Source organism: Arachis hypogaea, chromosome 7 (assembly GCF_003086295.3).
Source record: "Arachis hypogaea cultivar Tifrunner chromosome 7, arahy.Tifrunner.gnm2.J5K5, whole genome shotgun sequence".
In the NCBI taxonomy this organism is placed as follows: domain Eukaryota; kingdom Viridiplantae; phylum Streptophyta; class Magnoliopsida; order Fabales; family Fabaceae; genus Arachis; species Arachis hypogaea.
This window is the reverse complement of record NC_092042.1, coordinates 35,783,477-35,855,565: the sequence shown is the minus strand read 5'-3', so window position 1 is coordinate 35,855,565 and position 72,089 is coordinate 35,783,477. Positions and strand designations below refer to the sequence as shown.

Sequence of the window (72,089 nt, the reverse complement as noted above, 5' to 3'; positions counted from 1 at the left end):
TGAAAGTACTATACCACTGCCACCAGCTCCAGACAATCCAGAGCCTGACCATGAACAGAAGTTAGAATTGAAACTCCTCCCTCCACACCTCAAATATGCTTACCTCGAGGACAAGCAGAAGTTTACAGTTATCATTGCACGAGACCTCACTTTTCAACAGGAAGAGCAGTTACTTAGTGTGCTAAGGAGGCACAAGAAAGCAATTGGGTAGAGTTTAGCAGATATAGTAGGCATCGACCCTCAAGTTTGTGAGCACATAATCTTTTTAGAAGAAGGAGCAAGACCCGTTCGTCAACCCCAAAGAAGACTGAACCCCACTATCTTATAGGTTGTCAAGAAGGAAGTGACCAGACTATTAGAGACAGATATTATCTACCCCATCTCAGACAGTGAATGGGTGAGCCCAGTACAAGTGGTGCCCAAGAAGTCTGGAGTCACTACAGTGAAGAATGAGCATGGAGAGCTCATAGCAACCAGAGTACAGAACGCCTGGAGGGTCTACATTGATTACAGGCGTCTCAACCAAGCCACTCGTAAGGATCACTACCCTCTTCCATTCATTGATCAAATGCTGGATCGCCTGTCAGGTAAATCACATTATTGCTTTTTAGATGGTTACACAGGCTATTTCCAGATTCATATAGCCCCTGAAGATCATGAAAAGACTACTTTTACATGTCCTTTTGGGACTTATGCCTATAAGAAAATGCCCTTTGGCTTGTGCAATGCACCAGCTACTTTCCAAAGGTGTATGATGAGTCTTTTCTCTGACCTTCTTGAGGACTGTATGGAGGTTTTTATGGATGATTTTAGAGTTTATGGTGATTCCTTTAGCCTTTGCTTGGATAGTTTATTTAGAGTACTAGATAGATGTGTCAGTACATACCTTGTATTGAATTTTGAGAAATGTCACTTTATGGTAAGACAAGGAATTGTACTAGGATATGTGTCTAATACTGGCATTTCTGTAGATCCAGCAAAGGTGGATGTTATTTCTAGTTTGCCTTACCCCTCCTCTGTGAGGGAAGTCCGTTCATTCCTTGGCTATGCAGGTTTTTACCGAAGATTTATTAAGGACTTTAGTAAGGTAGCATTTCCCCTATCCAGGTTACTGCAAAAAAATATCGAGTTCGAGTTCAGCGAGGATTGCAAACAAGCGTTTGATAAGCTGAAGACCGCCCTGACTCAAGCTCCAATTGTGAGAGGACCTGACTGGAGCCAGCCATTCGAAATCATGTGCGATGCTTCCAACCATGCAGTAGGAGCAGTGCTGGCTCAACGTGAAGGTAAAGATCCTTTTGTCATTGCTTATGCGTCTAAGACTTTAGACATTGCTCAGTCTAACTACACTACTACTGAAAAAGAGCTTCTTGCTATTATTTTTGCTTTGGATAAATTCTGAGCCTATTTACTTGGTGCTAAGGTAGTAGTGTATTCAGACCACGCAGCTCTAAAGTATTTATTAGCTAAAAAGGAATCCAAACCAAGGCTTATACGTTGGATACTGCTACTACAAGAATTTGACTTAGAAATAAAGGATAGGAGTGGTAACCAGAATCTAGTGGCAGACCACTTAAGTCGCCTTGAGCACATTAAAGATGATTCCACTCCTATAGCTGATAATTTTCTATTTGATAACCTACAAGCAGTATCTGAGGTAGTCCCTTGGTATGCATCTGTCGCTAATTATCTAGTTAGCCGCACTTTTCCTCCAAACTTTACTAAGCATCAAAGAGACAAGCTGAAAAGTGAGTCTAAATATTATATATGGGATGACCCATATTTATGGAGATGTGGCGCTGACCAGGTAATTAGAAGGTGTGTGCCTCAATCAGAATTCCAGTCCATTTTAGAGGCCTGTCACTCATCTGAGAGTGGAGGACATTTTGGCCCTCAAAGAACAGCTAGAAAAATCTTAGACTGTGGATTCTGGTGGCCTACTCTTTTTAAAGACGCTGCTGAATTTTGTAAATCTTGTCCCCCATGCCAAAGGTTTGGTAATATATCCCAGAGGGATGAAATGCCTCAACAAATTATGCTTTTCTATGAAATTTTTTATGTTTGGGGCATTGACTTCATGGGTCCATTTCCAAATTCTAATGGCCACCTTTATATACTATTAGCTGTGGATTATATTTCTAAATGGGTGGAAGCAATTCCTACCCGTACTGATGATGCTAACACTGTTGTTTCCTTTGTTAGAAACCACATTATTTGTCGCTTTGGATCACCACGAGCAATCGTGAACGATCAAGGCACCCATTTTTGTAACAGGAGACTAACAGGATTACTGAAGAAGCATGGGATCATTCATAAAGTAGCAACAGCCTACCATCCTCAAACTAATGGGCAAGCCGAGGTGTCTAACAGAGAGATAAAGTGCATATTGCAGAAGATAGTCAAACCTCACAGACGAGACTGGAGCACCAGGCTACAAGATGCACTCTGGGCATACAGAACAGCGTACAAGGCACCCATTAGGATGAGTCCTTTTCGCTTAGTCTATGGAAAGGCCTGCCATCTTCCAGTTGAAGTGGAGCACAAAGCTTTTTGGGCAGTAAAGGAGTGCAACATGGGATTTGAGAAAGCCGGAGCTGAAAGGAAGTTGCAACTGCAGGAATTGGAGAGCCTTCGCCTAGAAGCTTATGAGAACTCAAGGCTGTACAAGGAGAAAATGAAAGCTGTACATGATCAACACATCAAGAGGAAAGAGTTCCAACCTGGGGATTTAGTCCTCCTTTACAACTCCAAACTGAGGCTCATGCCAGGCAAGCTGCGATCAAGGTGGGAAGGTCCATATAGAGTCGAGAAGGCTGAACCGTACGGAGTTTTCCACCTAAGTCACCCTTCAAGGTCTGAACTCATCAAGGCTAATGGACATCGTTTGAAGCTCTACCATGGTGAGAAGGTGACAAAAAACAAGGAGTTAGATATCTTCCTCTTGGAGGATCCACTCGCAATAGCAAACTGAGCTGATGAAGCGTCCAACTTAAGGATGTTAAAGCAAAGTGCTAGGTGGGAGACAACCCACCACGGTATGATCGTTCCTCTTCTTCTCCTTATCTTCCCTCATCTATAACTCTTCTCCATACTACTACCTATATCTTGCACCTCATCTACATACTGCATTTGCATAATAAAAAAAAGAGAATTCGCACGCGACGCGCCAGCGTCACCGACACGTCCGCGTCGCATGAGCATTGGAAATAAAGAAGATTAGACAGAGAGTTGCGCCAGAATGTGGCTGGAGGTGTGCCTTTGGCACAATTTGATCCACGCGACTGTGTGGATGACGCAACCATGTCATTTGTAATTTGGCCTCCCAACGCGTCCGCGTCGACCACGCGAACGCGTGGCTCTGCAATTCAACGTAACAAGGGTGTATGGCCGAGAGTTGAGCTGGACTTGGGCTGCATTTGTGCTAGTCACACAAGTCCTGCCACGCGAACGCGTGCCCTACGCGTCCGTGCCGTTATTTCCATTTGGCCATCCACGCGATCGCGTCATACACGCGATTGCATCACCCCAATTTCTAGCAAAACACAATTTAAACAGAGAGTTGTGCGAGCGCAAAGCTGCCCTCGCGCCACTAGCGCAAATCATGTCTTGCATCCGCGTGACCGACGCGTCCGCGTCACCTCACTTAAGGGCTTTCCACGCGACCGCGTGCCCCACGCGTCCGCGCTGTTTGCGCCGCCTAACTCATTTAAATCTGCCAGCCTGTTTTATCTTTTCTTTCCCCCCAATCTTATTTCTTTCTTCCCTCTTCCTTCTTCCTCCCTTCTTTCTCTCTTCCACTACCATTATCAAGGTTCTTCTTCTCTCTTCTTCCCTCCTTACTTTTTCATTCTTCTTTTTATTATCATGTTTTCCTTTTCTTTCTCTTCTACTTTCCCTAACCATGTTTTCTTTTTTCTTTTCCTATTCCTCCTATTGGTGTTGGAATTTTATTTGGGTCATTATTTTTACATGTTGCTTATGGATTGTTTGGGATTTGTTTAAACAATTATATATTATTTTTATAGGGTTACTTGCATGCTCTAATTAATATTTTCCATACCTTATTTAACATGCATGCTATGTGTTTGTGAAAACGCCCATATGGTATTTTGCACTATTTTTGGATTTCTTTTAAATCTACTACTCTAAATACCTGCTTTTCACATAACCCCTTCTCTATTTTATTATTTAAATATAATTGTTTTTACAAACATATTATTAATTTGAGAGACTTGGTAATCTAATTTGGACATTGAATGCTTGATCTATGCTACTCGTGCCCTTTGCCGGCATGCCAATAAACACCTTGCATTCAATTTTCCTCACATGCACTTGCTATAATTCCATTGTTGATTTGCCACATGTAGTCATGACCATGTGTTCACATCATTATCCATACCTGTGCATTGATTACCACCTTTCCTATTCTTTTCCTTGCTATAACCCTTGAATGCTAATGTCTTTCCTCGTTTCCTTTCAGGATGGCCACCAAGAAAGGCAAAGAGAAAGCTATCCCCAAATCCACAGCAAGGAAAGGAACAAAAAGAGCATTAGTGGCAGAGCCTTCTTCAACTGTAGTCAAGCCCTCAACAAAAAGAATTAAAAGGATTATAAAGGTTGATGAAAAGGAGAGAGCCTTCCCAGCAAAGGACACTGCACGATTTCCAAATCGCTACTGTGAGCAGATGTTTCCTATTCTGGCAGTTCAGAATTATAACAATGAACAACTTCTTATCCTTCCACCTCGTATTGCCGATTTTGTTGAGCCGCAAATTGCACAAAGATATTGGGGATTCCTACAAAGACAGCCACGACAAGTCAATCTTTCTTGGGTAGTTGAGTTCTACTCCAACTTCCACCTGCCGACCCTGCAGTCTGTTTATATACGTCCGAAGCAAGTCCCCATTACAGAAGAGGCCATTCAGCGAGCCTTAGATCTTCCCCCTGCTCCAGAAGGATTGGACGATTTTCAAGAAGCCGCACTCAAGCGCTAGGCGTACAACTTTGACTGGGACGCTGTTCTCAGAGTTATCGCTCAGCCTGGCAGCAAATGGATATTTGGATACCATCGTTCCCATCCTAAGGGAATCTCGGCTTCCGTACTTACCTTAGAGGCTCACGTATGGGCACAAATTATGTCCCATTACGTCTTCCTGAGCACTCATGAGTCCTCCTTCACAGTAGACATGGTCGTTCTACTATGGTGCATCCTCACAGACCAGCCTCTAAATTTACCAAGACATATCTGGAACGCTATGGGGCACGTGCAAATAGCGGGCAACCTATCTTTCCCCGCCTTGGTCTCTGATCTTGTCTCAGAAGCCGGAGTCTCCTACAGAGCTGGAGACACCAAAGCCATACTTCCACGGGATGATCAGTACGTCCCTAATGGGAGATATCTCAGGACACCACTTGCCACTACCAGCCAGTCCACAGAGGATTCTGCAGTTCCTCTACCATCTACTAGTCAGCCGCTGCATCAAATACTGAAGCGGTTAGACCAACAAGACAAGAAAGTAAAGCTCCGAGAGCGCCGCAACCATTGCCGTTTCAATTACCTCAAGGAGCTACTCACAGGCAACCACAAACCTGACGAGGACCCAGGCACTCCGGACTCCACTTCCTTTACCAACACAGGGAGCCATGACGGTCCCGACTGTGGAGATACTGCCACCAGCCCACCATTGTTCCTGACAGATGGCACCGAGGATGGTGCAAAGCCTTAAGTGTAGGGAGGTCGGTCAGTACCTGACTTCCGGAGGTAATTCTTTTCCCCCTAACACCAATTTCTTCTTCTTTAGAATAGGATAGATTGCATATTAGTAGGTTAATTGCATGCATGTTCTACCTGATTGAAAATACAATAAGTTTCTTTTAAGACCATATATTTTACAAAATTTCACTAATTTAAATCAAAATATTTATGTTAAATTTGTTTAAAGTTGAAATTGGAACAGAATTTTTGAGCTAAAAAGAACACACAACCCGTGAGACCTTGAGCCTAAATACATGGTTACACTATTTAACCATAAACCTTTCTTTTCTTGTGTGTTTACTTCTTTATGATTGTAATCTGAATTTTGTTTTATCCTATATGTCCAAAATTAATGTGTTATGTGCATGCATATGATTGAGGCCATTGTTTGTTTAACTCACATATCCCAAATAAGCCAACCCTTTTTAACTACCTTTGTTAACCACTTTGAGCTATTTTTAATCCCATTTGTTCCATATTGTACCACATTACTAGCCTTAAGTGGAAAACAATTGAAAATCCCAATTGAATTTTTGGTTAGCTTAAGGTAGAATTTGTGTGTTAATTGAGTATGGGAAAATTATGGGAATAAAGGGTAATAGAAAAAATATCATAATAGGATAAAGGGAATTTGGGTACCTATTCATGTGAAACCATAAAAGGAAATTACAAATCTATGTGCATTGATAAGCTATACAAAAAAAAGAAAAAATATATATACATATATTTTCTTTATTTTAGTGAATAAGGGGACAAAATCACCCCAATGATAAGTCAGAATTTAATAATCAATGCACATATGATAAAATTAAAATAACGGTTGATATATGAATATGGAATGTGAAAGAGAAATTCTGGGTAGCTAAGATGAATGTTGAAATTATATAGAGTATATGTATGTTAGGTAGGAGCTTGGGTTAATTAAAGATTCAATATATAAGCTCACTTAGCCATATGTGTATCCTCACCTTTACCTTAGCTCCATTACAACCATGAAAAGACCTCATGACGTTTGTATTGAAATTTTAAAATTGTTGATTGATTAGGTGAAAAACAAAATCTTTTGAAAGCATGATTAGAGAAGGATAGAGTGATTACCCCATATGCTAGAGATGATTGAAGTGCACATGCACCAACAGTAAGGGTTCAATGCTCAGTCCTGTATCCCCTGCTTTCACAAGCTGTCTTCTTACAAATTTATCTGCTTTTACAATATGCTCTGAATTAGTGAAATCTGCCCCATATTTTGTCTTAGAGAACTTATCTATTTTTAATCATATAGACCAACTCATATAGTTGCATTCATATGCATATAGGTTGCATTGCATTACATGAGTCTTGCATGTTCCTGTTCATTCAAATTTATCTCTTTCAACCTAGCATGAGGACATGCTAATGTTTAAGTGTGGGGAGGTTGATAAACCACTATTTTGCGATTCATATTGTGTTTAATTGTGTGATTTTATCAAGTTTTTGCCCACTTATTCATATGATTTGCATGTAATTACAATTCCTTCCTAAAAATACTCTATGATTGAAAATATGCTTCTTTGGCTTTTATTTTCTTTTATTTAATCCTCTCTTATTACCATTAGATGCCTTGATATGTGTGTTAAGTGATTTCAGGAATTACAGGGCAGGAATGGCTTAAAGGATGGAAAGGAAGCATGCAAAAATGGAAGGAACACAAAGAATTGAGGAGATAACCAGCGAGAAGTCACGCGGTCGCATGATTGACGCGACCGCGCAAAATAGAAGAAATAACAGTGACGCGCTCGTGTGCCTGACACAACCGCGTGAATTGGAAGCTGCATGAACGACGCGAATGCGTGGACGACGCACACGCGTGGTACGAGAAACGCCGAGTGACGCGAACGCGTGGACGACACGGCCGCGTGATGTGCGCGATCTACAAAATTTTAGAAGTCACTGGTAGAGTTTCTGGGCTGGATTTCAACCCAATTTTCGGCCCAGAAACACATATTAAAGCCAGAGAACATGCAGAGACAGAGAACAACATTTTCATTCCGCATAATTTTTAGTTTTTAGATCTGAATTTACTCCTCCCCTAGGTTTTACTCACTTGGACATTCATTAGGATTTTGCAGATTTTGGCTTTAACTTTTGAGAAGAGTCTACCTCCGGTACTAGTCATTATATTCTGTTATTTACTTTTCATTTATTCTTCCATATTCCTAATTCCTCCAGAGTTGACATTTGATTATTTTCACAAGTTATTAATATAGACTATTTTTATTTTCAATTAATCCCTTTCATTATTATTTATCATGTCTTCTTTTATTTTCCCCATTGATTCTGTGAAGTTTATAATTATGATGAGTGAGTAGTTCCATAACTTGATTGGGAGATGATTGAAAGGAAACCTTGAGTTGAATCACTCAAGAGAGAAATTATAATTGGGTTTATTGTTGGATCACCCTCTAATCATTGACACTAGTCCTTCCCAAGGGAGAGGATTAGGACTTGTGACTAGAAACAGCTGTCCAACTTGCTTGACTTTTCTTTACCTAGTAAGGGATAACTAAGCAGAGCAACTTCCAATTATTAATTAATCTTGAGAGTACTTCAACAAGAATAAGGCTTCCAACTAATCTACTCCTAGTCAAGGCTTTTATTTAAAATTAATTAAATTCTCTAAATTAATTTCCTGTTTATCAACTCAACCATTTTTGAAAACACCTGATTGATAAAATAGCATATCTTTCTGCAACTCGTTGGGAGACGACCTGGGATTCATACTCCCAGTATTTTAATTTCAATATTGTGACAACCCTTCTAAATTGATAAGCGGATTTTTGGCTGGTTAAGGGCTGTACTTGCAACGTATTTCTATTAATAATTTCTTAACTCGCCAATTTCCGCCACATCAATATTATTGGTGTAAAACTCAATTGGAGGTTGAACTTGTGGAATTGGAACTTTCGGGAGCTAACTCTCGTGATTGGAAGCTTGTTGGGCACATATTTGGTGTTTTTCACATATTGAAAATTAACCAAGGTTTGGTTTTGGTTTACTCTATGTAATATGTAATATCTCTAGACACTTAGGCTAGTGGACCATAGGATAGGATTGAAATTGAATGTTGATGATTATGAAGTATGATGACTTTGAGTTTATATTGCATGATGATGGATTATTGATGTTGTGTTAAGATTGATGTGGGTGACTATTATGATAATGATGGGTGGTAAGTGATGGATTTGTGTATGAGAAATTATTGATGTGTGATGTTGTAGCGCATTGTTTGAAAGGTTAATGAATTGATTGATGATTTGGTATGGAAATAATGAAAATGTGAATTTTAGGTTGTGAAATGAATTGGAGGATATGTGAATATGATCTAGGTACATTAGGACTGTTTTAAATGTGGAATAAGTGATTTTTGGATGGAGAGTTTGCTAAAATTGAGGTTTAGAGATTTTTTGTAAAAATGGATTTTGGGTGAACTTTGACGAATCATATCTTGAGCTATGATTTTTGAAATTGAATGATTTTTATATCAAATTAAAGATAATTCAAAGAGATTTAAAATGGTATAGATTTTGTAGAAATCGAAATTTCATAAAAAAAGATATGATCGTCAGAAGTTGGTATCAGAAATCTGAAATTTTGTGATGTTGCAAAATTTGTGATTTCTGGTTTGTGTGCGCACGCACACTGCTGTGCGCGCGCTCTGAACAGTGGCTATATTTTGACTTGTGCATACGCACAGCCTTGTGCGCATACTCACCCTGTAAATTTTTGAAAACGTGCATATGCACACTCTGGTGCGCACGCACACACAGGGAAATACCTATTGTTGGGAGTGCTAGGACACTCTAGTGTGGACACACCCACTGTGAAGTTTGCAAGTTGTGCGTGTGGTGCACGAAATTGTGATCATCAACAATGGCACCAATAGACTTGGAGCTCTCAAATGTGAATCACACTTTGTCACAATTTCGCACAACTAACCAGCAAGTGTACTGGATCGTCCAACTAATACCTTATGTGAGTAAGGGTCGATCCCACGGAGATTGTTGGTATGAAGCAAGCTATGGTCATCTTGTAAATCTCAGTTAGGCAGATTCAAATGGTTATAATGGTTTTCGAAAATAAGGATAAATAAACAGAAAATAAAGGTAGAGATACTTATGTAATTCATTGGTGGGAGTTTCAGATAAGTGTATGGAGATGCTTTGTCCTTTCTGAATCTCTGCTTTCCTACTGCCTTCCTCCAATCATTCTTACTCCTTTTAATGGCAAGCTGTACGCTGGGTTTCACCGTTGTCATGGCTACCTCCCGTCCTCTTAGTGAAAATGGTCCAAATGCTCTGTCACAGCACGGCTAATCATCTATCGGTTCTCGATCATGTCGGAATAGAATCTAGTGATTCTTTTGCGTCTGTCACTATGCCCAACACTCGCTAGTTTGAAGCTCGTCACAGTCATTCAATCCTTGAATCCTACTCAGAATACCATAGACAAGGTTTAGACTTTCCGGATTCTCAAGGATACTGCCAATGGATTCTAGCTTATACCACGAAGATTCTGATTAAGGAATCCAAGAGATACACGCTCGTTCTAAGGTAGAACGGAAGTGGTTGTCAGTCACGCGTTCATAGGTGAGAATGATGATGAGTGTCACGAATCTTACATTCATCATGTTGAAGTGCAATGAATATCTTAGAATAAGAATAATCTAAATTGAATGGAAGAATAATAGTAATTGCATTAATACTAGAGGTACAGCAGAGCTCCACACCTTAATATATGGTGTGTAGAAACTCCACCGTTGAAAATACATAAGTGATGATTCAGGCATGGACGAGAGGCCAGCCTCCAAAACGTGATCAATAGTCTCCTAAGATGAACAATCGATTAAAACTGAGACCAAAGATGTCTAATATAATAGTAAAATGTCCTATTTCTGCTAGACTAGTTACTAAGGTTTATAGAAATAAGTCTAAGTGCAGAAATCCACTTTCGGGGCCCACTTTGGTGTCTACTTGGGCTGAGCTTGAGTTTTACATGTGTAGAGGCTTCTCTTGGGGTTAAACGCCAAGTTGTAAAGTGTTTTTGGCGTTTAACTCTGGTTTGTGACGTGTTTCTGGCGTTTTACTCCAGAATGCAGCATGGAACTGGCGTTGACCGCCAGTTTGCGTCGTCTAAACTCGAATAAAGTATGGACTATTATATATTGCTAGAAAGCCCTGGATGTCTACTTTCCAATACAGTTGAGAGCCCTGGAAATCCATTTTGAATGTAGGGAGGTTAGAATCCAACAGCATCTGCAGTCCTTTGTCAGCCTTCTATCAGATTTTTGCTCAGGTCCCTCAATTTCAGCCAGAAAATACCTGAAATGACAGAAAAACACACAAATTCATAGTAAAGTCCAGAAATGTGAATTTTGCATAAAAACTAATAAAAACATCCCTAAAAGTAGCTAGATCCTACTAAAAACTACCTAAAAACAATGCCAAAAAGTGTATAAATTATCCGCTCATCACAACACCAAACTTAAATTGTTGCTTGTCCCCAAGCAACTGAAAATCAAATAGGATAAAAAGAAGAGAATATACTATAAATCTCAAAATATCAATGAATATTAGTTCTAATTAGATGAGCGGGACTTGTAGCTTTTTGCTTCTGAACAGTTTTAGCATCTCACTTTTTCCTTTGAAGTTTAGGATGATTGGCATCTATAGGAACTCATAGTTCAGATAGTGTTATTGATTCTCCTAGTTAAGTATGTTGATTCTTGAACACAGCTACTTTTATAAGTCTTGGCCGTGGCCCTAAGCGCTTTATTTTCCAATATTACCACCAGATACATAAATGTCACAGACACATGACTGGGTGAACCTTTTCAGATTGTGACTCAGCTTTGCTAAAGTCCCCAGTTAGAGGTGTCCAGAGCTCTTAAGCACACTCTTTTTGCTTTGGATCACGACTTTAACCACTTAGTCTCAAACAGGCGTTCCAAGTCAACTCAAGAATTCTGGCGTAAAACGCCGAAACTGGCACAAGAATGGGAGTTAAACGCCCAAACTGGCACAAAAGCTGGCGTTTAACTCCAAGAAAAGTCTCTACACAAAAATGCTTCAATGCTCAGCCCAAGCACACACCAAGTGGGCCCAGAAGTGGATTTTTACGTCATTTACTCATCTTTGTAAACCCTAAGCTACTAGTTCTCTACAAATAGGACCTTTTGCTATTGTATTTTCATCTTTTGATCACTTTAGATTTTTAGATCATCTTTCGACGTCTAGTTCTTAGATTATAGGGGCTGGCCTCTCGGCCATGCCTAGACCTTGTTCTTATGTATTTTCAACGGTGGAGTTTCTATACACCATAGATTAAGGTGTGGAGCTCTGCTGTACCTCGAGTATTAATGCAATTACTATTGTTCTTCTATTCAATTCAGCTTATTCTTGTTCTAAGATATCACTTGTTCCTCAACTTGATGAATGTGATGATCCGTGACACTCATCATCATTCTCACCTATGAACGTGTGCCTGACAACCACCTCCGTTCTACCTTAGATTGAGTGGATATCTCTTGGATTCCTTAATCAGAATCTTCGTGGTATAAGCTAGAATTGATGGCGGCATTCTTGAGAATCCGGAAGGTCTAAACCTTGTCTATGGTATTCTGAGTAGGATTCAAGGATTGACTGACTGTGACGAGCTTCAAACTCGTGATTGTGGGGCATTAGTGACAGACGCAAAAGAATCACTGGATTCTATTCCGACATGATCGAGAACCGACAGCTGAATAGCCGTACTGTGACAGAGCGCGTTGAACATTTTCACTGAGAGGACGGGACTGTAGCCATTGACAACAGTGATGCCCAACATACAGCTTGCCATGGTAAGGAGTAAGAAGGATTGGATGAAGACAGTAGGAAAGCAGAGAGATGGAAGGGACAAAGCATCTCCATACGCTTATCTGAAATTCTCACCAATGAATTACATAAGTATCTCTATCTTTATTTTATGCTTTATTCATAAATCATCTATAACCATTTGAATCTGCTTGACTGAGATTTACAAGATGACTATAGCTTGCTTCATACCAACAATCTCCGTGGGATCGACCCTTACTCGCGTAAGGTTTATTACTTGGACGACCCAGTGCACTTGCTGGTTAGTTGTGCGAAGTTGTGATAAAGAGTTGAGATTGCAATTGAGCGTACTATGTTGATGGCGCCATTGATGATCACAATTTCGTGCACCAAGTTTTTGGCGCCGTTGCCGGGGATTGTTCGAGTTTGGACAACTGACGGTTCATCTTGTTGCTTAGATTAGGTATTTTTCTTCAGAATTTTTAAGAATGAATTCTAGTGTTTCAAGGTGATGTTCTTATCATCACCAAAGCTGATTGATTTTCATCAATTTAGCTCTTAAATGCAATGTCCTGCTGAAGCTTGGCTAGCCATGTCTAATTTCTTTAGACTGAAGCTTTAGACTAACATTGCATGATTCCTGGAATTCTTATTAAAAATTTTGAATCTCTTTATTTTCTTTTCCATATAATTTTCGAAAAAACCAAAAGAATTACAAAATCATAAAAACCAAAAATATTTCTTGTTTGAGTCTAGTGTCTCATTTTAAGTTTGGTGTCGATTGCATGTTTCTGTTCTTCTTGCATTTTTCATGTGTCTTCATTGATCTTCAAGTTGTTCTTGATGATTTACTTGCTCTGATCTTGAAATTCTCTTGTTTTGTGTGTTTTGTTGTTTCTCATATGCATTCTCAACTTGTTAGTGTCAGTAGTATACAAAGTTCTAAGTTTGGTGTCTTGCATGCATTGTTTATTTGATCTTAGTTTCATTTTGATTATTCCTCATTATTAAAAATCCAAAAAAAAATTAAGTTGTGTCTTTTGAAGCCAATAATACAGAGAATTGAAGATTCAGAACATACAGCAGAGGAATTACACAGAAAAAGCTGGGCGTTCAAAACGCCTAGTAAGGAAGGAAAACTGGCGTTTAAACGCCAACCAGGGTGCCTGGCTGGGCGTTTAACGCCCAAAAGGGTAGCATTTTGGGCGTTAAACGCCAGAATGTATACCATTCTGGGCGTTTAACGCCAGGATGGCACAAGAGAGAAGATTTTGTTTTTAATTCAAATTTTTTTTCAAGTTTTCATAATTTTTCAAAATCAAATCTTTTTCAAATCATATCTTTTCAATCATATATTTTCAAAATCAATTTCTTTCCATTTTCAAAAATACTTGCTAACAATTAATGATTTGATTCAACATTTCAAGTATGTTGTCTTTTCTGTTGAGAAAGGTTTAATGTTTGAATCATATCTTTTCTTGTTAGCCAAGTCATCGATTTTAAAAATCAAATCTTTTTAAATTGTTTTTCAATCATATCTTTTCAATCATATCTTTTTAATCACATCTTCTTCAAAATAATTTTCAAATCATATCTTTTTTATTTCTAATTTCAAAATCTCTTTCAAAAATCACTTTATTTCTTTCCCAATCATATTTTTCGAAAATCATTCTTCAATTTTTCAAAATGTTCTGAAAATCTTTTTAATTTATTTTCGAAAATTTATTCCCCTCTTCTCACATCCTTCTATTTATGGACTAACACTCCTCCTCAATGCACAATTTGAACTTTATCTTTCTAAGTTCGAATTCTTCTACCTCTTCCTTCTATTTTTCTTTTCCTCTGACACCTCAAGGAATCTCTATACTGTGACATAGAGGATTCCATAATTTTCTTGTTCTCTTCTCTTTCATATGAGCAGGAGCAAAGATAAAAGCATTCTTGTTGAGGCTGACCCTGAACCTGAAAGGACCTTGAAGTGAAAGCTAAGAGAAGCTAAAGCACAACTTTCTGTAGAGGACCTAACAGAAATCTTCAAACAAGAAGAAGACATGGCAGCCGAAAACAACAACAACACCAACAATGCAAGGAAGGTGCTGGGTGACTTTACTGCACCTACTCCCGACTTCTATGGGAGAAGCATCTCTATCCCTGCCATTGGAGCAAACAACTTTGAGCTTAAACCTCAATTAGTTTCTCTAATGCAACAGAATTGCAAGTTCCATGGACTTCCATTGGAAGATCCTCATCAGTTTTTAGCTGAATTCTTGCAAATCTGTGACACTGTCAAGACCAATGGTGTTGACCCTGAGGTCTACAGACTTATGCTATTCCCTTTTGCTGTAAGAGACAGAGCTAGGATATGGTTGGACTCACAACCTAAAGAAAGCCTGAACTCTTGGGAAAAGCTAGTCAATGCCTTCCTGGCAAAGTTCTTTCCACCTCAAAAATTGAGTAAGCTTAGAGTGGAAGTCTAAACCTTCAGACAGAAGGAAGATGAATCCCTCTATGAAGCTTAGGAAAGATACTAACAATTGATCAGAAAGTGTCCCTCTGACATGCTTTCTGAATGGAGCATCATAGGTATCTTCTATGATGGTCTGTCTGAACTATCCAAGATGTCATTGGACAACTCTGCTGGAGGATCTCTTCATCTAAATAAGACACCTGCAGAAGCTCAAGAACTCATTGAAATGGTTGCAAATAACCAATTCATGTACACTTCTGAAAGGAATCCTGTGAAGAATGGGACGAATAAGAAGAAAGGAGTTTTTGAGATTGATACTCTGAATGCCATATTGGCTCAGAATAAAATATTGACTCAGCAAGTCAATATGATTTCTCAAAGCCTATCTGGAATGCAAGCTGCACCAGGCAGTACTAAGGATGCTTCATCTGAAGAAGAAGCTTATGATCTTGAGAACCCTTCAATGGAAGAGGTGAATTACATGGGAGAACCCTATGGAAACACCTATAATCCTTCATGGAGAAATCACCTAAATCTCTCATGGAAGGATCAACAGAAACCTCAACAAGGTTTCAACAACAATAATGGTGGAAGAAACAGGTTTAGCAATGGCAAGCCTTTTCCATTATCTTCTCAGCAACAGACAGAGAATTCTAAGCAGAGCCACTCTGATTTAGCAACCATGGTCTTTGATCTAATCAAAACCACTCAAAGTTTCATGACTGAAACAAGGTCCTCCATTAGAAACTTGGAGGCACAAGTGGGTCAGCTGAGTAAGAAAGTTACTGAACTCCCTCCTAGTACTCTTCCAAGCAATACAGAAGAGAATCCAAAAGGAGAGTGCAAGGCCATCAACATGGCCGAATTTGGAGAGGAGGAAGAGGCAGTGATCGCCAATGAGGAAGACCTCAATGGACGTCTACTGGCCTCCAATGAGTTCCCTAATGAAGAACCATGGGAATCTGAGGCTAACACTGAGACCATAGAGATTCCATTGGATTTACTTCTGCCATTCATGAGCTCTGATGAGTATTCTTCCTCTGAAGAGGATGAAGATGTCACTGAAGAGCAAGTTGCTAAGTACCTTGGAGCAATCATGAAGCTAAATGACAAGTTATTTGGTAATGAGACTTGGGAGGATGAACCCCCTTTGCTCACCAAAGAACTGGACGACTTGACTAGGCAGAGATTACCTCAAAAGAGACAGGTCCCTGGGAAGTTCTCAATACCTTGTACAATAGGCACCATGACCTTCAAGAAGGCTCTATGTGACCTAGGATCAAGCATAAACCTCATGCCTCTCTCTGTAATGGAGAAGCTAGGGATCTTTGAGGTACAAGCTGCAAGAATCTCACTAGAGATGGCAGACAATTCAAGAAAACAAGCTTATAGACTTGTAGAGGATGTTCTAGTAAATATTGAAGACCATTACATCCCTGCTGATTTTATAGTCCTAGAGACTGGGAAGTGCATGGATGAATCCATCATCCTTGGCAGACCCTTCCTAGCCACAGCAAAGGTGGTGATTGATGTTGACGGAGGAGAATTGATCATTCAAGTGAATGAAGAATCCTTTGTGTTTAAGGCTCAAGGATCTCCCTCTGTAACCATGGAGAGGAAGCATGAAAAGCTTCTCTCAAAACAGAGTCAAACAGAGCCCCCACAGTCAAATTCTAAGTTTGGTGTTGGGAGGCCACAACCAACTTCTAAGTTTGGTGTTGAACTCCCACATTCAAACTCTAAGTTTGGTGTTAGGAGGTTCCAACATTGCTCTGAGTATCTGTGAGGCTCCATGAGAGCCCACTGTCAAGCTACTGACATTAAAGAAGCGCTTGTTGGGAGGCAACCCAATGTTATATTTATCTCTTTTCCTTTGTTATTTTATGTTTTTTATAGGTTGATGATCATGGGAAGTCACAAAATCAATTGAAAAGAGCAAAAACAGAATGAAAAATAGAAAGAAAAATAGCACACCCTAGAGGAAAACTTGCTGGCGTTTAAATGCCAGTAAGGGCAGCAAATGGGCGTTTAACGCCCAGTCTGGCACCATTCTGGGCATTTAACGCCAGAAAGGGCACCAGATTGGCGTTAAACGCCAGGAAGGGGCAAGAAGCTGGCGTTAAACGCCAGAAATGGGCACCAGCCCGGCGTTTAACGCTAGAATTGGCAGAAGGAGCATTTTTGCTCGCCACTTGGTACAGGGATGAATTTTCCTTGACACCTCAAGATTTGTGGATCCCACAGGATCCCTACCTACCCCACCACTCTCTCTCTCTTCATCACCCATTCACCAATCACCTCAACACCTCTTCCCCAAAAATCCCTCACCTATCAAATCCCACTATTCTCTTCACCACTCACATCCATCCTTCATAAAGCCCACCCATAATAGCCGAACCATACACCCCCTCTCCACTCCTATATAAACCCATCTTCACTCCTTCATTTTCACACAACTTAAACACTACTTCTCCCCCTTGGCCGAATCACAAAGCCACATCCATCTCCTCTATTTCTTCTTCTTCTACTATCTTCTTCCTTCTTTTGCTCGAGGACGAGCAACCCTTCTAAGTTTGGTATGGTAAAAGCGTTGCTTTTTATTTTTCCATAACCATTTATGGCATCTAAGGCTGAAGAAACCTCTAGAAAGAGGAAATGGAAGGCAAAAGCTTCCACCTCCGAGTCATGGGAGATGGAGAGATTCATCTCAAGGGTGCATCAAGACCACTTCTATGAAGTTGTGGCCATGAAGAAGGTGATCCCCGAGGTCCCTTTCAAACTCAAAAAGAGTGAATATCCGGAGATCCGACATGAGATCCGAAGAAGAGGTTGGAAAGTTCTTACCAACCCCATTCAACAAGTCAGGATCTTAATGGTTCAAGAGTTCTATGCCAATGCATGGATCACCAAGAACCATGATCAAAGTGTGAACCCGGACCCAAAGAATTGGCTTACAATGGTTCGGGGGAAATGCTTAGATTTTAGTCCGGAAAATGTAAGGTTGGCATTCAACTTGCCCATGATGCAAGGAGATGAACACCCTTACACTAGAAAGGTCAACTTTGATCAAATGTTGGACCAAGTCCTCATAGACATTTGTGAAGAGGGCGCTCAATGGAAGAGAGATTCAAGAGGGAAGCCGGTTCAACTGAGAAGGCATGACCTCAAGCCCGTGGCTAGAGGATGGTTGGAGTTTATCCAACGCTCAATCATTCCCACTAGCAACCGGTCCGAAGTTACTATAGACTGGGCTATCATGATTCATAGCATCATGATTGGAGAGGAAGTAGAAGTTCATGAGGTTGTATCCCAAGAACTTTATAAGGTGGCGGACAAGTCCTCTACCTTGGCAAGGTTAGCCTTCCCTTATCTCATTTGTCACCTCTGTTATTCAGTCGGAATTGACATAGAGGGAGACATCCTCATTGATAAGGACAAGCCCATCACTAAGAAAAGGATGGAGCAAACAAGAGATCCCACTCATCATGAAATCCCTGAGATACCTCAAGGGATGCACTTTCCTCCACAAAATTATTGGGAGCAAATCAACACCTCCCTAGGAGAATTGAGTTCCAACATGGGACAACTAAGGGTGGAGCACCAAGAACATTCCATTCTCCTCCATGAAATTAGAGAAGAACAAAGAATCATGAGGGAGAAGCAACAAAGGCAAGGAAGAGACATTGAGGAGCTCAAGCACTCCATAAGATCTTCAAGAGGAAGAACAAGGCGCCATCACTAAGGTGGACCCGTTCTTTAATTTCCTTGTTCTTTATTTTCCTATTTTTCAAATTTTTATGCTTATGTTTATCTATGTTTGTGTCTTATTACATGATCATTAGTGTCTTAGTGTCTATGCCTTAAAGTTATGAATGTCCTATGAATCCATCGCCTTTCTTAAATGAAAAATGTTCTTAATTGAAAAAGAGAAGAATTGCATGAATTTTGAATTTTATAATAGATTAATTATTTTGATGTGGTGGCAATACTTTGACTTCTGAATGTATGCTTGAACAGTGCATATGTCTTTTAAATTTGTTATTCATGAATGTTGGCTCTTGAAAGAATGATGAAAAAAAGGAGACATGTTACTAAGGATCTGAAAAATCATAAAAATGATTCTTGAAGCAAGAAAAAGCATTGAATTAAAAAAAAAGAGAGATTATGTTCGGAAAAAAAAGAGAGAAAGCAAGCAGAAAAAGCCAATAGCCCTTTAAATCAAAAGGCAAGGGTAAAAATAAGGTTGTGATTCAATGCAAAAAAAGTGTGCTTAAGAACCCTGGACACCTCTAATTGGGGACTCTAGCAAAGCCGAGTCACAATCTAAAAAGGTTCACCCAGTTATGTGTCTGTGGCATGTATGTATCCGGTGGTAATACTGGAAGACATAGTGCTTTGGGCCACGGCCAAGACTCATAAAGTAGCTGTGTTCAAGAATCATCATACTTAACTAGGAGAATCAATAACACTATCTGGATTCTGAGTTCCTATAGAAGCCAATCATTCTGAATTTCAAAGGATAGAGTGAGATGCCAAAACTGTTCAAAGGCAAAAAGATAAAAGCCCCGCTCATCTAATTAAAACTGATCTTCATAGATGTTTTTGGAATTCATTGCATATTCTCTTCTTTTTATCTTATTTGATTTTCAGTTTCTTGGGAACAAGCAACAATTTAAGTTTGGTGTTGTGATGAGCGGATAATTTATACGCTTTTTGGCATTGTTTTTAGTATGTTTTAGTTAGTTTTTATTATATTTTTATTAGTTTTTATTTAAAATTCACTTTTTTGGACTTTACTATGAGTTTGTGTGTTTTTCTGTGATTTCAGGTATTTTTCTGGCTGAAATTGAGGGACCTGAGCAAAAATCTAATTCAGAGGCTAAAAAGGACTGCAGATGCTGTTGGATTCTGACCTCCCTGCATTCGAAGTGGATTTTCTGGAGCTACAGAAGCCCAATTGGCGCGCTCTCAATTGGGTTGGAAAGTAGACATCCTGGGCTTTCCCGCAATGTATAATAATTAATACTTTTTCCGAGATTTGATGTCCCAAACAGGCGTTCCAAGTCAGCTCAAGAATTCTGGCGTAAAACGCCAGAACTGGCACAAGAATGGGAGTTAAACGCCCAAACTGGCACAAAAGCTGGCATTTAACTCCAAGAAAAGTCTCTACACAAAAATGCTTCAATGCTCAGCCCAAGCACACACCAAGTGGGCGCGGAACTGGATTTTTACGTCATTTACTCATCTTTGTAAACCCTAAGCTACTAGTTCTCTACAAATAGGACCTTTTGCTATTGTATTTTCATCTTTTGATCACTTTAGATCTTTAGATCATCTTTGGACGTTTAGTTCTTAGATTATGGGGGCTGGCCTCTTGGCCATGCCTAGACCTTGTTCTTATGTATTTTCAACGGTGTAGTTTCTACACACCATAGATTAAGGTGTGGAGCTCTGCTGTACCTCGAGTATTAATGCAATTACTATTGTTCTTCTATTCAATTCAGCTTATTCTTGTTCTAAGATATCACTTGTTCCTCAACTTGATAAATGTGATGATCCGTGACACTCATCATCATTCTCACCTATGAACGTGTGCTTGACAACCACCTCCGTTCTACCTTAGATTGAGTGGATATCTCTTGGATTCCTTAATCAGAATCTTCGTGGTAGAAGCTAGAATTGATGGCGGCATTCTTGAGAATCCGGAAGGTCTAAACCTTGTCTGTGGTATTCTGAGTAGGATTCAAGGATTGAATGACTGTGACGAGCTTCAAACTCGCGATTGTGGGGTGTTAGTGACAGACGCAAAAGAATCACTGGATTCTATTCCGACATGATCGAGAACCGACAGCTGAATAGCCGTGCTGTGACAGAGCACGTTGAACATTTTCACTGAGAGGACGAGACTGTAGCCATTGACAACGGTGATGCCCAACATATAGCTTGCCATGGAAAGGAGTAAGAAGGATTGGATGAAGACAGTAGGAAAGCAGGGAGACGAAAGGGACAAAGCATCTCCATACGCTTATCTGAAATTCTCACCAATGAATTACATAAGTATCTCTATCTTTATTTTATGCTTTATTCATAAATCATCTATAACCATTTGAATCTGCCTGACTGAAATTTACAAGATGACCATAGCTTGCTTCATACCAACAATCTCCGTGGGATCGACCCTTACTCGCGTAAGGTTTATTACTTGGACGACCCAGTGCACTTGCTGGTTAGTTGTGCGAAGTTGTGATAAAGAGTTGAGATTGCAATTGAGCGTACCATGTTGATGGCACCATTGATGATCACAATTTCGTGCACCAGACAACTTGGCATTTAGCTTCATAATGGCTCCTAGATATTGAGCAACTTGCTCTTCAGTTACATCTTCATCCTCTTTAGAAGAAGAATAGTTCTCAGAGCTCATGAATGGTAAAAGGAGGTTCAATGGAATCTCTATGGTCTCTAGGTGAGCCTCAAATTCCTTAGGTTCCTCAGTTTAGAACTCCTTTTTGTTCAGAGGACATCCCAGGAGGTCTTCCTCACTGGGATTCACGTCCTTCTCTTCCTCTTTGGATTCGGCCATTGTGATTATGTCAATGGCCTTGCACTTTCTTTTTGGATTCTCTTCCGTATTGCTTGGGAGAGTAGTATGAGGGGTTTCAGTGATTTTCTTACTTTAGTCGGCCCACTTGTGCCTCCAAATTTCTAATGGAGGACCTTGTTTCACTGATGAGCGGATAATTTGTACGCTTTTTGGCATTGTTTTTAGTGTGTTTTTAGTATGATCTAGTTAGTTTTTAGTATATTTTTATTAGTTTTTAGTTAAAATTCACTTTTCTGGACTTTACTATGAGTTTGTGTGTTTTTCTGTGATTTCAGGTATTTTCTGGCTAGAACTGATGGCGGCATTCAAGAGAATCCGGAAGGTCTAACCTTGTCTGTGGTATTCTGAGTAGGATTCAATGATTGAATGAATGTGACGTGCTTCAAACTCCTGAGGGCGGGGCGTTAGTGATAGACGCAAAAGAATCACTAGATTCTATTTCGGCCTGATCGAGAACCGACAGATGGATAGCCGTGCCGTGACAGGGTGCGTTGAACATTTCCACTGAGAGGATGGGAGGTAGCCACTGACAACGGTGAAACCCTTGCTTAAGCTTGCCATGGAAAGGAGTAAGAAGGATTGGATGAAGACAGTAGGAAAGCAGAGAGACGGAAGGGACCAGCATCTTCATGCGCTTATCTGAAATTCCCACCAATGAATTACATAAGTATCTCTATCTTTATCTTTATGTTTTATTCATATATCACCATACCCATTTGAGTTTGCCTGAGTAAGATTTACAAGGTGACCATAGCTTGCTTCATACCAACAATCTCTATGGGATCGACCCTTACTCGCGTAAGGTTTATTACTTGGACGACCCAGTACACTTGCTGGTTAGTTGTGCGAAGTTGTGTTTGTGCCATGGTATTGAACACCAAGTTTTTGGATTCATTACCGGGGATTATTTGAGTTGTGAAAAGTATTGATCACAATTTCGCATACCATTCACTCATGAAACTTAAAGTGGCCTTAGATAGATCAGAGACTATGTTTGCTAAGCTAGAGGGGCTCTGCTCAGAATTCTCTGTCTGTTGCTGAGAAGATGATGGAAAAGGCTTGCTATTGCTAAGCCTGTTTCTTCCACCATTATTAAAGCCTTGTTAGGGCCTTTGTTGATCCTTCCATGAGAAATTTGGATGGTTTCTCCATGAGGAATTATAGGTGTTCCCATAAGGTTCACCCATGTAATTCACCTCTGCCATTGCAAGGTTCTCAGGATCATAAGCTTCTTCTTTAGAAGATGCCTCTTTAGTACTGTTGGATGTATTTTTCCATCCATTCAGACTCTGAAAAATCATGTTGACTTGCTGAGTCAATATTTTGTTCTGAGCCAATATGGCATTTAGAGCATCAATTTCAAGAACTCCCCTCTTCTGAGGCATCCTATTACTCACAGGATTCCTCTCAGAGGTGTACATGAATTGGTTATTTGCAACCATGTCAATGAGTTCCTGAGCTTCTGCAGGCATTTTCTTTAGGTGAATAGATCCACTTGCAGAATGGTCCAATGACATCTTAGACAATTCAGACAGACCATCATAGAATATATCTAGGATGGTCCATTCTAAAAGCATGTCAGAAGAACACTTTTTGGTCAGTTGTTTGTATCTCTCCCAAGCTTCATAGAGGGATTCACCTTCTTTCTGTCTGAAGGTTTGAACATCCACTCTAATCTTACTCAGCTTTTGAGGAGGAAAGAACCTGGTCAAGAAGGCCGTGACCAGCTTATCCCAAGAGTTCAGGCTATCTTTAGGTTGAGAGTCCAACCATACTCTAGCTCTGTCTCCTATAGCAAAAGGGAAAAGTATAAGCCTGTAGACCTCGGGATCAACCCCATTGGTCTTAACAGTATCACAGATCTACAAGAATTCAGTTAAGAACTGAAAAGAATCTTCTGATGGAAGTCCCTGAAACTTGCAGTTCTGTTGCATCAGGGAAACTAACTGAGGCTTTAGCTTAAAGTTGTTTGCTCCAATGGCAGGGATTGAGATGCTTCTTCCATGTAAGTTGGAATTTGGTGCAGTAAAGTCACCAAGCATCTTCCTTGCATTGTTGTTGTTGGGTTTGGCTGCCATATCCTTTTCCTGTTCAAAAATTTCAGTTAGGTCCTCTTCAGAGTACTCTGCTTTAGCTGCTCTTAGCTTCCTCTTCAAGGTCCTTTCAGGTTCAGGATCAGCTTCAACAAGAATGCCTTTTTCCTTGTTCCTGCTTATATGAAAGAGAAGAAAACAAAGAGAGAAGAGGAATCCTCTATGTCACAGTATAGAGATTCCTTTATGTGAGTAGAAAAAGAACAGAGGAAAGAGAAGAAAAATTCGAACACAGAAGAGAGAAGAGGGTTCAAATTTTTGAGATGAAGAGAAGTGTTAGTAAATGAATAAATAAGTAGAAGAAGATGAGAGGGAGAGAATTTCGAAAATTGTTTTTGAAAAATGGTTAGTGATTTTCAAAAATTAAGAGAAGAAATAAAATTAAAATAAAAAATTTGAAACAATTAGTTAATTAAAAAGAATTTAAAAAAAAGAGAGATAATTTTCGAAAATTAGAGAGAGGAAAGTAGTTAGGTGGTTTTGAAAAAGATAAGAAATACTAAAACAAACAAAAAGTCAATTAGTTAGTTGAAAAAGATTTGAAATTCAATTTTGAAAAAAAAAAGATATGGTTTGAAAAAGATTTGATTTTTTAAAATTAAAATTGATTACTTGACTAACAAGAAACTAAAAGATATGATTCTAGGATTTAAAGATTGAACCTTTCTTAACAAGAAAGTAACAAACTTCAAATTTTTGAATCAATCACATTAATTGTTAGTAAAGTTTTTGAAATTTTGAAATAAAGATGAGAAAAAGATTTTGAAAATCAAATAAGAAAAATTTCAAAAAATAATAAGAAAAATGAAAAAGATTTGATTTTTGAAAAAGATTTTGAAAAGATAGGATTTTTAAAAATGAAATTTTGACTTGACTAACAAGAAACAACTTATTTTAAAAATTTTTGACTAAGTCAACCCAAAGATTTCAAAAATTATGAGTAAAATAAGGAAAAGATATTTTTTATTTTTGAATTTTTAATGATGAGAGAGAAAAATACAAATATGACACAAAACATGAAAATTTTGGATCAAAACCAATGATGCATGCAAGAACACTATGAATGTCAAGATGAACACCAAGAACACTTTGAAGATCAAGATGAAAATCAAGACTTATTTTTGAAAAAATTTCAAGAAAAGAAAAATATGTAAAACACCAAACTTAGAAATTTTTAATGCTTAGACACTATGAATGCAAAAATGCATATGAAAAACAACAAAAGACACAAAACAAGAAAACATGAAGATCAAACAAGAAGACTTATCAAGAACAACTTGAAGATCATGAAGAATACATGCATGAATTTTCGAAAAATGCAAAAGTTTTTAAAACATGCAATTGACACCAAACTTAAAATTTGACATTAGACTCAAACAAGAAACAAAAAAAAATTTTATGATTTTATTATTTTTTTATTTTTCGAAAATAATTTTTAGAAAAAATGAAAACAGAGAAAAAAAATTTTTGAAAGATTTTTGAAAACTTTTTGAAAAGAAAATTACCTAATCTGAGCAACAAGATGAACCGTCAGTTGTCCAAACTCAAACAATCCCCGGCAACGGCGCCAAAAACTTGGTGCACGAAATTGTGATCATCAACAATGGTGCCAATAGACTTGGAGCTCTCAAACGTGAATCACACTTTGTCACAACTTCGCACAACTAACCAGCAAGTGCACTGGGTCGTCCAAGTAATACCTTACGTGAGTAAGGGTTGATCCCCCGGAGATTGTTGGTATGAAGCAAGCTATGATCATCTTGTAAATCTCAGTTGGGCGGATTCAAATGGTTATAATGGTTTTCGAAAATAAGGATAAATAAACAGAAAATAAAGGTAGAGATACTTATGTAATTCATTGGTGGGAATTTCAGATAAGTGTATGGAGATGCTTTGTCCCTTCTGAATCTCTACTTTCCTACTGCCTTCCTCCAATCATTCTTACTCCTTTCCATGGCAAGTTGTATGTGGGGTTTCACCGTTGTCAATGGCTACCTCCCGTCCTCTCAGTGAAAATGGTCCAAATGCTCTGTCACAGCACGGCTAATCATCTGTTGATTCTCGATCATGTCGGAATAGAATCCAGTGATTCTTTTGCGTCTGTCACTATGCCCAACACTCGCAAGTTTGAAGCTCGTCACAGTCATTCAATCCTTGAATCCTACTCGGAATACCACAGACAAGGTTTAGACTTTCCAGATTCTCAAGAATGCTACCAATGTATTCTAGCTTATACCACGAAGATTCTGAATAAGGAATCCAAGAGATACATGCTCGTTCTAAGGTAGAATGGAAGTGGTTGTCAGTCACGCGTTCATAGGTGAGAATGATGATGAGTGTCACGGATCATTACATTCATCATGTTGAAGTACAACGAATATCTTAGAATAAGAATAAGCTTAATTGAATGGAAGAATAATAGTAATTGCATTAATACTCGAGGTACAACAGAGCTCCACACCTTAATCTATGGTGTGTAGAAACTCCACCATTGAAAATACATAAGTGATGGTTCAGGCATGGCCGAGAGGCCAGCCTCCAAAACGTGATCAATAGTCTCCTAAGATGAACAATCGATTAAAACTGAGACCAAAGATGTCTAATACAATAGTAAAATGTCCTATTTATACTAGACTAGTTACTAGGGTTTACAGAAATAAGTCTAAGTGCAGAAATCCACTTCCGGGGCCCACTTTGGTGTGTGCTTGGGCTGAGCTTGATCTTTACACGTGTAGAGACTTCTCTTGAGGTTAAACGCCAAGTTGTAACGTGTTTTTGGCGTTTAACTCTGGTTTGTGACGTGTTTCTGGCGTTTTACTCCATAATGCAACATAGAACTGGTATTGAACACCAGTTTGTGTCATCTAAAGTCGAATAAAGTATGGACTATTATATATTGGTGGAAAGCCCTAGATATCTACTTTCGAAATCAGTTGAGAGCGCACCATTTGGTGTTCTGTATTTCCAGAAAATTCATTTTGAGTGCAGGGAGGTCAGAATCCAACAGTATCAGCAGTCCTTTGTCAGCCTTCTATCAGATTTTTGCTCAGGTCCCTCAATTTCAGCCAGAAAATACATGAAATCAACGAAAAACACACAAACTCATTGTAAAGTCCAGAAATGTGAGTTTTTCATAAAAAGTAATAAAAATATCCCTAAAAGTAGCTAGATCCTACTAAAAACTACCTAAAAACAATGCCAAAAAGCGTATAAATTATCCGCTCATCAGCGTGCACACAAGGTTGTGCGTATGCACATGCTGGAAAGTGCGTTCCATTAGGAGTGATCACACGTTTCTATGCGTGTACTCAACAAGGAAAATTTTGCCTTCTGTGCGTACGCACACCTTTATGCATACACACACTTTGAGAAACTCTTCTGGGAGTGTGTACGCATAACCCTATGTAAAACCCGGTTAATTAACGGCTAATTAACCCATAAATGAGAATTTATTCTAGAAAGCCTAAAATGTGATTTTTATGGCTAAATGTGATAAAAGAGACTGAGACGAGAATTTTGGTACCAATTTTATAGAATTCGGACCAAGATTGGACCGAACGGGCCAAACCGGGCCAATTGGACCCAAAGTGGGCCCTTGGCCCAACATAACTTAACCAAAACCCTAGTTTTCAGCACTCTCTCTCCTCATTTGTTACACACACAAGCTGAAATGGTGGAGAGGAAGGGAAGAACATTCTCTCAACTTCTCTCTCTCACTTGATCTTCAAATCACCATAACTTTTGATCTAGAGCTCCGATTGCCGCCCCGTTTGCGGCCACGCGTTCACCGCGGAGAGCTCTACAAAACCCATATAATCAATCTTGAGGTAAGCCACACCTTGCTGTTCGAAATCTCAGCCCCTATTTTCGAGTTTTATGGGTGAAATGTTGAGATTTTGGGTTCTTTGATGTTATAGGGCCCAACTCTCTTGAAGGAGAAGGTTGATCTTGTCTCCTTGGACCTTGGGTGTGGTAAGATTCTCAACCCTAGTGTATTTTTGTTGTTTTATGATGTTTGGGTTTGAGATGTTGTGTATGGGTATGATGGTTGTGGCTTAGGTTGTGTATGTGTGGATATTGGAGCTTGATTGGTGATTTTGAAAAGCTTGGAAAGGGTTTGGTGGTGCAAAATCTGTTCTTGGAAGTGTTGAGGCCTTGAGAGCTTGTGGATAAGTGGTTTAGAAGTGCTCCGGTGGAGCTTGGGAAAATCGGCTAAGGTATGGTTTCGGTTTCCCGTATCTAATATGTAATGTGGTAGGAAATACTTAGGCTAGAGGCCCTAAGATAGGCATTGAATGGTTGATGTTATTGAATGAATGAGATATATGATGTGGTCATATATGTGATGATGATTATTGATGCCTTGGTGGTATGATGTGTGAGAAATATGCATGTTGTAATATATGCTTGATTATTGGTTATGGTTGAATTGTGGGTTGAACCATGTTGATGGTGAGTATGATGCTGTTTGTGTACCATGATGATTTATTGGAATTGGTTTTGTTGAGAATTGGCATGAGGAATAGTAGATGACATGTCAATATGTTTGAGTTTGAGCCACTTGGGTGAAGTGGTATATAATGGTGAAATAGTGATTTTGGTAAATTGTGAGTTATGTGTCAATGTGTGAGTTGAGGAGGCTTGATGTTAAATTTGATACATTTTGAATTGATTTCAAAGAAAAGGGATGAAATTGACATGTTTTGATTGATTTTGGAAAGAGTTGAAAATGGTTTGTTTTGAAAATGGCATATTGTGGTTTTGTATGAAAATATGGTTTTTGGGCATACTTTGACGGGACATAACTTGGACTACGGATCCCCGTTTTGTACCAAATCTGTTTAGAAATGAAATTGGATCCGGGATGTCCATGCCGTTCGAAGAACGGGCGAAAAACGATTTAAAATGAGGAAGTTATGTCCGTTGGAAGATTGGGGTAAAAATCTGTGAATTCTGCAGCTTTTAACTTAGAAAATTTTTAGCAGAATCACCCCTTGCGCGTGGGCGCACCTGGCGCGTACGCGCCGATCTTCCGAAAAGCGCCATCCACGCGTACGCGTGATGTGCGCGGGCGCGCCGATTGTGCTGCACCCAATGCCCAGCCATTTTCCAGAGAGTTATGCCAGAACTGTGCCGGTGTTGTGCCTGGGGCACGAGAACACCCGCGCGTACGCGAGGTTGACGCGTGCGCGTCGATGGGCAAGTTTGGAATCCACGCGTTAGCGTGCATGACGCTTACGCGTCGATGAGTTTTTGAGACCATCCACGCGTGAGCGTGGAGTGCGCGTACGCGCGGCCCTGTTTTCATCCCAAAGTTGATTTTTGAGTTTTAAAAGCCAAATCTCATACTTCTAAGCCTCCGATCTCACCATTTATGTCTTAAATCATTATGGCATGCCTAGCTATTAAAAAGGGGCTAGTGAATGTGATAACTTGCGAGTGAAGCAAGGGAAATATGAATGATCAATGAGGATCAAGATGATTATGTGAGATGTGGAGGAAGGTGGAGGAAGTGCTTGTTATACCATGGGCCGAGAGGCTATAATTGTTAATGAAATGGTTGGTTATGGATTTAACCATGAGCCGGAATAGCTGTGTATGCTATGAATATTGGCTGGTTCTGGATTGAACCGTGAGCCGGAATGGCTAGTATGGATGTTGATCCATGGATGAGAATTCATGCATGTTGATGCTGAATTATTGATAATTGTGAAATTGCACTTCCACTATCTGAGTACGAGTTCCTTGGGTAGTAGCAGTGGCTAGCCACCACGTGCTCCAGGTTGAGACTCGAAGCTCTGTTAACCCTATGTTGTAAGTGTGGCCGGGCACTGTGAAAGGCCCGGATGAGCTCGAACCCCCGTAAATATTCACCAATGAGGGTGATGTATATGGATCATGTTTATGATCAAGTTTATAACGAGTATAACTCGAATTTGGGGATGCACGACAGAGGGACAGTCCAATGGTTAGCGACCAGGACTTGTCGGGTTGGCTATATAACCGACAAGATGATATCATCAGCCACTAGGGACAGGCATTCATCATATGCATACTATATGAATTGTTTGAGATTGCCTAATTGACTGCATATAACTTGCTAATTGTCTAAATGTCTTACTTGCTCCTATTTGTATATTCCTTGTTTGATATAACTGTGTTTGCTATATTATATCCTGCTGGTAGTTGGGAGGTCTGAAGGAATTGGAAAGGGCAGTATTAGTTAGACTGAAGAATCTTTAGTCAGTTGCCTTGTATGGTTTAGCTTTTTTATAAGCTGGGATATTATCTGAAGGAAGTTCTAGGATTGCCTTCGGCTTTCCTCCATTATTATGTATTATATATGTGGAAGCTGTTACCATGCTGGGGACCTTTGGTTCTCACCCATGCGGATTTTGTGGTTTTCAGATGCAGGACGTGAGGCGTCCCGCTGATGCATGCTGGAGACTTCTTTTATTGCGAAGATCCTTTGCTCTCGGGGCTATGTTTTGGTTTATATGTTTTGCTTAGATACTTTTATCTCCATTGAATAATACAAACTGTGATGACTCCTCTTATGGGAGATTTTGGAGAATAGGTTTGATGTATTTGTGTCCCTTTGGGGTCTTCCTTATTTTATCATATGTATATATTGTTATGCTCAAACCGGTTATCTTCGCAGCCGGAACTCGAGTCTTGATATTCCTGTTTTTGACACTCCTCTGTTTATATATAATCACGCGTTGGATTATCCTTTTTCGTTATGTTATCGATCGGAGTGTTGCGCTTTAAGGTTGCGGTTTTTGTTTACCCCTTTTTCTACAAAGGCTCCTAGTTATAATCAATTATTCATACTATTATACGTACTAATTTTTATTTTAGAGGTCGTAATACCTTGCCATCTCTGAATTATGACTTAAGCATAAGACTCTGTATGGTGGGGTGTTACATTATGGTATCAGAGCAGTTCGTTCCTGTAGAGCCTGAGGGATGGACTGATTATGCTTCTGTGCATTCTCTGTGTGTGTGTGCTATGTGCTATTAGTATATCTGCTTGATATAATTGGCATAAACGTTTATGCGCATGCATTTGGGACTTTGAAGTACTAGACTTCCGATATTGAGACTGATCAACTTAATATCGATTGTTTGGTATGTATAGGAACCAGATGGCGCCTCGTGGACGCGGTAGAGGTAGTGCGAGAGGTCGTACGAATGCTCGTGCACCGGAGAATAACCCTAATGACCCGGTGAACTTTATGACTGCGTTGGAGAACATGGCTGCTGCTATGCAAGCCACTGCTGAGGCTCTTGGTCAACAGATGAACAACCATGGTAATGATGGAGGTGGAGTTCAGGGCCCGATGACCTTGGCAAACTTTTTGAAGGTTAATCCGCCTAAGTTCAAGGGAACTACTAGTCCGACTGAGGCTGATACATGGTTTCAAGCTATAGAGCGAGCGCTGCAAGCGCAAGTGGTGCCTGAAGGACAGCGTGTTGAGTTTGCTACCTATATGCTTGTCGGTGCAGCATCCCATTGGTGGCAAGGTATCCGACGTCTTCTGCAGCAGGGTGATGACTATATCACTTGGAATGTTTTCCAAGAGGAGTTTTATAAGAAGTACTTTCCGACTTCTACTAGGACGGCTAAGGAACTTGAATTGCTACAGCTGAAACAGGGTACTATGTCCATATCAGAGTATACTGACAAGTTTGAGGAGTTGTTCAGGTTCTCTCGCATGTGCCAAGGGACCCCAGTGGACTATGAGGAATGGAAGTGTGTTAAATATGAAGGAGGACTCCGGAGTGATATCTTCAGTTCAGTGGGACCAATGGAGATTAGGACCTTCTCCGAGTTGGTAAACAAGTGTAGGGTTGCTGAAGAGTGTGTGAAGAGGGCAACCGCTGAGAAAGGGAGTCAAAGGGGATCATTCCCACAGAACCGAGGGAAGAGCTTTGCACCTAGAGGTTCGTCTTTCAAGAGAGGAAGCTCTTTCAGGAGGCCCAACAACAACAACAATTCCCAAGGGAAGAAGTTTGGGAAGCAGCCTCAGAATGATCAAGCTTGCACTAGGTGTGGGAGTCACCATCCGGGAGCACCATGCAAGGCCGGATGGGGTTTGTGCTACAATTGTGGAAAAGCGGGGCATAAAGCCGCCAATTGTCTGGAGAGACAGAAACAAGGTGCTGGAAAGGCACAACAGACTGGTCGGGTGTTCACCACTTCAGCTGTAGGAGCTGAGGGATCTGAGACACTCATTCGAGGTAACTGTGAAATAGCTGGTCAAACTTTAAATGCTTTATTTGATTCGGGAGCATCACATTCATTCATTGCATTTGAGAAAGCCCATGAGTTAGGACTGAAGATTGTAACTTTAGGTTATGATCTAAGAGTGTACAATGCTACCCATGAAGCCATGGTAACTAGGCTAGGATGCCCGGAAGTTTCCTTTAGATTCAAGCAGCGTGATTTTGTTCATAATTTAATCTGCTTGCCGATGATTGGTCTTGATCTTATCTTGGGATTTGACTGGTTATCTAAGAACCATGTTCTGCTTGATTGTTCTACAAAGTCGGTGTACTTTATGCCGGAAGATACAGAAGGGCCGGTAGTGGTAAATAATTATTACTTGAATTCGATGATGGTGAATTGTTCCGGAACCGAATGTCAGGGTATCATGTTGTTAACCGCGGGTGTTTCGGGTGATGATCAAAAGTTGGAACAGATTCCGGTTGTGTGTGAGTTTCCGGAAGTGTTTCCCGATGATATTGATGAGTTTCCACCTAACCGAGAGGTTGAGTTTGCTATTGAATTGGTGCCCGGGGCGGGGCCAATCTCAAGTGCCCCTTACAGGATGTCACCGTTAGAGATGAATGAGCTAAAGTCTCAGTTAGAGGACTTGTTGGGAAAGAATTTTATACGACCAAGTGTCTCTCCGTGAGGTGCTCCAGTGTTACTGGTGAAGAAGAAGGATGGGAGTATGCGGCTTTGTGTGGATTACAGGCAGCTGAACAAGGTTACAATAAAGAATAAGTACCCATTGCCGAGAATTGATGATCTCATGGATCAGTTACAAGGAGCTGGAGTTTTCTCCAAGATCGATTTGCGATCCGGTTATCACCAGATAAGGGTGAGGGATGAGGATATCCCTAAGACCGCTTTCAGGACTCGTTATGGTCATTACGAGTACACGGTAATGTCATTTGGGTTGACAAACGCTCCTGCGGTATTCATGGATTACATGAATAGAGTTTTTCGTCCGTTTCTGGACAAATTCGTTGTTGTCTTCATTGATGACATACTGATTTACTCCAAGACTGAAGAAGAGCATGCGGAACACTTGAGGACCGTATTGCAGATTCTAAAGGAGAAGAAACTCTATGCAAAACTGTCTAAATGTGAATTTTGGAAGAGTGAGGTGAAGTTTTTGGGCCATGTGGTGAGTAAGAAGGGAATAGCCGTAGATCCAACTAAGGTGGAGGCTGTAATGGATTGGAAGCAACCAACCACCGTGATGGAGATAAGGAGTTTTCTGGGTTTAGCTGGCTATTACCGAAGATTCATCAAGGGCTTTTCACAGATAGCTTTGCCAATGACAAAGTTAACCCGCAAAGACACTCCATTTGTTTGGACTCCTGAATGCGAGGAGAGCTTTCAGACATTGAAGAAAAAGTTGACCACTGCACCTGTGTTAGTGTTACCCGAGCCGAATGAACCATTTGAGGTGTATTGTGATGCCTCATTAAAGGGTCTAGGATGCGTGCTGATGCAGCATCGTAATGTGGTGGCGTATGCCTCACGACAGTTGAGACCTCATGAAGTTAGTTACCCTACGCACGATTTGGAACTCGCTGCGGTTGTGTTTGCCTTGAAGGTGTGGAGGCATTATCTCTATGGGGTTAAGTTCCAAGTTTTCTCTGATCATAAGAGCTTGAAGTACCTCTTCGATCAGAAAGAGCTCAATATGAGGCAGAGGAGGTGGATGGAATTGTTGAAAGACTACGACTTTGAGTTACATTACCATCCGGGAAAGGCGAATGTAGTGGCAGACGCGTTAAGTCGGAAGTCGTTATATGCGGCTTGGATGATGCTTCAAGAGGAGAAGTTGCTCAAGGGATTTGAGAGTCTGAAAATTGGCGCTCGAGAAGTATCCGGAACCTTGTGTTTGAGCCGATTAGAGCTCTCAAGTGATTTTAAGTCCGAACTCCTAAAGGCTCATCAAAATGGTGAAGCGTTATGGAAGGTGTTACCGGCTATTGAGCAAGGAAAACGGTGGAGAGTGTCGGAAGAAAAAGATGGGTTATGGAGATTCAAGGGTAGGATCATTGTGCCGGATGTTGGCACTTTGAGGCAAGATATTTTAAAAGAGGCACACAAAAGCGGATTCTCCATTCACCCGGGAAGTACTAAGATGTACCATGATTTAAAGGCAATGTTTTGGTGGCCGGGTATGAAGCATGATGTGGCGGAATATGTTTCAAAGTGCTTAACTTGTCAAAAGGTAAAGATTGAACATCAAAGACCTTCCGGGATGTTGCAACCTTTAGAGATTCCACAATGGAAGTGGGAAAGTATTGCAATGGACTTTGTGTCGGGATTGCCAAGGACTAGAACTGGTTTTGATGCTATTTGGGTGATTGTGGACCGATTGATGAAGTCAGCTCACTTCCTGCCCATTCGTATGACTTACACCCTTGAGGAGCTAGCACGGTTATACATAAAGGAGATTGTGAGACTTCATGGTGTACCTACTACTATAATCTCTGATAGAGATCCTCGTTTCACTTCAAGGTTTTGGGGTGCATTTCAGAAAGCTTTTGGAACCCGATTAAGCTTGAGCACGGCCTACCATCCTCAAACAGATGGTCAATCTGAGAGGACGATCCAAACACTAGAAGATATGTTGAGAGCTTGTGTTTTGGACCAACCGGCGAGTTGGGATCGGTATATGCCATTGGTGGAGTTTGCATACAATAATAGCTATCATGCGAGCATTGGGATGGCTCCGTATGAGGCCTTGTATGGGAGGAAATGTCAATCTCCGCTATGTTGGTATGAAGCTGGAGAGAAAGGCTTGTTGGGGCCGGAATTGATAGCTGAGACTACTGAACAAGTCAAGAAAATCCGAGATAGGATGCTTACGGCGCAGAGTCGTCAAAAGAGTTACGCCGATCAAAGGCGAAAGCCCTTAGAATTTGAGGAAGGAGACCATGTTTTCCTTAAGGTTACTCCGACTACGGGAGTAGGTAGGGCAATTAAGGCAAAGAAGTTGAATCCTCGATACATTGGTCCATTTCAGATCCTGGAGAGGATTGGACCGGTGGCGTATCGGATGGCTCTACCACCTCATCTTTCGAACCTGCACGACGTGTTTCACGTGTCGCAGCTTCGGAAGTACACTCCTGATGCTAGCCATGTGTTGGAACCTGAATCGATTCAGTTGAGGGAAGATTTGACGCTTCCAGTGGCTCCGGTCAGAATTGATGATACTAGTATCAAACGGTTGCGTGGAAAAGAGGTTTCATTGGTCAAAGTGGCATGGAGTCGAGGCGGTGTTGAGGAACACACTTGGGAACTCGAGTCAGAGATGCGAACGGATTATCCACATTTATTCCGAGGTAATTGCATTTGAATTTTGTGGGCAAAATTCCCAATTAGCTGGGTAGAATGTAAAACCCGGTTAATTAACGGCTAATTAACCCATAAATGAGAATTTATTCTAGAAAGTCTAAAATGTGATTTTTATGGCTAAATGTGATAAAGGAGACTGAGACGAGAATTTTGGTACCAATTTTATAGAATTCGGACCAAGATTGGACCGAACGGGCCAAACCGGGCCAATTGGACCCAAAGTGGGCCCTTGGCCCAACATAACTTAACCAAAACCCTAGTTTTCAGCACTCTCTCTCCTCATTTGTTACACACACAAGCTGAAATGGTGGAGAGGAAGGGAAGAACATTCTCTCAACTTCTCTCTCTCACTTGATCTTCAAATCACCATAACTTTTGATCTAGAGCTCCGATTGCCGCCCCGTTTGCGGCCACGCGTTCACCGCGGAGAGCTCTACAAAACCCATATAATCAATCTTGAGGTAAGCCACACCTTGCTGTTCGAAATCTCAGCCCCTATTTTCGAGTTTTATGGGTGAAATGTTGAGATTTTGGATTCTTTGATGTTATAGGGCCCAACTCTCTTGAAGGAGAAGGTTGATCTTGTCTCCTTGGACCTTGGGTGTGGTAAGATTCTCAACCCTAGTGTATTTTTGTTGTTTTATGATGTTTGGGTTTGAGATGTTGTGTATGGGTATGATGGTTGTGGCTTAGGTTGTGTATGTGTGGATATTGGAGCTTGATTGGTGATTTTGAAAAGCTTGGAAAGGGTTTGGTGGTGCAAAATCTGTTCTTGGAAGTGTTGAGGCCTTGAGAGCTTGTGGATAAGTGGTTTAGAAGTGCTCCGGTGGAGCTTGGGAAAATCGGCTAAGGTATGGTTTCGGTTTCCCGTATCTAATATGTAATGTGGTAGGAAATACTTAGGCTAGAGGCCCTAAGATAGGCATTGAATGGTTGATGTTATTGAATGAATGAGATATATGATGTGGTCATATATGTGATGATGATTATTGATGCCTTGGTGGTATGATGTGTGAGAAATATGCATGTTGTAATATATGCTTGATTATTGGTTATGGTTGAATTGTGGGTTGAACCATGTTGATGGTGAGTATGAGGCTGTTTGTGTACCATGATGATTTATTGGAATTGGTGTTGTTGAGAATTGGCATGAGGAATAGTAGATGACATGTCAATATGTTTGAGTTTGAGCCACTTGGGTGAAGTGGTATATAATGGTGAAATAGTGATTTTGGTAAATTGTGAGTTATGTGTCAATGTGTGAGTTGAGGAGGCTTGATGTTAAATTTGATACATTTTGAATTGATTTCAAAGAAAAGGGATGAAATTGACATGTTTTGATTGATTTTGGAAAGAGTTGAAAATGGTTTGTTTTGAAAATGGCATATTGTGGTTTTGTATGAAAATATGGTTTTTGGGCATACTTTGACGGGACATAACTTGGACTACGGATCCCCGTTTTGTACCAAATCTATTTAGAAATGAAATTGGATCCGGGATGTCCATGCCGTTCGAAGAACGGGCGAAAAACGATTTAAAATGAGGAAGTTATGTCCGTTGGAAGATTGGGGTAAAAATCTGTGAATTCTGCAGCTTTTAACTTAGAAAATTTTTAGCAGAATCACCCCTTGCGCGTGGGCGCACCTGGCGCGTACGCGCCGATCTTCCGAAAAGCGCCATCCACGCGTACGCGTGATGTGCGCGGGCGCGCCGATTGTGCTGCACCCAATGCCCAGCCATTTTCCAGAGAGTTATGCCAGAACTGTGCCGGTGTTGTGCCTGGGGCACGAGAACACCCGCGCGTACGCGAGGTTGACGCGTGCGCGTCGATGGGCAAGTTTGGAATCCACGCGTTAGCGTGCATGACGCTTACGCGTCGATGAGTTTTTGAGACCATCCACGCGTGAGCGTGGAGTGCGCGTACGCGCGGCCCTGTTTTCATCCCAAAGTTGATTTTTGAGTTTTAAAAGCCAAATCTCATACTTCTAAGCCTCCGATCTCACCATTTATGTCTTAAATCATTATGGCATGCCTAGCTATTAAAAAGGGGCTAGTGAATGTGATAACTTGCGAGTGAAGCAAGGGAAATATGAATGATCAATGAGGATCAAGATGATTATGTGAGATGTGGAGGAAGGTGGAGGAAGTGCTTGTTATACCATGGGCCGAGAGGCTATAATTGTTAATGAAATGGTTGGTTATGGATTTAACCATGAGCCGGAATAGCTGTGTATGCTATGAATATTGGCTGGTTCTGGATTGAACCGTGAGCCGGAATGGCTAGTATGGATGTTGATCCATGGATGAGAATTCATGCATGTTGATGCTGAATTATTGATAATTGTGAAATTGCACTTCCACTATCTGAGTACGAGTTCCTTGGGTAGTAGCAGTGGCTAGCCACCACGTGCTCCAGGTTGAGACTCGAAGCTCTGTTAACCCTATGTTGTAAGTGTGGCCGGGCACTGTGAAAGGCCCGGATGAGATCGAACCCCCGTAAATATTCACCAATGAGGGTGATGTATATGGATCATGTTTATGATCAAGTTTATAACGAGTATAACTCGAATTTGGGGATGCACGACAGAGGGACAGTCCAATGGTTAGCGACCAGGACTTGTCGGGTTGGCTATATAACCGACAAGATGATATCATCAGCCACTAGGGACAGGCATTCATCATATGCATACTATATGAATTGTTTGAGATTGCCTAATTGACTGCATATAACTTGCTAATTGTCTAAATGTCTTACTTGCTCCTATTTGTATATTCCTTGTTTGATATAACTGTGTTTGCTATATTATATCCTGCTGGTGGTTGGGAGGTCTGAAGGAATTGGAAAGGGCAGTATTAGTTAGACTGAAGAATCTTTAGTCAGTTGCCTTGTATGGTTTAGCTTGTTTATAAGCTGGGATATTATCTGGAGGAAGTTCTAGGATTGCCTTCGGCTTTTCTCCATTATTATGTATTATATATGTGGAAGCTGTTACCATGCTGGGGACCTTTGGTTCTCACCCATGCGGATTTTGTGGTTTTCAGATGCAGGACGTGAGGCGTCCCGCTGATGCATGCTGGAGACTTCTTTTATTGCGAAGATCCTTTGCTCTCGGGGCTATGTTTTGGTTTATATGTTTTGCTTAGATACTTTTATCTCCATTGAATAATACAAACTGTGATGACTCCTCTTATGGGAGATTTTGGAGAATAGGTTTGATGTATTTGTGTCCCTTTGGGTTTCCTTTGGGATCTTCCTTATTTTATCATATGTATATATTGTTATGCTCAAACCGGTTATCTTCGCAGCCGGAACTCGAGTCTTGATATTCCTGTTTTTGACACTCCTTTGTTTATATATAATCACGCGTTGGATTATCCTTTTTCGTTATGTTATCGATCGGAGTGTTGCGCTTTAAGGTTGCGGTTTTTGTTTACCCCTTTTTCTACAAAGGCTCCTAGTTATAATCAATTATTCATACTATTATACGTACTAATTTTTATTTTAGAGGTCGTAATACCTTGCCATCTCTGAATTATGACTTAAGCATAAGACTCTGTATGGTGGGGTGTTACACCCTATGTGTACGCACACTACCCTGTTTTTCAATAAAAACCTTGTTTTTAACTATTTTACCTTCCCAACAAACTTGTAAACTTTTGTAATACTTATTTAAGATTCTTTAACTTGAATTTAGGCTTCGAGACATAGAGAATACCATAAGTAGGTTAACTAGACAAATTTGGGTAAAAAGTTTAGAAAACGGAGGCATAGGTTTCTGGAGTACTAAGGAAGGATTTGTTGAGTGAAATGACGAAGTATTGCACTGACTATTGAGGTCATGAGTTGTGGAAATTATGAATTTATGATGGTTGAGACGAGTTAGGGACTCGGAATGGAATGATTGATTACTGATGTACTTAAAAATGATTTTTGAAAGCCACTGCTATATTATTTCATACTGAGATTGTTGAGACGCTATGCGCCTGACAAGGACAGTTGGTTAATCTCGCTTGTCGAGGTCACGGCAACAGCGTAAGGACGGTTGGTTAATCCCGTTTACGTTGAGATGTGAGGTTTGTGGCAAGAGTGTCTCGCTCGCATTCCTTCGAAATCACTAGAGTGTGCAGGCACTATATCCTGGACCATGTTTCGAGCACGATATCTCGGGTCCATTATGAGACCAAAGGGCGACATCTCCATGAAGATGTGTCAGGTTGGCAGTTGAACCGACGATGTGATATCACAGCCAAATAGGACAAGCATTCATCATGTACATCTTCTATCTGTTTGTTTGCTTTGCCGACTTGAAATTGCTTGCCTAATTGTATAACATGATTAATTGCTTCTTGAATTTCTTGATATACATGCTATACTTGTGCTTTTCTTGCATTGCTATTATTTGTGTTTCCTACTGGGATTAAGGAGGTTCAGTAGGCGGTGGAGATGGGATCACATGGTAGTTAGGCTGGTAAAGGCTGTGGGACAGCGGTGAACTGATTGTTAGAAATCCCTTAAGATAGTTTACACCGTTTCATAAAGGATTTAAAGTTATGGTTTTGATTTTAGTTATGCTTTAAGTTAAATCTTATGATTGATATGAAGCTCTAGGATTGCCTCTGGCATCCAGTGGTTTTATATCTTACATTGCTGGTCACTGTCACCATACTGAGAATCTCCAGTTCTCATTCTATACTTTGTTGTTGTTTTTCAGATGCAAGTCGCAACCTACCTCGGTGAGTTGCTTGATGGTGACAGAGCAGAGGATCTTTATCATGTTTTGGTGTCTTTTAGCTATTTTGTTTTAAGTTCTCTCACTTTTGTATTTATATTTGTCTTAGTGGCTTACCTTGAGAGAATGAAATTCTGTATATGCTGCTTTAACTCGTAAAACTCTATATGTCTGTATAACACTAGTCGGCCTAAACTCTGCAGGCTGAGGCTAGTTCCTTATGACTATTATATCCTCTTATATACTTATAAACTTATATTTTATTATCTTATATCTTTATCTTGTGCCGTAAGTTCGTAGCTTTGTATGAACGTTTTGCGCTTTTGTAATTCCGTATTTGAGCTTATTCCTTCATCGGGCTTCTAGAATTATTATTCCTTCTATATATATTTATGATAAGTCTTAGGATTGTCATGACCTCTGATTAACCTTTGCTTTACGGCATGAGGTAAGGCTTAGGGTAATTAGGGTGTTACATTTAAACTACAAACAATTAGGGTATGATGTAGTATTACGATATATAGAAATACCATGAAACTTAGGTAGATACAAATCCGTCTCCTATTGGATAAAATGAAAGTTATTTTTGATACATCTTTGAAAAAAAAAATTAAACAAAAAACAAATTTATTACTCCTTATTCCCTGTCCATCATTTTTTGTCAATATTTATTTAGGGTGTTTAATAATTCTTATTAATTCTTTTATGAAGTTAGGCTTCTATATTCAGTCTCCTATATATATGAAAACATAATTTCCATCTACTAAACTATATATTTACTATTTCACCTAACTTAGTTTGAATTTTTGTGAATTTCGGCCAGATTTATTTGACTGGAACCAAACAGCTTTTCATTATAAAAAATGAGATCAAGTGTTTTAAAAATAATTAGCTCAAAGCTTTAAGTTATCAATGTCTTCAGATAAAAAAGCTGTGACATGATAGATATATAGATAGATAGATAAAAAAGCTTTAATGTATCAACATTTTTTTTAATATAATGAATGGGGTATTCACTATATTTCAGCAAATTAACGCTGAATCCCTTTTTCCAAAATATGTTGAATATCTAAACTCTAAATACGTAACAAAATTTTGCATCATGTCATAATTAAAAGATAAGCAGCAGACCCTATACTCCTCAATTCATGCAGTTCTCTATACTCACAAAGACCAGCCATCTTTTGCTGAAGCTTATACAAATAAATTTAGTCACTGCATAATAACATAGGCATTGAAAACACAATGTATATGCTAAGATGTATATTTAGTTTACTCATTATAATATAGAGTTTATGTAGAGACCAGTTTTTAGTTGCCATTGTTGGTCATATTCAAAATAGGAGTTCTCACAGACTTATGGATAACAAGGCAAAATATGAACAATACACTTCATGACATAATTTGAAATATGGTCAAGGTAAAGCTTAAGATCCCAATGACCCACCCGCTTTAAAATCTTTCAATTGTCAGATCTATCTGGCGGTTCCACAGGCTATCCAACTTCAGAATAATGTTGTCCTTAGCCTTCAACTGATACATTTGACAACATTTGGTCCATTCAATGCTGAATTTTCACTCTGTATTTCTCCCTTCACTCCTGAGTCTATGAAAAAAGACGTTGTTGCCTTTGCTAGAAGGTGGACCAACGATCTGCCAAATCGAACCATGTCCAGATGGAATAAGATGTGCAACAAAATTAATACCCAAGTACTGCAACAAATGAACCATTGTTAGTGTTTAGATAGAATTTGTTACAATTATCTATCATAAATGCATAACCAAAATTTGACGTGTTTGCATAAAATTGATATAAATTATTTAGAATCAACTTGCCAATCTACTTCCAGTCACGTCAGCACGTGTCAGGGTCTTCCTATAGTAAGCATGTGGAGTGTATCTGATTGTGGATACTGTAAATGGTTAGTCTCCATCGTAAAATATAGTTCAATATTATCCAGAAATAAAATTTATGGGTAAATACAAAAATTAAGTGTCACATTACCCGTTGTTAGGTATTTCTTCTCTCTCAGAACTTTGTTCTATCAGGTCAATTGATGAATAGCTTTGATCACATATAATTATTGGATTATTAGGGCTATGACCTTCCATTGTTGAATCTTCGTCATCATCTAATGAGTCCTGAAGCTCAGATGGCTTGGACCCAGATAGTACCATAACATTAGGTGATGAGGTGTCACTACTGCTGCCATACTTTAGATGAAATGCTCTTTCTACGTTGTGTATTGTATTTTGGTTCAATCGGTCCCCCACATAAAAGTTTTTATTCGGAATAATTTTAATTGGTTGGTTCATTTCATTGCACAATGAAATGAAAAATATCCCAAAACCCGCATAGGTAAACTATATAGTAGTCCCTCTCTCAACAAAATAGAAATTTCTAATATACTCAAATGAACCCTTAGATATGACCTTCTATTTTTTTTTACTTTCTAGATCCAACACTAGGCAATTATCGCACTCATCAATTGCGTAGCATGAGGATCCTAATTGGTGGCCATAAATTTCTAAAAAACACGGTGGTAGAGCTCTGTCTCCCTATATTGCATGTTGGATATAAAATTAAATGTTGCTCCTCACAAGCTATATAAGACACAAGATATAATATTACATGTATTTGATTACCTGCCCGTCGTAAAGTCGAAACCTCAAAGTACCTTTGTTTCCTTTGATCCAGTGTTCCTGGGTTGCCATAAACCTCCTAAGAACATATAACAGCACCATCATAGGTTAGCGAGACTTCAATTATTTGTATTCTACGAAATTGACCCGTACTGCCTAAAGTAGATAGTCATTTTTCACTGATATATTTAAGCGTTATAAGAGCAAAATAAACAAAAAAAGGCTGCCTATGACAGTAACATATGGACTACAAATATCATTTATGAAACATGATCATTGGGTGATTATTTTGAAGCCAAATACAAATTGTAGATAACATAATTAATTTTGGTGCATTTGGTAAATGAATAGAGTGGTAAAAAATTTGAATTAAAAGATTTAGAGTCAACCAATGAAATAGGTTACTTTAACCCAAGGCAAACTTAATAAAATATGACATATACAAGATGGTTAACTAAACAATAATCATAATTAATCAGATAAAAAAATTTAACAACACTTTTGGTACATGATGAATTATTAATGAGTATAGGTATTTCATGAATCTTATGCTAATATATCTGTTAATTGACTTGGAGAAAAATTATTTTCAAAACAACTACATAAAAAGTTATATAAAAACTACTTCAAAAATGAAATTATTAGGAACTCTTTTTTGTTTGATTAGGTTAAATATCATCTATCCTTTTGATAAATCTTTATTTTTAAGTACTTAAAATAAATTTTGTTTGTCAATTTCTTTATGAAGTTACCTTTTTATACTGAGCTCAAAATAGAGTTTGGCCATTTAATGATGTGTTGAATACGTTAAAACAAAATTTTTGAAGTTTTATGACTGATAAAAAGAGGTCTCTAAGGATATATAGTCTATCAAGTTTTCATGGCTTTATTATTCATTTGAAGGGGTTAAAACTGTGACCTATTAAACCTAATTAGGTTTGTATGATTTGAAGACATTTTTCCTAAATGTGGTATAAAGGGGACTAGCAATTTTAGCAATCTAGGGTGGTATGTTCCTATGTCATGTACCAGTTGAGTGTTATTGTATGTTCATTTCCTTATAGACATGCAGAGTAAAGATCATCGAGGGTTTAATTTTTTACCTGTTGACATCATTCTTGTCTGCATGCACACCCATCCAGTTTTGTAATGTTGCTAATCGTCTTTTCAGCCCTGGAGAAGAGATGAATGATTTCCCCTCTTATTGCAAAAGAGATTGTATTAGAATAATTAAGAGAAAAAGGAATTTTTTTTTGTTTCTCTTAGTGTTAAGAGAGACTGCTAGAATGATTATGGAGATGACATTTTACATGGATGATTCGAACCTTGGTTTCCTCTTCAAATGGATATCAAGATAGATGTTACTGGCGAAAACTCTTATTCTGTTCGTGTGTTGAAACTCCTTTCACTCTACTCTTTGCTTTGATTACTTTCCTTTTAATTAGTTACTCACTAACCAAAGAGATATCTAAATGGTTATTATATGTGTGGGGGTTTAGGGTCTTTCCTTCTCTTGGACCCTAAATGACAATTAAAAAGAAAGTTGAATGGCCATTATTCGAACATATGCATATAGATAGCCCATATGTTTTTGTTCTTTTACATATATTTATTTTTGATTCTCTTGGGCCCACCTTTAGTTTGAAATTAGTTTTTTACATGTTTATTTGGCAAATAATTTTAAGTCTTCTTTAAGCATAATGAATAACAGCAGCGGCAGTCAAGACAATGAAAAAGGGGTGTCGTTTTCTTTTTTCCAGATTCAACCATTCAGATTTTGGGTTCACTCCGTTCGGGAGTGGTAATAGGGCCTGAAGCTGTCCAAAATAAAAAAATATTATGTATAGGTTCTGAGCCAAAAAAGGAAGTGTCATATTATATGGAGCAACGAAGGGATAAGGGCATGAAAGTAAATAAAGCCCATTCTCCCTCCCTAACGCCATCTCTTCGACACCGTTTTGTCAAGCCATTTGGAAACCCTAACCCACGGAGGTAAGTGCATTCTTCATCGGAGAGGACGTTCATAAAGGTGGCGCTGGTTAGTTTCAGTAGCTGCGATAGTGGCGTTGCTAAGCGACAGAGATCTCTGTTGCAGGCTTCACGTGCTCATGAATGTCAACAGCCTTAGTAAGACATGTTGGGTCGAGATCTCAGCCAGCAATCCCCTCTTGTAAGAATACTCTTGATTTCTCTCTTTGTCTGGCATTGAATCTTCAATCTCTTTGATTTAGGGTTTCTTTTGTATTTTGGTTATGTTTGATTTGGGGTGTGGTATGTGTTTGATTTCTTTCTTTGCCTGATGATTTCTCGGCCAGCGATCCCCCTCATTTCCCTCTCTCTCTTTTTAGATTATGGTTTAAGTGAAACTGAGGATTTTTCATTTCTTTTATGTCAGTATCGATGATTCATGCAAATTCAAGTGGTAATGAGAGAATTTTTCTTCTCATAATTTGAGTAACTGTGATTCCCTTTGCTGTCAAATGCACATTTAATTTCTTATTGTTTTACTTATTTTTCTTTCTTGGTGTTTTTTCACTAATTTTTTTTCCTACCAGATCTGCAAATTTGTGTGTTTCAAAGTTCAAACCTTGAATTGAAAAACACCATGAACTAAATATTTAGACACATGCGGCTGTAGCTACATGCATTTAAGAATTGATTAATAATAGTGAAAAATAGAATTATGAAGTCTATATCATAAAAAAATCCTTTATTCATTTTTTACATTAGAATCACAATCTAAATAATAATTTATTTCTAAAACACAATATCATATCATTTAATTCTAAAACTTGCTCTTTCTTTCTACTCAAATATTAATAAAAACTCATTCTCCAACCACTGATTTTATATCTTGATCTTTCTTTCTACTCAAATATTAATAAAAACTCGTACCCTAAGTGACATAATTTCACAATTTTTTCGCAATCATTTTGCAACCAAACTTCATCTTTTTCTCCTTCAACTCCAACATACTTCTTGTTTCTTATCGTTTGGAAGCTTCATCACTGTAAGAGCTGAGTTCTTTTCCCAATCTTTTTTCACATAATTCTTTTAAATCATCTGAAAAATGTGATATACATGTTATATAACAAAATTATTTATATATCACATGCTATAAGTATTATGCCTGAAAAAGAAATAAATATAAATTTAAAGAGATATTTTACTAAGAAATTCAAAATACAAGTATTTGAGAAAAAAATAGATATAAAATGAAATATTATGCATTATCCAAATTTTGAATATCTTTCATAGAACTACAGATTAGTTTGAACTCTTACTGTTTACTTTAATCAAAGGAAACACAGTTACAGGCTTTGCCACATTTACTTTGCCATTTGTTATGTGCTTTTTGCCCATACTATCAACAGATTTAAACAGTCAGTGTGGTTGCTGGATTTAACATGAAAGAATATATATTGTACGAACAAAAAAAAAACATATACAAACTAGAGTGCTTAAAGTGTTTTCTATTCGATTGTTTGTAACTGATTAGAAAATATGTTAACTTCATGCAAGCAACAGTTGTTATCCTTTAGCAAATTTACCAAGGATTGAAAACTCTGCTACTTTTTATCAGGTTTTGGGTGAATAGAATGGTTGGAAGGATCATTGGTATAAATACAATTATTTATTGTCTTGGTTTTTGTAAAACTGTGTACTAGACTCAAAACCACTCACTATGGTGGTTTCTATCGCTGACACTATAATGGGTGCTTATTACATTATTTGAAAAGTGTTTTATTTCACCTTCTTCTTCTTCTTTTTTTTTATAACATTCAATGGGTGTAATTTTGAACAAAAAAAAATCTAACCCATTGGATGTTATCAATTACAAGCATTTTTTTTTGTGATTAATTACAAGCATTTATAATTGTGTAGGTACATATAATTTGTAGTACTTGTCCAAAAACATAAAAAAGATGTGACTCAAGTAATACAAAGTGACAAAATTCAATGCTCCAGTGGTTTAATATTTTTGGTGTGGTCCAATTATACTCATTACAGTATTCCACTAGTATTTGAGCCAAGAGCCATAAGAATACATTATGTATATCAGCGAATACCACAAAAAAATATTGTTAACCAATGGCACATTCAATATTAGTGTACTGTATGCTATAAAGATATCACCCAATATTAGTTCATATGATAGGCGATTTTAGTCAATATAAGTGGATGAATTATTTTATTGGTTATATAGATCGTAGATGAATATACATTGGAAACCAATCTTTAAACGAACAATAGTACAAGAGTAATAATATATCAATATAATAATTCATATCAGATCATATTCCCTATATACACACAACTGTGATCCACAATAAAATGAATGTCGGCATCAATGCCCCCCAATTATATCAGATCATATTCCCTACATACACACAAATCAACGAGTTAATATTTTCGTTACTGATGACAATTTTGATTCAATTTGATTTTTTTCAATTCGCAGGTATTATACCATTATTATAACTATATGTTTTTTTTAGAGTAAATTATAATTTTTATTCTCATAAATTTCAGTTTTTTGATAAAATAATCTTTGAAAAAAAGGATATTTTAACTTTTCAAATGTGATCTTAATTTGATAAACTATAAAATTTCACTTTGTAAGTGAAAAATAATTCATATATTTAATCCACTTTTTTGTTCGTTGGTAGGGGTGAGCATGGCCCGGCCCGACCCGAAGACCCGGCTCGGTTCCGAACACTTTAGAAACTAATTTTGTGTGATTTTATCGGGTCTAGGGCCGGGTAAGGGTCTCAAAAATAGACCCGGTCATTATTTCGGGTCGGATCCGGGCCATAGCTCGGGTCACCCAAAATCGGCCCGGTGGCCCGGTCACCATACACAATAAATATTTTGTATTATTAGTGATGGATGATGGCTATTATTATGTGGAATTTAAGTATTGTAAACCTTAATATTTTGTGTTATTAGTCATTATATATAAGACTATAAGTTAATGTTTTATATTTAAAATGCATAAGACTTTAGACTAATGCATAATATTGTGTTATTTGTATTGATTTAAATATTTTGTGTTATTAGGCAATATTAGTATTGATTATGATTATGCTTTAATTTTAGAGCAGAGTTGGTTCTTGTTATATTATTCTAAGTGAATTTTACCATGTCAAATAATGGTTGGAGTCTTGAAAATTCGGATATTTTTACATGCTAACTTATAAGAAGGTATCAAGGTAATATAATGTTAACGGCCCAGTTTTCACCCGGTATAATTGTGGCCCGAAAGAGTATAGGTTTCATCGGGTCTAGGGTCGGGTTCAGGTCTCAAAAATGGGCCCGGTACATATTTCGGGTCGGGTCTGGGTCACATCAAACCCAATTTCATCCAACCCATGCACACCCCTATTCGTTGGTATATTAGATCTATTAAAGAATAAATATAAAAAATTAATCCCTAGATCAAGTTTACATTTTTGTTGTTATATTTTATAAATTATTCATAAGGCACACATAAAAAAATCTCTAAATCATTTTTACATTTTGTTAATTTTTTTCTATCTCTAACAATACTAGAACCCACTTCCCCTCCCCCCCAAAGAGACAAAAGCTAACCTAGTAGCCCTCGGTCATCTCTCTCTCACATCTCACCTCACTCAACCAATAAACCCTAACACCCCACTTTTCCAGCGCCAAACCCTAGCACCACCTAGCATATACCAAGTCGTCATTGTCCGCAGTCCACGCCAATGTGAACTTGTTAGTTAATCTATGTAATTTTCGCTCTATGGTATGAATAATTGCTGTAAACTAATGTGAACTACACTACAAGAAACATCGTTAAAATCGACGGCTATGTCGTCGATAATATTGAAATTCGACAGCAAAATAAACGGCGGAGTTGGTCGTTATAAAGCTTGTCGATTTTTCAAAATGCTAATAAAATCGACGGCTTGTCTGCCGTCGATAATAATTTAAAAAAATTGACAGCTCTTCTGTCTATAATATGCATTTGATAATTTTATATTCTTACTAAAATCGACAACAAGGCCGTCGATATTATTATATAAAATCGACACCGCTACTGTCGATATTTGATACAAATAAAATCGACGGTACTTTTGTTTATAATATGCTTACTAAAATCAACAACTTTGCTATCGATATTGGATCCAATAAAATTGATGCAGTTGCTGTCGTTTTTATTATTCATATACCGACAAATTATGTGTCTGTATTTGGGTTTTCTTGTCTATTTTAAAATTAAAAAGCGACAACTATTCTATCGATTTTAATAGATATGTTTTAATTATTTTTTTAATTTGAAAAATAATAAACAATTAATGCAAATAAATATAAAAATAAAATTTATATAGAATATAGATAACAAGACAAATAAACTTTTAAATATAAAAATAAAATTTATACTAAATATTAGATAATAAGTTTACAAACTTATCAAAATAATAAATAATCCTCTAATATAAAGACTCAAGACAAGATAAATAACTAAACTTAGACTTATATTCGTTTAAATTGTAATCTACTAATAATACAAAGGAGAATGCTAGGGGGACAATGATTTTATTGAACAATATGAACAACCACCAATCAAATAAAAACACACTACACTTCCAAATTAACCTTCTAAATTTTAATATTAAAATAACCATCCGTACACTAGTAAAATAAACATCCGATATATTTATTGTTTACATTGTTTAATATTTTCATTGTTCACCTATACTTTTTCTAATACAAAATATTCCAAGTAAAGTAATTAAATAAGTAGAAGGTTAAACCTTGAATAGCTCTTCTGAAAGTCTTAAGTTCTACCAATACTTAGGATAGTGTAAATGGAATCTATTGCTCAATCTCTTCTTCAACTTCTTTCTGTTATGAATTCTGTTAGTTAGTGCTATATTATTTATACATAGCGGGAGTATATATACCTTCATTAGCTTCTCCACCACAGCCTTCAATGTATGGATAAATATTTTTTATTTAAAGCAATTCGTACAAGATAAACTCATAAAATACATATAGTCCAAACCAATGTTTTAATTGATGGAGCAAAATATCAATATCAAGCAAATGCAAGTCACCATAGTATAATAATATAAATTAATCTTTTCATGAAATGAAAAATTTTAATATACTTTACTTCCAACATCATAAAGTTAATAATAAACCGTTTCAAATACCAGGAAAGACGCCAATTCAAATTAAAAAAATAAAGTATATTTTATATAAATAAGCTAATCCTTATCCAACAATGAAATGAATTCTTAGTACTTTCAAAAGCGAAAGGGTGGAAGTGATTTCCATTGTCCTAATCTGATGCAAGTCAGGAAAATCATAAAAAAACTAAAAAATAAATAAAAAAAGCAATAGCCAATCCCAAATCAAAGCTAAAAGCAAAACCAAAACAACAGAGTGAATGATGCAAAGAGGATGCCTACCTTTGTCGGCAGCAGCAAGAAGGTTGGGAACTGGCAAAAGAAAGACCTTGACAAATAGAATGAAACATTCTAAGAAGAGAAGGAATAAAATAAAAAATACAAAGAAATATTTCTTTCATGAGTCAACTTCTATCTTTTATAAGCTGCAACATCAAATTATCTATTCGAGATGCACAAAATTCAAGAAGAAATAAAAGATTGAAAGGAACAAATAAAATGATACAAACAAGCAAGTATATAATTTTAATTCAGCAGAATCAATAAGCATATAAACTTTGAACAAAAGTAAACAGTAAAGCTAATTTTAGAAAAACAAAAGATAGATCAAATATGCTTTTTCTTTTTAGAAAAACAAAAGCTAATAGGACATGGGATTTTACAGTTTATTTTCAGTACTCTTATCTTATTTTTATTTTTGAGTGAATTGCCTTGTGTACTGTTTAGGCCGTTTAGTTGGCATTATAAACAAAAGTCTTGTGTGAAAAATGAAGCAGAGAATTTGTGGCTATAGATCCTAGATTAATTATAAGAACCAAGTATGCTCATTGTTTCATGGCATTGGGTCAAATTGAAATTGTCTCTATTTATCTTTTGCCATGGGATTTGTCTTTGATGATTTGATTTTTGACGGTTTAGAATTTCACAAATGAATTCTCGTTGCAAGTATAGTTTCTAAACCAATCACTAATCCTTTCATACAAAAAGTTGTTTGTCACTAAAACAAACCCCTAAAATTTATAAACCGAAGTATTGGAACCTCGGGTCGTTCTCCCTAGGAATTACAATAAAGTGTCTTGTTATTGGTTGTGAGTTATTTTGGGGTTTTGATATGAAGCATGAAAGATAAATGGCAAGAAAGTAAACTAAGACCTAAAAAGGTCTTGGCAAGGGTTGGTAGTCAAGGATCTCTATCCTAATCACTAACCACAATATGAGAATTGGCAAGGATTAATCTCATTAAACCATCCTCTAACTAGTAGTAAAGGAAAGTCAAATGAGCTATATCAATCCTAGTCCATAAGTCCTAACTCTCCACTAATTCAATTAGTGAGAACTAGAGTCAATGGATCCCAATCATCAATTACTTGGACATTAGTAACTCAAGAGTTCCTAAGTTACCTTTCTAAGCCAAGAACATAAAACTCTACTCTAAAATCCAACCAAGCATTTCATCAAACACTTGGAAGGCATAAAAGGAAAGCATAGTAAATTGATAACAAGAATAGAATCTAACAACAATTATTGAAATGAATTAACAACAACAATCAAAAGAAACACATTTATTATGAATTACCTTGATTGAATTGAAAGAGAGTAGAAGAAACAAAAGTAGATCTACAACAAAACACAAGAACAACATAAAGGAAATTACAACAAAAGAATGGAAGGAGAATGAATGTAACAACAAGGAATTGAGAAGGTAGAAGTAGAAGAAGATGTATTAAAATCTAGATCTAAGAACTAAACCTAATCCTAATCCTAATCCTTGAGAGAAGTGAGAGCTTCTCTCTCTAGAAACTACTTCTAAAACTAAACTATGCTAAACTAAACTAATGGTCACTAACTTGTCCATCCCTCTTCAATCCTTGGCTTAAATAGGCTCAGAAATGAGTTGGATTGGGCCCACAAGGCTTGTAAATTCGCTAGCCACGAGTTTGCATGAAGTGAATCACGTGCACCAACGACGCATACACATACAGTGCATGTACGCGTCCTTATACATATAGCAACTATGACAAATATTATATCATTTCGAAGCCCCAGATGTTAGCTTTCCAACCCAACTAAAACCGCATCATTTGGACCTCTGTAGCTCAAGTTATGGTCGATTAAGTGCGAATAAGTCGGCTTGACAGCTTTTGCGTTTTCTTTATTTTTTCATGAGTTCTCCATTTCTACATGATTTTCCTTCATTCCCTTGGTCCAATCCTTGCCTCCTAAATCTGAAATCACTTAGCAAACATATCAAGGCATCTAATGGAATCAAGGAGAATTAGATTTAGCTATTTTAAGTCCTAAAAAGCATGTTTTCACTCTTAAGCACAATTAAAGGAGAAGTTATAAAACCATGCTATTTCAATGGATAAATGTGGGTAAAAGGTTATAAAATCCCCTAAATCAAGCACAAGATAAATCCTACAAATGGGGGTTATCAGTCTTCTTTTAAACTTGCTTGAGCTTCCATTCAAATCGGTTTACCTAAACTAAGATTGCATGTACTTGGTTATAGGTACTTGAATATTTGACAAAGAAGTACTTGAAGAAACACAATGTGCGTGATTGGCTCAGGGTGATTGCTTCTAACAAAGATAGGAATGTCTATGAACTGAGGTACTTCAACATTGCTGAGAATGAAGGAGAGAAAGAAGATTAAATGTCTACATCAGTTGCAATTAAACTCAATTGATATTGAATTTGGAATAGTTAAATACAAATTTGCAAGCATTATCTATTCACAAATAGAGAAGCTAAAGAAAGCTTGGTATTATGAACATTCAAAATAGAGAAGCTAAAGAAAGCTTGGGATGTAATCAAAGATAAAAAGAAAGTGAGCAGAGAAAGAGAATAAAGATCTGTGAATGTAAACTTCAAAGTGTATTATTGATTGTCTGTTTTGTACAACATTATTTTTCTATTTATAACAGATGATAATAATCTATTATAACTGACTCATTTAAAAGTTCAGTTATTATAACTACTCATAATTAATTTTCAGTCAGTTATTTTTACATCCCCTCACAAATTTAGAGAAGTTTTGTTGCCAATCTGAGTTTGCTTCTAAATTTTTGAATTTGGAATAGTTAAATTGGATAATTGGTTGACCAGAAATTTATTTGAGAGCTAGACAGAGTTGACTACATTGCCTACTCTACTCTTACTCCCAATATAATGGCTATTAATAGGAAAGGTAACATGCATGTTGAATGTTTAATAATAAACTTTTGACAAATTATACACTTTGATTAATTCAGTGGTCCTAGTTTTACTCTTTTACTTCCACTCTATATATACAAACACCATGTGACTTAAGATTTGGTGAAGTGATAGTGATACAAAAAAGGAAAAAAGGTAATAATAATCTCTAACAAACCCCTAAGTAGTCCTATCTATCTATCTCTTATCAAGACAAGAACAATATCAAAGTCTTATGGGAAGGATATCATTAATACTGTTGTTTCAGGCAATAAGCCCTTCCCTTCTTCTCTCTTTTTCAACTTGTTTTGAATCATTCTCAATATTGATATAGACCTTTGTTATGTACTACTATGTACTAATTTAAGCATCTCTATATATCTTGTCAACAAGTAATAAGTACTGCATTCAACACATATATAATTAACCCTGATTTTTTATAGAAATTAAAGTGAGCAATAATCAAAAAATAAGATAAGGTGCATGGGCGTTGGCCATGGCCAAGCATAATTAAAAGAGATATGCAACAAATTTCACTCTAGTATAGGGGGCTGCTAGTAGGCATGACTTATACATATAGAAATTTCAGCTAATTAAGCTTGAAGACTTAAAGGAAGAGAAATCAACCTGAAAGTAGTAGCTAGCAAGAGGCTTTTATATTATGTACTTTTCTACTCTGCTGAAAGTTGTAGTGCAATGTACTGTGTGACAAAATAAGCTTTCATCAGAGATTGTATAGCATATTAGTTAATGTCAAAATAATAATTATCTTAACACTTTAATTAAGCTAAGTGTTCCTCTACTATATATGTGAGTTTAATTACCTTGAGTGACTTTATTAGAAATTCAGAAAAAGCTGTAGAATAGTTAGAAAACCAGATTTTTTAATCCCTTTTTATATTTGAAAACAATGCATTCATAAACTACGGAATAGAAAGATTACAAAACCAGCTAGTTACAACACAATCAATACATCAATTTCAACCCCTTGATGAACTAGATCACCAATCACAGAACTTTCACATACTCAATTACACTCTTCACAAATATAATAATGATGATGTCTTCATCAGCAACAACTCCTTCCAGTTACCGAAACCCTAATTCAATTCCAGCAGTAATGAAGAGAAAGCAAAGTCAACTAAGAAGACCAGGAAAGAAATTAAAGAATACCTAATATAGCTTGAAATCTGTGAATTAATGAATTGAAGCATGCAGAATCAGAGATAGAAGTAATAGCTCTATCACCAAAGTCACTAATGGTGATGAACTGTTTCATGTCCAAAGGGACCAGAACCTGCAGCTGCACCGGCGAGGGCACAACCTGCGGTGGAAGCTTCGGCAGAGGGAGAAAGAGGAGGTGGTGCGGAAGAAGGTGGACGCGGGTTGAACTTTGGGGGAATTGCATTGCTGGACGCGGGTGTTATGATTTTTAGTGATAAAAATCGACGACACCCTTGTCGATTTTAATTTTATAAAAAAGCAACATCTATTACATCTATTTTATATATTAAATCCACAACGTTTATTTTATTTTAGAAATCGATCTAGATCATTTAAATTTATCGATGGTAAAGTTGTCAATATTTTAAATATTAAAATAGACGGCGTTTGCGTCGATTTTAAAATAAAAGTATTTTCGGCTTCTGGTGCGTCGATAACGTGACGATAATAGAAAAAAAATTAATGCATCATATAAATATCGACGACCTTGCTGTCGGTTTTAATATTTTATTTTTAATTTCTTTTTTTATTAATATCGACAGCAAGCCGTCGAAAATTATCGACGGCAGAAATAACCGTCGATTTTTGCCGTCGAAAAAAATGCTTTTTCTTGTAGTGCTATTTAGTTATCTTTTTTCTTCTTTTGTATTAACAATCAAATTAATATGGTATTTTTTTAAACTATAATATTAATATCACATATGATTTTTTGTCCAAGATATCTAGAGTATATTGAATCATTTCATTTTTCAAAATGTTGAGAAAACTTTGATCCTGTGCAAGTGCACGGGTCCTCATGCTAGTATATATGTATTATCCATAAATAGATTAGGAAATAATAATTTTCTAACAGAACGTAGGTCATTTCGAATAGTATTAGCAATACTTTGAGAGTTGGACAAAAGAGTCTAATAGAAAAGAGGAGTATAAGAAGTGATTGATTAGATTCTTTACTTTAACTTGGAATATTTGGATAGAAAAAAACAAAAGAATATTCAAGAACAAAAAGACAAGTGTTGACCATTTGGTTTATTAGATTCTTTGCATTAACTTGGAAATTTTGGATAGAAAAAAATGAAAAAATATTCAGGAACAAAAAGACAAGTGTTGACCCATTTGGTTATTAATGGTGATGTCAGATATGACAATGGGTTGATTGTGTAAAACTAGTAAAGCTATTTTGGTACCATGTTAAATAAAAGGTGATAAATACTCCTGGCTTTTAGCCATTGAATTTTATCAGTGGAGAAAGAAGGTAAAATTATCTAAATCTAATTTATGAATGATTTATGTTAAAGAAGTGCACCTATAAATCAAGCCTTCTTAACTCACTTTATTCAATTCCAATAAGAATAATAATAACATTGAATTACATATATATATATTTTTTGAGAGGTTTTCTCCTATATTTAGAGAGAGGTGTATTCTTTTTTTTGTGTTAGAGAAAGTATTATTGTAATCTCCTTGTGATAAAGAGAAGTTGTAATTTTCAAAGAAAGTTATTTTATACAAATTTTTTATTTTTTATCTCTATATTTTGTTACATTATTTATCTGGTACTTAACAGCTATATTAGAGTTGAAGTTTGCTGATTAATAATTTTTTCTTCCACTGTGAGTTACTGCACATAAAAAAAATGTCAATAAACTATGAGATTCCGAAATTTAGTAGGAGTAATTTTTTTATATGAAAATTTAAGATAAAAGCAATTATGAGAAAAGATAATTGGGTGGCAGTAGTTGAAGGTAGACCTACTCAAATTACATGAAGTCAATTCACTTTACAACAAGATATTATTGAAAAGAAGACTTTATACTCTTCGAATGAGTGTAAGACCCCGAATTTTTAAAAATTAAATAATTAACTATTTATAAGTTATTATATTATATTGAGATATAAAAAAATTATTTTCAACAAAAATAATTAAATATTATATTTTATTAAATTTAAATTATTTATAAAAAATATATATATTTTTTGATTAGACAAATATTAGATTTATTATTATTATTATTATTATTATTATTATTATTATTATTATTATTATTATTATTATTATTATTATTTAACCTTATGTATTACTATCTTAACTTATCCTATGTTCTTTGAATAACACTATTACCTAATAATATTTAATCCATCATTCCTCATGACCGAAAGCCTAGGAAAACTAAAAGGGATCAAGCCAAACGTGGCTTGTGTACCAATACATATATATATATATATATAAAGGTGACATCTAATCACCCTTTCTTTGTCCAAATCATCATCAAATCCATTAAGCATGTTCATTATGCAATAACCGAACTTGCATGTATCAAAACAAGAAAAGAAGAGGAAAAACGAAAAGTAAAGGAAAGAAAGAAAATTAAAGGAATCTCTGCCACAGGAGAGCAAAGAACAAAGATTAAAGGAATGTATGAATTAATGAAATGACTGCCACAAGAGAGCAGATGTGACATTGTTTGGGCCTTAGTGCCAAATGTAAAGTGCGGACGCCCACATACTGAGAACTGTTTTTCAGATGTATGCTTATTGATTTGGAAAGTCACACTGTATGCGGCCTAGCCGTACGACTTATAAGCACACTGTATGCATTTGGAAAACCATATCTGGGACTTGTGCCCGGGTAATGTCGAGAGCGGGTAGGCAAGCGACACATGAGCTCATGGCCTGCATTAGGAATAGACATGCATTATGTTGTTTGCACATTTGTATTTGGTTGTGTCTTCTTGTATTACTTCTTTGTGATTGTGCTGTTTGACTTGTTTGTATGTTGGTTTGAATCCTTTACTTGTGCTGTTAGTTCACGGATATATTGAGGTGAGATGCTGTGGTTGAAAAGTGATTATGTAACTGAGAGATGGTTGGTATGGCTAATTTTGTGATTAAGATATGTTTTGAGTTTAGGAATTTAAAGAAAAGTAATTATTTATCTAAAGTAGAAATAAAAGTATTTCCAAAGGTTTAACATAATAATTTTACTAAGTAAGTTAATTATTTGCATTTTAATCTCTACTTTTACGGCATTCCCGTTCCCTACTGAGAACGTGTGGTTTGTTCTCACCCCAAAATCTTCCACCCTTTCAGTGACAGGCTTGAAGGTTCAATATGAAGCTGCGGATGAGTAGTAGATTTACTTGTGATTTCTATTATTTTTATAGAGTTCCCTCGTCCTTGTTGCTTTAAGTTTTATTTTATCCAGAGGGATAGGTATTGTATTCGAGTTTTATATGGAATTTATTTGTATAACACTTATTATTATTAATAATTATGTGATTATTATTATTTGAAGATCTTTGATATTTAATTTTAATTACTAAAATCTATTTTTCTGAAATTTTCTATAAAACTGAAACACGATACCGAACTAAAGGTTCAGTATTAAATAGTTAATAAGGAAAATAGGTTAGTAATGCCTTACTTTTGGCACGATCATGACATGCTAAAAGTTAGGGTGTTACATTATGGTATCAGAGCAGTTCGTCCCTGTTAGGGCCTTGGGAATGGACTGATTATGCTTTACTGCATACTCTGAGTGTCTATCATGTAGTAGGACTTGTCCCACTGACAAGAGTTTGAGTTTCAAATGCATGATTGTCTATTGATTAATGTTGTTAGTCGACCGTTGCATCTCTCATGGTATTAGGTCTGGCCAACTTAATACTAATGATTCATGTATATGGAAACACTAATGGATTATCATAGACGAGATAGAAGTAATAGGTAACATGAATCGTGGGTTTTGGGAACGTTATGAGTTAATTTCTTGATTCTACTCGGTTACGTATCTATTCTTTCATGGTTTGCCGAGAGTTTCTTATTCGAGATTTCTTTCTTGAAAAGTTAACTAATTATTTTTTTTACCTTGTTCCTTGTTCATATGCTTTCTTATTTGATCCTAATTGCATATGTCCTCATAAATTTCTTAGATATCTACCTTGTGATTTAAACTCCTTTTCTTGACTCGTATATTCTTTGATGTAATTTTGGACTTGTTTAATGCATCAAAGTGAATCATTGAAATCTTTGTGAAACTTGTCCGAGTTGCTTGTTCTTCTTTCTAAGGTCTTGTATCTTTTTAGTGACTTGAGATTTGTTTTGATGTCACGTGCGATCGTTATAGATAACAAGTGGTGCGTTAGCTCTTTATGATGTGTTTCGTGAACACGAAAGGTAGAGCTTGTAAGCGTGCGACGTCAGAGGATGTTGAGGAGCTTGATTCTTGCGAAGGAGTTTTGTTGATGTTAGATTTGTGCCTGTTAGTGAGTTACGAAGTGTTTGATGAGGTTGAGAATTCGCGGAGAATCTGTTTAATATGGTATGGTTGAGAATGGTGAAGTTACGTCATGTTGAAGTTTAGGCAGCTGAAGCTCTAAAGTTGGTATGAGTTCAGTGTGCAAACGATATACCCGTCATTCTAATACCAGCTTGCTTTGTAACTTTTCTCAATCGAGCCTATCTTGTGTCTTCCACTTTGCTCCAGACTTCTTCCCTATATTTTTAAGCCATAAGAATATCCTGGATTTGAAAACCGTATAAGTATATATATATGGTGAAACCTTAAAGCTTCCTCCTTATATGTTACATCTTATATATGCCAAAATATTTTTTCCCTAATGTGTTCAAAAGTAAAGCTAGTTTGAACTTCTTTTATCTTGTATCAATTTTCGAGGACAAAATTTTTTTTATAAGTGGGGTAGGATGTAAGACCCAAATTTTTAAAAATTAAATAATTAACTATTTATAAGTTATTATATTATATTGAGATATAAAAAAATTTATTTTCAACAAAAATAATTAAATATTATTTATTTTATTAAATTTAAATTATTTATAAAAAATATATATATTTTGATTAGATAAATATTAAATTTATTATTATTATTATTATTATTATTATTATTATTATTATTATTATTATTATTATTATTTAACCTTATGTATTACTATCTTAACTTATCCTATGTTCTTTGAATAACACTATTACCTAATAATATTTAATCCATCATTCCTCATGACCGAAAGCCTAGGAAAACTAAAAGGGATCAAGCCAAACGTGGCTTGTGTACCAATACATATATATATATATATATAAAGGTGACACCTAATCACCCTTTCTTTGTCTAAATCATCATCAAATCCATTAAGCATGTTCATTATGCAATAACTGAACTTGCATGTATCAAAACAAGAAAAGAAGAGGAAAACGAAAAGTAAAGGAAAGAAAGAAAATTAAAGGAATCTCTGCTACAGGAGAGCAAAAAACAAAAATTAAAGGAATATATGAATTAATGAAATGACTGCCACAGGAGAGCATATGTGACATTGTTTGGGCCTTAGTGCCAAATGTAAAGTGGGGACGCCCACACACTGAGAACTGTTTTCCAAATGTACGCTTATTGATTTGGAAAGTCACACTGTATGCGGCCTAGCCGTACGACTTAAAGTCACACTGTATGCGGCCTAGCCGTACGACCTATAAGCACATTGTATGCATCTGGAAAGCCATATCTGGGACTTGTGCTCGGGTAATGTCGGGAGCGGGTAGGCAACCGACACATGAGCTCATGGCCTGCATTAGGAATAGACATGCATCATGTTGTTTGCACATTTGTATTTGGTTGTGTCTTCTTGTATTACTTCTCTGTGATTGTGCTGTTTGACTTGTTTGTATGTTGGTTTGAATCCTTTACTTGTACTATTAGTTCACGGATATATTGAGGTGAGATGCTGTGGTTGAAAAGTGATTATGTGACTGAGAGATGGTTGGTATGGCTAATTTTGTGATTAAGATTTGTTTTGAGTTTAGGAATTTAAAGAAAAGTAATTATTTATCTAAAGTAGAAATAAAAGTATTTCCAAAGGTTTAACATAATAGTTTTACTAAGTAAGTTAATTATTTGCATTTTAATCTCTACTTTTACGGCATTCCCGTTCCCTACTGAGAACGTGTGGTTTGTTCTCACCCCAAAATCTTCCTCCCTTTCAATGACAGGCTCGAAGGTTCAATATGAAGCTGCGGATGAGTAGTAGATTTACTTGTGATTCCTATTTCTTTTTTTAGAGTTCCCTCGCCCTTGTTGCTTTAAGTTTTATTTTATCCAGAGGGATAGGTATTGTATTCGAGTTTTATATGGAATTTATTTGTATAAAACTTATTATTAATAATAATTATGTGATTATTATTATTTGAAGATCTTTGATATGTAATTTTAATTACTAAAATCTATTTTTCTGAAATTTTCTATAAAATTGAAATAGGATACCGAACTAAAGGCTCAGTATTAAATAGTTAATAAGGAAAACAGGTTAGTAATGCCTTACTTTTGGCACGATCATGACGTGCTAAAAGTTAGGGTGTTACAATGAGTGAGTCTACATTGGCAATAGATTACAACAATAATCTAAATACATTATTTTACCAACTCTCATCGTTAAAATACAACATAGCAGAAAATGAACATGCAGATCTCCTACTTCAAAGTCTACTAGATTCATATCACAACTTATCATTAACTTAACTAATAATATTTTGACTGATTTTCTTTCCTTTGATGACATGGCTACTGCGGTTCTTGAAGAAGAATCTAGGAGCAAGAGTACAAAAGATAGATTAGAGAGCTCAAAGCAAATAGAGGCTTTATTAATGACAAGAGGAAAATCAATGGAGCGTGATTTCAGTTGGAGCCAAAGTGACAAAAGTTACAAGGAAAGAAATAATTCAAATGTTATAACTGTGGCAAGAGAGGGCACTTCAAAGAGATTATTGGAATAAGAAGAATATATAGAAGGTTCAAAAAGGATATAGTTTTCAAGGATGTGTTGCCAGTAGCTCTAATGATGGAGAAATCCTATATGGCGAAGCAACAATTGGTTCTAAAGGTAGCAAATATCTCACCGATGTCTAGATTGTTGATTTAAGAGCAATCTTACACATAACTCCTCATTTTTATTGGTTTTGTATATATAAATCTGTCTTGGAAGGATCTGTGTTTATAGAAAATGATCATGCCTTAGAAATTGTTGGAATGGGTACTGTTAAAATAAAAAATTTTGATGGTTTTATTCGTTCACTTCAAGGGGCAAGACATGTAAAAGAAGAAGAATTTGTTGTTGATTGGGTAACTAGATGAACTTGGTTGCAATACCCATATTAAAAGTGGGATCTTGACCGTCGTTAAAGGTTCTCTTGTGGTAATAAAAGTAGAAAAAATTGCAGTGAATCTATACATGCTTATGGAAGATATTTTGCAAGAGGCAGAGTCATCAGTTGCTTCAGCAAGCCAAGAAGAAATGACGATGACATGGCATTGAAAACTAAGCCACATGTCAGAACAAGGCTTGAAAATTCTTGTGGAACATAATCTCATTCTTGGTCTCAAATTGGTAAGCTTACTATTGTGACCACTACATTACAAGCAAGCAACATAGATTGACATTTGGAAGTTCGACTGCACGGGGCAAGAACGTATTGGAATTGATTCATTATGATGTATGAAAGTCGCTAGAGATGTCCCTAGAAGAAGCAAAATATCTTGTATCATTTATTGATAATTACTTTAAGAGGCTATGGGTGTACCCGATTAAGAAGAAGTCTTGGAATTGATTCATTATGATGTATGGGAGTCACTAGAGATGTCCCTAGAAGAAGCAAAATATCTTGTATCATTTATTGATAATTACTTTAAGAGGCTATGGGTGTACCCGATTAAGAAGAAGTCAGACATATTTGAAATGTTCAAAGCAAAGTTAGAACTTAAATCTGGAAAGAAGATCAAGTGTTTAAGGATAGATATTGGAAAAGAATAGTCGTTATTAATTTTCTAAGATTTTGCAAGTAAGAAAGTATTCAACGATAATTCACAATTGCATATACGCCTTAGGAAAATTGTGTAGCAGAGAAAATGAATAGGACTCTCCTAGAAAGAGCACAAGCTATGTTGCGAACTGCAGATTTAGCCAAGTCTTTTTGGGTAGAAGCTGTTAAACCCACTTGTTATGTAATAAATCAATCACTATAAACCGCAAGACACCAATGGATATACGGCAAGGTAAGCTACCTAATTATTCCTCTTTACATATATTTGGTTGTCCTATATACGTGATATATGATTCCCAAGAAAGAATAAAATTAGACCCAAAGTCTAGGAAATGTATATTCTTGGGTTATGATGACGGAGTTAAGGGGTATCGCTTGAGAAATCTCACTATCCACAAAGTAATTGTCAGCAGAGATATAATATTTGTAGAAGATACATTGCAAAGAGAACAAAAAAAGGACAGTACTATTAAAGAGATAACCACAGTTCAAATAGATGAGAAATGCAGAGAATGTGATTTTTTTAAAGTAGAACCAGAGCACGAAGAATCTTGCCAGTGATATAGAAGTTCGTCGATCCACACGAAAAAGAAAAACACCATCATGGCACTAAAATTATGTTTTGACAAGCCATGATGCATATTGTCATCTAACAAAAGATGGAGAGCCAACAACTTTTATGGAGGCTATGCACAATCCAGATGCTTCTATGTAGATGACAACAATGCAAGAAGAAATTGATGCATTACATAGAAATCATACCTAGAAACTTGTTGCATTTCCAGCAGATCAGGAAGCCATTAGTAACAAATGGGTTTACAAGATCAATCGAGATAGTAATAATCAGGTGGAATGATATCGTGCAAGATTGGTTGTCAAAGGATATGCTCAAAAATTGTAGACTTCATTGGAAATTTTCTCTAATGGTGAGACTAACTACTATTAGAGTAGTTTTGGCTATGTTTGCTGCATTTGATTTACATCTAGAGCAATTAGATGTAAAGAATATTTTTCTTCATAGAAAACTTTAAGAAGATATATATATATATATATATATATATATATATATATATATATATATATATATATATATATATATATATATATATATGTATGTATGTTTCAACCAAAAGATTTTGAAGAACAAGGAAAAGAAAACTTAGTTTGCAGGTTAACTAAATCTTTGTACGGTCTAAAGTAGGCACCATAATATTGGTACAAGAGATTTGATTATTTCATTTGTTGTATGTTAATGACATGTTGGTGGTAGGTCCCCACAAAGATCAAATCCAAAATTTGAAGGTACAATTGGCTAGAGAGTTTGATATGAAAGACTTGGGACCAGCAAATAAAATTTTAAGGATGCAAATCCACCGAGACAAAAGGAATATGAAGATTTTGCTATCGTAAAATAAGTATTTGAAGAAGATCTGGCAATGCTTTAACATACTAGAATGTAAGCCAATTTTAACCTTACTTCCAATGAATTTGAAATTATCCTCAAGTATGTGTCCTAGTAGTGAAGTAGAGAGGATGAAAATATCTCGAGTACCGTATGCATCAGCGGTGAGAAGCCTTATGTATACTAATTGTACAAAGCCAAATATTGCTAAAGAAGTTGCAGTGATAAGTCACTTTATGGCAGATTCAAGTAAAGAGAATTGGAATGCTGTTAAGAGGATTCTGAGATACATCAAATAGACCTTTAATGTTGTATTATGTTTTGGAGGATCAGAATTCATTGTCCATGGATATGTCGATTCAGACTTTTCAGGTAATCTTGATAAACGAAAATCTATTATGGAATATATGTTCATACTTGTAGGAGGAGTTGCGAACTGACTATCTAAGTTACAGAATGTTGTATCTCTATCTACTATAGAAGCTAAATATATGGCAACTACACAAGCATTCAAGGAAGCTATTTGAATCCAAAAATTAATGGAGGAACCCGGACACACACAATAGAAGATTCCTGTGTGTTGTGATAGACTAACAGTCAGAGTACCTTGCCCATTGCAAGAAATCATGCCTTTCATTTAAGAATAAAACACATTAGAGTACAATATCACTTTGTTCGGAAATTAGTAAAGGAAGGGAGTATTAATACGCAGAAGATTCACATTAAAGATAAACCAGCAGATGCCATGACAAAATCAATCAACACTAAAAAGTTTGAATGGTGTAGATCCTCATATGGCCTATTAGATAGATGAGCAATATGAATTTTAAAAATTTACCAAAATTAGCTTTAAGTGGGAGATTGTAAAACTTTTAAAGCTATTTTGGTAACATGCGAAATAAAATATGATAAACACCCCTGGCTTTTAGCCATTGAATTTTAATGGTGGAGAGAGAGGAATTATCTACCTCTAATTGATGAATAATTTATATTAAAGAAGTACACCTATAAATTGAGCCTTCTTGATAAGAATAAATGCCATTTTTTCAGAAACTACAAAATCCTACAAAATCATAGTACATATTTTCAAAGGCTACAATAGAACAACATTCTACATCTCAAAAGCAAATATTACGCAAAAATCATGCGAAAATCATCCATATAAAGGAAGACAACAATAACATACAACAATGGCAACTAAATGAGCAAGAACAGAATCAAGAATCAAAGGAAAGAAAAGCTAACCTCCAAAAGCAGAATAATAAAAGAAACAAAAGAAGGGTGCATTGTGACTATGATAATCGAAACACCAAAGTTTGGAAGAAGAAAACTTGGAAAAACGGCTCGAGGTGGAAGGAGAGTCTTTGCGTATAGAGAAAGTGAGAACCTTGTGAGAGAGAAGAGATATCCTTTGACAAAGAAAATAAAATGAAAAAGAAGAAGAAGAGGAAAAGTCAAGATTATATAGCTTTGAATAGGGAAAAGTTGGTCAATTCACCTTGTTTTAAAAAGCTTTTAATATTGTGCATAGTTACCAAAGTAACTAAAAAGATATGCAAATAATTATAGACGTATGAAACGTCACATCAATTCAAAATCACATTGAGTGACCGACCTCTTCATATAAGATCACGTTCAAGATGCTGACTTGCATCGCGCAACTTGAGCACCAAATTTCTCGAGTCCAACTTACCTGAACTCTACCTCGAGTAGGGACACTATTTATACCTTGATCCACAAACGAAGCTAGGCCCAAAGTGGACAAGTCTAATCTACAAAAGAAATGTCTAGGGGACCTTCCCCCATCTGTCTGACCTAAATAGGGAACAGGCTTATTAATATATGCAGAATCTTAACTGCACATAAGAATCTACTTAACAATTCAAATATGAGACATCAACAACTCATACACAAAAGGCGAAGTAACAACCCACCATTATAGGTTGGTAAGTTACAGAAAGATAACAAAGATTATCTTTCTACTCACTACAAGACACATGGAGGTTTATGGCGGTAATTTGGGGGCGGTTTATCAAACCGCTGTGAATGGAAGAATAGGGGCGGTTCAGCTTGAGGTTTTTGAGTGCACAACTAGACAATTTTAATTTGGGAGGTTAACCCCAACCCGTTCTCCTTTCTTGATTAAAACATGGTGAATAACTTCCAAGGGTTCTCTGCCTTTCCCCTGCATTCAAAATCGCACCTTTCTCATCTTATCAAGTTTTGGTGTTTCTCAATCTCCTTGCTTTGCCATGTATGTGTATCCTATCTCACTACCAATTTAGTCCACCTTTACCTGCGAATCCCGCGAACAAATTTCCATTCAATCCGCCACTCACGCACTGCCCTTCGATCGTTCTGGTTGCGACCTAAGTTTCTGAGATCGAGAGAGAAAGCGTGCCTTCCTTTGACACGTCTCCTCTGCCAATGACGTCATTGCTCTCTCCGTTAGCAAGCTATCAATTTTTGCACTCTCTTCTTCCTTCCACTCATTTTCAATTTCTAGTGCTCTTTCTCCGTCCTTTTCTATTCATTAATTTTTTTATTCTGATATTCTGATTGATTTGCTCTTTGATATAACAATATTTAATGAGTTTTAGTTTCTCTTGATTGAATTGTTTCAAATTCTCAAGCACTCCAGGTGTTTGATGAAATACTTATTAGTTTTTCTTCTCACTGCATGCAGTAATTGATGTTGATTTAGTTAAAGATTATTAATTTGTGAGGGAGGACCAAAATATGAGTGAGGATGATAATAATGATTCCTCAAAGATGGTGGTTCTATCTTTTTAGATTTTGGAATTCCCTTATTTTTATAGATTTTATGAGCTTTGGATTTTATCTTATTTTTATGGGTTCGAGGAAGATAGGGCTTTGATAGTTAATCCCTTAATTAGTTATGGCAAGGTACTATATTCTTAGCTTAGATAGCAGTAATGAAGAGATTGACAAAATTTGATTATGTCTAGGTGATCATGGGGTGAATGTAATCAAGTGATTGACAAATTTGGTTATGTCTAGGAAATCATGGGTAAATGCAATCAAGAGATTGACTCCTTGATCTAGCTCTGATGTTTAAGTGAGTACCTAGAATAAGAAGTCTCAGAAAAGGAGTGTGCATGTTCATGTATGTTTGTGTGAGAGAGTGACAAAACGAGCTTGTATTCATATACTTAGAGGCATCTACAGGTTGAGTAATCTTGACTTGTCACTGACTAAGAAGTCAGAATAGTTGGTATGAGATCTTCTATGATTGTTTTTTTCCTCTGCTGAAGTTTCTTCTCCCATTGTAAAATCAGACAACCCCATGCATAGTATGTTAGTTAGTATGAACCCATTTGAAAATTCAAATTGTGCGCATCTGGCTTAATGGACAATGAATGTGTTTTGTCAGTGTTGTGTTGCCCATTTCTACAGTCCAATTTCAAATTTCTATGTGTTGATTGTGTCTTTTATATATCTTAATTGGTTTTGTCTAATATCTGAATCTGTTTTTATGTAATTTCTTTTCCTCAAAATTCTATGTAGAGGGTGCCGCCTTCAACTTGAGGTTACTTTTCAGTCTTGAAAAGTTACTTGAAATTTAAAGGTTATTAAGTTCCTGCTTGTCCCAGCCTCCCAGGAACTAGGTTGGGATAGTGATAGTTAAAAGTTTTTATTACAGAAAGGGCAATGGAATTGGTAGATTTTTTTTTGTGCATGTGTATGTGGCATTGGCATGGATTGTACAAAGTCCTGTAAATAAAATCCATTGGTCTAGGCTACAGCAGCAAGAGAACTGGATAGCTTTGTCATGAGTAATTTTTATCATTATTACTTTCTTTTAATGCCAATTTCTCTGTGCTTCCTATCTATTTCTTTGTATTAAATGATTTGTTTCTTTGTTTTGTCTAATTGATGCATTCATTGACAGTCTGATGTGGAAAACAACACCTATTACATTAATTTTCTTGGCTACTATGATACCCTGCTTAGAGCCTCCGGGTGTCCTCTCCTTTGATTGGAACTTCGAAAATATGGGTGAGGATGATGACAATGATTCCTCAAACACGGTCATTCTATCTTTTTAGATTTTGAAATTAGCTTATTTTTATGAATTTTTATGAGCTTTGGATTTTATCTTATTTTGCTTAGTAACTAAGAGCTTAATAACCATGTTGCTTCAAGGAAGATATGTCTAATTGAATTAGCAATTGTTGAATTTTTTTATTAAACAAGTCAAATTATTGATTAACAATGAATTTGTTAACAGGTGATTTTTGTTGCAATTGAAGGGAGCATAAGTGTAAGTAAGAAGATTGTTAGAATCGAGTTTGAATTTCGATCACTCCCTCTTTTTGAAACTTTATGCAATTCCTCTAGATCATGCAGTAGTATATAGGGAATTGGATGAAGAATTTAGAAAAGGTTTAATGCATTTAAAGAGCAAATTAATCTCGCTAAGGCTAACAAAAGGTTTAGTGCATTTAAAGAGCACTGTTACGTTTCAGAGTTTTAAAATTCTTTTTATGTTATTTATCTTTGGTTTTGGGGAAATTTGTAGGGAAGAGCTTAGTGGTTTCTCACGGAAGTAGCTAGATTTGGAAATATATTTAAAGATCCACAATGGCACAATCTTGATCAATATTTCTTAAGGTTCGTTTGTTTTACATGGCCTATCACATGATTATACATTTAAACTATTTTCCATGAGTGAATTCTTAGAGTATTAGTATTTTACAAACATTTCTCATTAGAATTTTGTGCAAATATTTTTAGATTAGACTTGGACCATGCCTTGGGTGATATGCAATCCACGGAAGAAGCAGAAAAGACAATGTAGGAATGTCTTTCAAGAAATTTTTCCACATGAATTTTGCAAAGAGATAGCTGACATGGTTTTGACAGAACAGAATATTATCGTACTAATTAATCACTGTCACTGAATTGTTTTGCAACTTGAATATTTAGGTATGTTCTTGTCCTTTTGGTTTGATTATTATGTTTCCAGTTTTATTTATAATCACTGATTTATTAGAGTAAAATCTTCTATTGTCTACAAGGGGAACTAAAGAAGTGGTGGCCATCATTTTCTACTCTTCAATACTAGGGATGGACAATTAGCAAATTGTAAGGAGTATTTGAACTCCTTCTTGAAGGCAGGTTTGCCTCCTCCATTTAATGTTCTTCCTGTGTTATTCACTCTTTCTTTGAATACTTTTTCTCTTTTTATGATTTTGTAAAAAGAAATGCTATTTGAAGCGAACTTAAATATGAAAAACTTCATTTCCAATGTAGGCTTTGATCTTTAATTAGCCACTTATCAATCCAGCATCATTGATGTCATTTTGTATCTAAATGCACTTTTGGTAATTCAATTATCTATTAATGCATTTTTGTTTTGAATTTATTAGATACTATTTTAGTTTTGATTATCATATAGCTTGGTGTTTTTTAATTTATTAGATACTATTTTACTATATTTGGCTTACTTATTTCTTTTTTGTTTTTCTTTTTTCCTTATGGAAAGGAATGAGAGCCGCAATGGAATCGTGACCTTAGCTCTATGATACCAAGAAAAACTTAACAAGAAGGTAAGAAAACAGAGAATTAATAAATTCTATAGAATATTTGATTCAGTGATTGAGAACTGTGATTGTTTGTATTGTTGTGTGTACAAACTTATTCACCACTTCACATATGAATTAAAAGTTTATTTTTTGCATGCACCTAAGAGCCAATATATGTTGACTTTTGAGTCATCTTCTGCATAAAATTGATCAAATTGTGATTTCCAATTATAAGAATCATCCAACACTATTTATTATACTCGTCACTGAAAAATGAATATAATTTTGTTTCAGAATTTAACAAAATTATCAAGTATTAGTAATTTAATCATTTTATAGTAACTTATTTCACTTGGAAGATTTTTGTTTTAGACTTGAAGACTAGTCTAACTGCATAACTTGATATTGTCATGTTTATTTTTTTTAGCATTGGAATTGGCTACTGTGATGTGGACTTCTGTAGACTATGCTTTTGTTAACAACTTCAAGATATAATATGCCAAGCATTTAGGGTCCAATGAATAGTTCATGTAACCATGATTAAAAAAATGTGGTTACTTTTTTAAATTTGGCATATTGGTTTTTCTCTTTTTAAACCTTATTTAGGAATTAAGAGGACATTTAGGAAGGCGATTGGGAGGGTATATCATGATCTTTTTTCCTTTTAATTTTGATTTTTGGAGAGGCAATGGAATGTATCGACTTGTTAATAATTTCTGGTATAAAATGCCGAATTCCCAAGATATTCTAACTTCTGAAAGTTCTGAAGGCATCATTCTGATCATGTTTGGTTTAATCTATATGTCAACTTGTATAGATAGACTTTTTTGTATTCCATGACATTGTTAGATTGATTGAAGGAGTGTGTTATTTTGCAGGAAGCTATTATGGGACCATTGATAACAATAGTCATGATTGCTCGGAAGGATTTGTATGCTGAATTTGTTCTTGAAGAACCTAAAGGAAAGCTTATGCTGGCAAGCCATTTACATTTGCTTTGCATGTGTGATGTGTGGAAAACGATCCAACACAAAACTCACCGGCAAGTGTACCGGGTCGTATCAAGTAGTAATTACTCACATGAGTGAGATCGATCCCAGAGGGATTGAAGGATTGAGAAATTTTAGTTAGGTGGTTTTAGTTAGGTGGTTGATTTAGTCAAGCAAACAAGTGTTGATTTGAGTGATTTGTATCCAACAGAAGCTAAATTGCATGAAATTTAGAGGGAGAGGGATAATTGACTGTAAATTAAAGGGTAAAGGAAGTAAAGAAGCTGAATCTTAAAGTGCAAGTAATATAAATGACAGAAGCTTAGATTGCAAGAAATGTAGATTACTTGAATTATAAAGGGATTTGGGAGCTGGAATTTCAGAAATTAAACAAGAGAAAGTGAATGACAATCAATAGAGAAGTAAAGGATGAATTAAAATGCAGCAGATCTAAACAGAAAAGAAGAATTGCTTGAAGAAGCAAAACAGAAAGTAAATTCAGTTCAATTGCAATAACTAAAAGAGAAGTTGAAGATCTCAGGGGTTGAATGAGACTAGAGAACAAGTCTAGATCTCAATTCCTTCCTTGATCCAATAGAGAACAATTGCAGAAGAAAATAGAGATGAAAGCATTAAAGAGAACTTAGATCCAAATCACAATTCCTTAAAATTATGCAGAAAGTAAACAAAGAGAGATCTCAGATCAAGAATGAAACAGAATTCCTTCAATTCTTAATACAAGATTCAAAACAAAGAATGAAAAGTGTAAAAGAAAGAACAAAGAAGAAGAAAACTCAATTCTCTCTTCCAATTCCCAAACCCAAAGCTCAAAACTCAAATTCAGCTCTCCAATGAAAATTAAAAGTGTCTAAAAATCCTAAAAGGTAAGAAAAGGTAAAAAGAAAGTTTCTCTAAATCAAACTAACTTCTATTTATACACTTCCTATTTTGGATTTTAGAATTTGGAGTGGGCTTTTTAATTTTGTGAATATTTAAATTTAATTGGAATTTTAGTTGAATTTTGGCCCATGGGTACCACTACCAGGGCAATGCTCGGTTGATGCCAAGAGCGCAGCATCCAAGCCTTGCTGGCCTTCCAAGTTTGCGTGACAAGCTCCTTTGGCAACATCAGGGTAGCGCTTGGTTGTTCGTGAGAGCGTAGCATCCATGTTGCTTGTGTGTGTTAAATTGGGCGCTCCAAGCTCTCTTGGCCTTGTCAAGCATCGCACCAAACTCCCTTGGCGCTGCCTCCCTTGCGTGACAAGCTTGCTAGTGCTCGGTGAATAGGAAGAGCGCAGCTCTCTTTGCTTGGGGTGAGGCTTCAGTATCAAGCTCTGGTGGAAGCACTTCCGCGCCAACTTTGAGGAACAACCAAGGGTAGCGCTCCTCCAGCTCCTTGGTCCGAACCTCCATGAATGCATTTCAACCAATTTTTGCTTGTTTTCCTTTCAAGGAGCGCTTTTTCCTTTCCTAGGCACATAAGTTCGAACCTTGTGGCCTCCAATAGCAAACATTTCACCTTGAATTAAATTGGAATGGAGCCCGATAAAGTTATTTGTGTTAACCGAGCATTATGATTTTTGCCTTGCTTCTTTGGTGCTCGGTTAACAAGGAGAGCACATCATTCCTTGCTTTGCTTTCTTAGCCTTGAGTAGGGCTCTCATAGAGAGCGCTATAGCTTCTCCTTTGATGTGCCACACTTTCCTTCTTCTATAGGCCACGCTTTTCTTCTTCCTTAGGCCACGCTTTCCTTGTTTCTTTCTCTTCTTTATCTACAAGTAATCAAAACAACCAATCAAAGTATCACCAAATTCACCAGGTTTGTAAATCATTCAAAACCCAATTAATTTTGGCTTAAACCTCATGATTTAGTGTCAAATAAAGGATGGTTAATTGATTCAACAAAACCATGCAAATCCACTCCAAACCACTTACTTATAATGCAAGAAAGTGCATAAAACCTAATGAAACAAGTGAAAAATGCTTGAAAAGCTAGCATAAGA

The 72,089-nt window shown here is 36.8% G+C and overlaps 5 long non-coding RNA genes across 9 annotated transcripts; 3 read left to right on the top strand and 2 right to left on the bottom strand.

Moving 5' to 3' along the window:
* The first annotated feature begins 27,427 nt into the window (after positions 1 to 27,427).
* On the top strand, positions 27,428 to 27,975 carry LOC140174221 (uncharacterized). The gene is made up of 3 exons (XR_011863469.1): positions 27,428 to 27,591; positions 27,682 to 27,736; positions 27,824 to 27,975. It is a non-coding gene; the product is annotated as an uncharacterized lncRNA (long non-coding RNA).
* Positions 27,976 to 35,672: 7,697 nt separating this feature from the next.
* LOC140174220 (uncharacterized) lies at positions 35,673 to 36,220 on the top strand. Its single transcript, XR_011863468.1, has 3 exons — positions 35,673 to 35,836; positions 35,927 to 35,981; positions 36,069 to 36,220. It is a non-coding gene; the product is annotated as an uncharacterized lncRNA (long non-coding RNA).
* A 9,217-nt stretch (positions 36,221 to 45,437) lies between these two features.
* Positions 45,438 to 46,601, bottom strand: LOC140174219 (uncharacterized). Its single transcript, XR_011863467.1, has 2 exons — positions 46,033 to 46,601; positions 45,438 to 45,811 (listed from the first exon to the last, which is right to left on the bottom strand). It is a non-coding gene; the product is annotated as an uncharacterized lncRNA (long non-coding RNA).
* Positions 46,602 to 51,505: 4,904 nt separating this feature from the next.
* On the bottom strand, positions 51,506 to 54,524 carry LOC140174218 (uncharacterized). The gene is made up of 3 exons (XR_011863466.1): positions 54,274 to 54,524; positions 53,728 to 53,801; positions 51,506 to 52,532 (listed from the first exon to the last, which is right to left on the bottom strand). It is a non-coding gene; the product is annotated as an uncharacterized lncRNA (long non-coding RNA).
* Positions 54,525 to 65,607: 11,083 nt separating this feature from the next.
* On the top strand, positions 65,608 to 70,418 carry LOC112704055 (uncharacterized). 5 transcript variants are annotated; one of them, XR_011863462.1, is made up of 8 exons: positions 65,637 to 67,568; positions 67,801 to 67,833; positions 68,092 to 68,183; positions 68,307 to 68,498; positions 68,591 to 68,690; positions 68,826 to 68,896; positions 69,058 to 69,121; positions 69,976 to 70,413. It is a non-coding gene; the product is annotated as an uncharacterized lncRNA (long non-coding RNA). The 5 variants fall into 5 exon arrangements; XR_011863464.1 differs by lacking the exon at positions 68,826 to 68,896 and having other exon boundaries at positions 65,643 to 67,345; positions 67,462 to 67,568; positions 69,976 to 70,411; XR_011863465.1 differs by lacking the exon at positions 68,826 to 68,896 and having other exon boundaries at positions 65,608 to 67,568; positions 68,566 to 68,690; positions 69,976 to 70,418.
* The last annotated feature ends 1,671 nt before the right edge of the window (positions 70,419 to 72,089 follow it).